The sequence below is a fragment of the Diadema antillarum genome, unplaced genomic scaffold (assembly GCF_040938485.1).
Source record: "Diadema antillarum isolate AM-2024a unplaced genomic scaffold, OU_Dant_1.0 scf00000070, whole genome shotgun sequence".
In the NCBI taxonomy this organism is placed as follows: Eukaryota; Metazoa; Echinodermata; class Echinoidea; order Diadematoida; family Diadematidae; genus Diadema; species Diadema antillarum.
Window position 1 is genome coordinate 3,329,115 of NW_027270959.1, and position 72,089 is coordinate 3,401,203.

At 37.7% G+C, this 72,089-nt stretch overlaps 2 protein-coding genes across 2 annotated transcripts; one reads left to right on the top strand and one right to left on the bottom strand.

The window, feature by feature from the left end:
- Positions 1–13,374: 13,374 nt before the first annotated feature.
- Positions 13,375–32,508, bottom strand: LOC139716795 (vesicle-associated membrane protein 7-like). The gene is made up of 8 exons (XM_071628323.1): positions 32,466–32,508; positions 25,505–25,758; positions 23,386–23,435; positions 22,672–22,759; positions 19,823–19,916; positions 17,944–18,011; positions 16,336–16,428; positions 13,375–14,648 (listed from the first exon to the last, which is right to left on the bottom strand). Exons 2-8 carry the CDS (start codon positions 25,706–25,708, stop codon positions 14,583–14,585), a joined length of 663 nt encoding a protein of 220 aa, XP_071484424.1. The 5' UTR covers positions 25,709–25,758; positions 32,466–32,508; the 3' UTR covers positions 13,375–14,582.
- An 8,305-nt stretch (positions 32,509–40,813) lies between these two features.
- LOC139716796 (transmembrane protein 179B-like) lies at positions 40,814–55,898 on the top strand. The gene is made up of 6 exons (XM_071628324.1): positions 40,814–41,456; positions 48,075–48,188; positions 49,501–49,580; positions 50,304–50,435; positions 51,110–51,185; positions 53,047–55,898. The coding sequence occupies exons 1-6, from the start codon at positions 41,355–41,357 to the stop codon at positions 53,152–53,154; spliced, it is 612 nt and encodes a 203-aa protein (XP_071484425.1). The 5' UTR covers positions 40,814–41,354; the 3' UTR covers positions 53,155–55,898.
- Positions 55,899–72,089: the final 16,191 nt, after the last annotated feature.

Genomic DNA, 72,089 nt, shown 5'->3' on the forward strand with positions numbered 1-72,089 from the left:
GAAATTCTATTTTGCATTTGATGATATTGATATTTGTGTATGCATGCACAACCAAATACTGTAGATACTGTGATATCGTGCATGATTTAATTCTCATTAGTTGCATGTTTGACAAGAGATGAAGGCAAATTAGTGGTATGTGTTATGAATCAATGCATTTTATATGAGACACAAGAAAAAAAAATGATTCCAGCTTGGCTATCATTGCATGCCATCAGATTTTTTTTAAAAGGTGAATGCACCCGATCAAATTAAGTGCTTCTTTGCATGCCTGTACCTTTGTAGTTATTGGAATATCTTTACGATTACATCAGAACGTGTTTAAAAAAACCAAAAAATCAAGTCTTGCCAATTTGAAAGCATGTAGAACAGTGATTTGTAGCTTATGGTCGTACATAATTTTCTTTCATAAATTATATCTGATCAAAGTAGTAATTAATATTAAGTAATCCAAGGTACTTCAGATTTATTATGTCTTCTACACTGTAGATCAAGAGTGCATTTACAAGTACAGTAGGTATGTGATGTTTGTTCCACCATATCGGGACATGGGTCGTAAATTTTGAAATCAACCAACTAGTTCAGCTCATTAGCTGCTCTTTGTTTTTGTTTATTTTTAGGGCAAAATTTGGAAATGCAAGATGTTCAAGTTGTATAAAATGTTGCCATCTCATTTTTATCAACTAGCTCACAATCCGGTGTATGAGTGATATGTGCACGGTACAAAAAGCAGCATGAAGACAAACTACAGCGAAGCAAAATTGCTTCAATCATAGAAAAATGTAATCCCTGCTTGAAGGAGATAAACAATGTTAAAATAGTGATGTATGCATTTTTTTTTGGGGGGGGGGGGGGAGGGAGTTCAATTAAGATATTTTTCTAACTGATTGGGAGTGATTAATGTAATAATCATAAAACAGGTTATCTTTCAAAGTAAACTGTACATGTAATACTAGGCAGTTAATTCTACATTGGTAAAGGTTGTACCAAAAGAGTTATATCCCTTGTCATGATACTATCACTAAGCATGCATTCAGAGAATGGTATATGCCTTGTAATACCCAATCCCAACACTATGATTTGTACACATTCAGCAACTTTTATTTATTTGTATGCATTTGTATGTATGTCATTTTCATTGATCCTGTATGTAACATGATTGCTCGCTAGTGAAGTTAGCTACATGTCTTTGCCTATTTCTTTGATTTATAAGTTGTATTTTGTGTGTGTGAGTGTCGTGTGTAGACAGGATGAGCAGAATACTTTAATAGTAAATGTGTACATCAATCTTGCCCTTTATAGAGGGATGGTATAGTTTTCGTTGAGATGAAACCTACGTTTCCAACTTTTTTGTGAGATAATGAGAAACCTCTCATGAAATATGAAAGATCATACAATTCTAAGAGGAATTCAAAGTGTATTTGATGGAGATTAGTTTTGAAATGGCTGACATATCCAAAAACTTAATGGTCCTGATTAAAAGGTGGGAATGAATTTTTATTATTAAAGACCCCTTTGTTTTACTTTCTTCTTAGATATCTCAGCCATTTTAAAACCAATTTTCATCAAATTTTGAATTCCTCTTAGAATTATATGCTCTTTTAGTGTTTCAAAGTGGTTTCTAATTGTCTCACAAAAAGTTAAAATCTGAATCCCCTATCTCAACCAAATTTGTATGGTTTTTTTTTTTGTTTTTTTTTTTGTACCATCCCTTTAAAGTTGAATCCAAAGGGACGGACCAGAAAAAATCCTTCGACTTGAGTGAAGTTCAACTTACACAATAGAATTGGCACATGTTGATATCCATCTGAGGTAGAATTTTTCTTCGACTTGGCCAATTTTCATGCAAGGTTGACCAAGGCAAGTTTGACTGTATAAACTGTAATATATTACAAGTTGTAATATCTCACCATCAAGTCTGTGGAGGAATGATTCTTTTCATTAAATTGGCACCACTAGATTTTACTTTTGAATGTCTTTTGATGAAGGGTTACACGTACATTAATGTGATTGAATTCATTTAGTCTTCTCAAATCAGGAGGAAACTTGGATGCCAAAATCCATCAATATGTGTGAGGTACACAAAAGATTATTCTTTAAAAAGCAATCGCAGGGTTTTTGAGCTGAAGTTGCAAGGTTTTTGAACTTTCTTCAGCAGAAACAATTCATGCAAACAACAAATTGATCATACTGTATGAATTATGAGTTGTACTCTGCTGTATGAAACATTTTGATGAAGAGCAAGAATTATCTGAAAAAAAAAAGAAAAAAATGAACAGATAATGCACCATACCACAGAAGTGAAATCTCTGGGACTATTAACCCATTGAGGACAAGCTTATTTTACTATAACACATGCTTCCCATAGACACATACCGGAGTATACTTGGGACTAGTCTCGCTATGGGTTGAAATGATCAAGTTCTCTATAAAGGCTGAGTGGACTTCTGCAAAGGTCAATGAAGCAATATCCAGTACGATGTAGAGCAAAATTGTTCGAACCATCACAAAGCAGTTCCCATCCTGAAATGCAGATTACTTTTTAAGAGTTTGATTTTAAAATGAGTTAACTCCGTTCTTGCTAATATAAGATATTTGTGATTAACATGTTAAAAAAAAAAAAAGATAAGAAAATATGGGACATTTTTAGTCATACATTCAAAAGTATCCCTTGTTATGTGACATGTGAGGTATCATTGGAAAATGTTATTATATTCCTCTATCTGATGTGTGATGGGCTAACCTTAGAAATGTTTGAAAATGGCACTTAAACTCTTTTTGTGATCATATTCTTCACTTGAACGGTTTACAGTGAAAGAATGTATTGACAGAAGCCATTTTGGTTTATCTTGCATGAATCCACTGTCAGTGCACTGGCCAATCATGTGATGAAAGCATGTGACAGGTCATGTGACAATTGTGGCAACCATCATGATCCTACTGCAGTCATTCATTTGTATTGCTAACTGAAAGAAAAAGCACGATCCATGGACTCACTTGTTGTTTTGAGTTAATTGAAAAATAAAACAATGATAAAGGAGATTAAAAGATTCTAACATACAGTGTAATTGCTTTGACACAAGAGTCAGTGTTTTTGCAGCCTGATAGAGCTGTAAATTTCTACATGTACGTACATATTTGCCTAGTAAGATAAGTAGGGCCTACATTAAAGGAAACCAAAACCCAAAGAGAAATGTGGATTGAGTGAAAGCAGCAACATTAGTAGAGCACATCAGTGACAGTTTGAGGAAAATCGGACAATCGATGCAAAAGTTAAGAATTTTTAAAGTTTTGGTGTTGGAACAGCTGGATGAGGAGACTACTAGAGTTCATGACATCATGTTTGGACAACAATATGAAGAAAATATAAAGAAAATTCCACAAAAATTCACTTTTCTAGCATAATGAAAGTACACATGACTAACCGCTTTCAGAAAGCAGGGGGAATAATCATTAACATATGTCAGTATCAAGTTGATGGAATGTGTAATTTTCATGAAAAATGCATTTTTGTGGAATTTCCTTTATATTTTGTTTATATTTTTGTCCACACATTCGTCATAATCTCCAGTAGTCTCCTCATCCAGCGGTTCCAACACCAAAACTTTAAAACTTCTTAACTTTTGCATCGATTGTCCGATTTTCCTAAAACTTTCACTGATGCATTCTACTAACGTTGCTGCTTTCGCTCGATCCACACTTCTCTTCGGGTTTTGGTTTCCTTTAAATGAGAGCTAGGATTTGATGGCATGGTATTGTATTTGCTGTTTGTATATTACATAGAATGATTTCAGTTGCCAGAAGAAAATGTTACGGCAAAATTTACGCAAGATTGTTTTTTCACTGCACAGTGATGAGAGGAACTTTTTTTAATAATTTGATATGAGGTAAATCCGTTTTCTTTGGGACAAAGTCTAATGCAAGGACAAGTATTTATCAAACCAACTATGCATGCTTTTCAAGACAAGTTAATAATGTCATATGCTTTCACAAGATTACTTTGTTTTTCATTTGTTTATCAAGATATGACAATGATTTATGACCAGCAATCATGTCAATTCACTGTTGTAGCTATACGATATCAACATTCACAAAACTGGCATGTATTTTATGAGTTACTCGTACATGTATTCTTTTTCTCGATGAACTCTAAATGCAATGGAATTTCGGAATCATAGATTTAAAGGTTTGTGCGAAAGAATGTAGTTAAAAACGATAATTTCTTACGGGTACTTTACCATTTTAAATCATACGCTTTCAGGAGACACATCCCCTTCTTGAATGTGTATTGAACTTTGCAGAAGGAACAGAAGAATTAAGACTGAATGACAACGGGGCAAAATGATTTGATGTCATGCCTGTATGCTGCCGTTACAACAATTTGAGTGTTTGCGAGGGATGTGCATACATGTAGGTCAGTGCACATTGTGTTCTCCAGTGAACATCCACCTTATGGCAGAGCCGGCGGAGCGTTTTCAAAAGTCCGGGTTTCATGAGCTAACAAGCAAAAAAAAAAGGGTATTCAGCAGAAAAACATAACCGTACCGCACTCACACTTCAAGCTAGCTAGGTCTCTATCTATTTCTTTTTAGTGCCACTAACGTACTTCTGGTTCCAAAAAGCCGGGGGGGTTGCCCAAAGTGATGACACCTTATGTGTTCCTTTGTATGGTGCACAAAAAGTGGGGGGGGGGGGGGGGGGGGGGCAAGCCCCCATGGCCCCCCAACCCCCCATCGGTTCCGCCAGCCATGTATGGGTAATGATAGTATTTATGTTAGTACTGGGAAACCCTCTCAATAAAGAGAGAAAAAAAGAAATATAACGCCTCGACCTTTTGTATAAGATTTACACAATGAACATGTAGATAGCATACTGTATATTTTATATGCCTGCTCTTTCCTTGTCAGACTTGCATGTACCTTGGCCCTGAATATACAAATAAAAGTTTTCTTCCCCAAGTTCTTCATTTTTATATGAATGGAGTGGTTGAAATTTGTCTTTTTATGTCTGTAGTCTATATGCCGGTATCTGCTTGCTGCATTTAACTGGCTTTGAAAAAAAAAAAAAAATAGAAGACCACAATTACAATGTAATCAAATTTACAGTATAATTTATAACAGTATAACTTCCTACAAAGATATCTAGTTACTCCATATAGCAGTCAACTTGAATGGGCTGGTGTTCACTGTGTAGAGGCATGATGCACCATGTACACAATTGTATATTATTGTACATCATGTATAGAATGATATTCAATGATCACACAGCTTGATTTTGCAACCTCAAGAGTTAAACAAACATGTCTACATTTGCCTCATGGACACTCATAATACAGATCAAGTAACCACTTATTTTCTGACCGCATGGAGTTGTAAATGACACCCTCTCCCAAGCCCCCCCCCCCCCCTCAAAAAAAAAAAAAATTAAAAAATCAGATAATATACAAGCTGGGGTTTGTTTCATGAAAGTCTCACAAGAGTTTTCACTCATACACGTGTAAGACACACTCAAGACTTTATAATGACATTGATTTTGAAAGTCTCTCATATAAAGTAGCTACATATGAGAAAGTTTGGCCATTCTGAGATTTACGTACTGTATCTAAGGACATTCGATGACTTCATGAAAAAGACCCCATAGCAGCTCTAGCTGACCACTGATGCTGGTGGCATCTCCGCCAATGCATGAATCTACTCAATGCCTCATGCTCGGATGCTCTTTCCATTGTCTATCATCGACCTCAATAAAACTTGTGACCATCAATCATGTCACTGTAACATATGGTCAATATACTGATATACATGTATATAGGCCTAGGTCACAACATGTCCACTGAGCTAGATACAGGAGGCCACACATCCAAACACAGAGGACTCTGTAAACAATCTCAGCACATACAGTACACTGTAACAGACAATGCTGAAGCCTCAATGTGCAATCATAATAATTTTGAAGCATACACATGTACAAACTTGTACATTTCCAGAGGTGCGTATTTGTTACATGCATGTGACTCATCACTACCAAAGTTATAATTGATGGATTGTCTGATGTTGGTATATATTTGTTAAAACTTTCCAGAATCTAACCATTCCATGATTTATAATTTTTGTTCTCATTGTTTTGGTTTTTTATTCCTTACCCTGAAATTCACAAATTGAAAGTTGAATAGTCACAAGATAAACATAAGTTTTCAAAGAATCATTTGACTGTTGTATGCCTGCCAACTCTATCCCTTTTGGTGGTAGACTACCACTTTTGAGAGACTTCAAACTAGCGCTGTTTGCACACAGGCAGCCTGGATTCTGCCACTTTCTCAAATGAAAATGTTGGCAAGCATATGCACGCTGTTGGACACAGTCAAGTGTACATGTATATAGGCCTATAGTTGAAGCATTCTGGGCTTGTAAGCACTGTAAGTCAACTCAACAAGCAATTGTCACTTGATTCAAAGCAACCATGCGATTTGTAAAATGATTATCTATTAGACTTCGGAATTCAATCAGATACAGGGGCGGATCCAGGGAGGACCGCAACCGGCGCACTCCCCCCCCCCCCCTTTATTTTTTGTTGAAACAAAAGAAATAAAAAGAAAAAATGGGGAGGGGTGCGTGCCCCCCCCCCCTTTAATTTTGTAAACGTGCCTCCTCTTTACGGAATTCCTGGATCCGCCCCTGAGATATACACCTAAACTGCTCCAATTTGTCATGAATCTTTAGTTGGCAGTCAGATTGCATTTACAATCAGAGTGCACTCATCTAAAATGCATCTCTTATTAGATTGGGTTTAGAAGTTTGGTGGGGTTTTTTTGGTTTTGTTTTGTTTTTTTTGTTTTTTCAGGGAGAGCGGATGCTAAGTATTCAATGATGCAGCTAACCTCCATAAGCAGTTGTCATATGTCACACTCCCAAGTTTTAAGAGACAGAACAGTTCGACTACTGATAGAGCCACTACATAGAAACTTTCTTCTATAACCATCACAATTTCAACACATAATATTTGTCAAAGTTCTGTAAAAGCCCTCTTTTATAATTCATGTGTACAAACCACATGGTGTGCCATCCCTATAAACCCTTTATGTCCCAATATGCACAAATTTCACACACGTTTTATGGACTGAAATCTACTCCGGCGGTAGAGGGTTAAACGTACAGGATGACCATGACAGCCACAAGAGCCTGTCTGAGGTCTTTCCTTGGCCTGTGTGACAGAGTTACCACAACCAATCAACTCATACAACCCCCATTTTACCTACGAGATGGAATGACATCTACCGTACTAGTAGTCCCCTTGGCTATAATTTTAATACTGGTGTATTTGCATGGCAGGGGGGGGGGGGGATGTGTGTCCAAGACATTTGATACTTAATGAATAGATGTTATTTGGAGAATGCAGGGGCTCAGTGTTATTAAGCCAGAATATCAATTCTCCAGCTGCCCGCATTTTTGTCCTGTTTTCATAATATGTTATTTCGACAGTGATGATATACAATTGTATGGGGTTTTATATGCAATTAAAGGCACATGGAGGCATGAATGTATTACCAAAACTGATCTGCCATTACATGTATACACCCCGAGACCTACCAGCATCTGCGTCTGGAATAGCAGGCTGTCAAACAAAAAGTCAACTGGTCTACAGAGGAGAGGAATGAAAAAAAAAAAAATCTCATTGCTGCTCCATCCACCACCCCACACCGGCCCCAAAATGCATCGCTAGTTGATCACAATCCAATGCACACATGCATTCCAGAATGTATTCAGGGAGCTGATTTTGTTCTTGTTGTTCAACCTGTGGTCAAGTCACATGCATAAAGTCCTTGGGAGAAAAACAACAAAGAACATAATATATCATATTCAACTTTCGTCTGTACATACACTGTATATACAGGGTACATCGATTGTACTTTCATCATACACGCAGTTACGTACCTAGCCCACAGTGTTCTGGAATTCTGCTGCAAATAATTGTCATTTTGTTATTATTTAATTAACAACTCTGAATTTCACTGCATATCTAACATAACTATAAACAAATAGATAGAACTTTTTCTTTGTTTGTTTTTTTGTTTTAATCTGTACAAACTCAGAAATAATGGACAAAAACACACTATACACATATGTGACAGCCAAGCTCAAAACCAATAAAGTCTCAGGTTAAGATTCTCTGTTTGGATCAAATTAGTCATTTGGGTTGACTGACTAAATTTTTTTGAAAGTTTGCCCTATCATCAAAATTTGGAGGCTTAAAACAAAACAGAGATTGAGATATTAGCAGCTTTTCTGGACCACAGTATTTTGGACAGGTGCTGCTATCACTGGGAAATAGAATGTGGTTCATGATACTTCTGCACAGCATGCCTGAGTGACCCTAATCATTTAAAACCTCTTTTGTCCCTTTTCTCTAGAACTGTATCTCTTACATCTCTCTTATTTCAATCACTTTTTAAATGGGCTCAGATGATCCAATATTAACAAGTTATATAGCAATTTTAAAAACTTAGATCTAAGTCTTTTAAGATTAGTAGGGAAGTGGAATTCATTTTGGCCTATTTTTTGCTGTTTTTATTTTTGTATTTCGTTATTTTGTTATCTTATTCATTTATTTATCTATCTATCTATCTATCTATCTATCTATTTATTTACTCATTTATTTATTCATTTTGCTGGGCGGTCACATACATTGTACTCTCCTGGGTGCCACACAGAGAAAATGTTCAACACAAACATCAAACCATACCAGATTCTAAATTTGAATTGCAGAGATGCATTGTTTCATGTTATTTATTCAACATACTTTTTTTGAAAATACACAAGTTGACATTGTTTGATTTTTTTTCTTTGTTTTACAAAGAAAGTCACTTTGAGCCCATTCTGATACAGATCAGCAGCATAACGGTGCATATAATGCAGCTGAGTTTTAACAACCTTAAACAAGACTGTATGTACATGTACATATGATATACACGAGCATACACTAATATTCAACATTTTCCATAATGGTAAATTATACAAGGGGCTGGTTTAAAAAAAAAAAAAAAAATCCTGGCAAGGTGTAAATTTCCCACTGATACCATCTAATATACTCCATAAATGATATAATTATTAAGAAATACTGCGCTGCCTTTCAACATCATTTAAACATTTCTTTCAGCAAACAAAGGATAAATGTCTGAAAATATTACATTTGATACAGATATATATTTATGTTTTAAACATGATTTACAAACAATTCTCACATTCAACCAGTCCAGTTAACTTTAACAGCTCTCATCGATTGGTCTTAATAGTGAATATCAGCAGTCAATATCTACATGAAAAATGGTATCATCTGATATGCAGCCAATTGTGCAAGACCTTCATCTTTTGTGGAAGTGGATTTGTAAGTAAAATCATAATTGTATGAAATAAATCCCCAAATACAAACTTTTACACTGAAATGTGGTTATTCACAACTAAATTGCTCCCTTATACAAGTATGTTATGATTAGTATTCTCCCCACCATAATATGGCTGAGTGAAAATACATTGTATTCAGAAATTATCAGTCTTCTGATTCAGACAAAATATACAGGAATAGACCATTAGGGAAAGCAAAGGAAAGGAAAGTTGTGGAATGCATTTCACAGCTTAAGCGATATAAAGATCAATTGCACATGGGTTATATTCCTGTTTGAAAATTAATGAATTTACACTTCTAGCTTTTTCTCAAAAACTCAAGATCACTTACCCAACAGATGTTACAGAGTACAACAGATTTTAGGTATCACAGGCCTTACTTGCAGTTGTTGGGTACATGCCATGGAGCAGATTTTTTTTTGTTTTTCTTTAATACTGGAATAAGATTGATCAGCAGTAAAGGGATGAGAAGATCAGTTGACAATTTTTATGCATTGAATGTGAACAATAATCAAATAATTCAACTCTACAACATGGCATCTCCATGTACTGTATTGTACAACATTTTCCCTTCCCTCCCATTCCCTCGCTCTACCCTAGCCTCTTCTTTCCTTTGTCTCTAGCTTTCTTTCTCTCTCTCTTTCCCCAAATCAATCATCGATGCAAGCATACTGTAAAACCAGAAATGTTTGCGTGCATGAAATTTTTGTGACTTCGTAAGAAGCCAAGATTCATGATATTAAAATGCACATGAAAGTTCTTGTGTCCACTATGCATTGAATGCCAGAGGCAATGCACGAAAATTTCATGCCGCGAAAGTAAGCCATCGGCTCCAACTCGTGAAAATTTAAAGTGACAAATATTTCTGGTTTTACAGTCATTTGGACCAGCCCACTCGAAGCATTCATTTACCTGATCCTTTTGTGATGTATATCATACCACTTTCGATACTTCTGTGGTTTACTATTGTCAGCCATTTCAACTAATGCATGCAAGTATTTCATCATGATGTTTTCAATATGGAAGAGCGATTTTTTTTTTCAAGTTTCGCAAGGAAGCAAAATTATTTTAAAAAATACTCAAACAGCTAAAATATACACACAACTATTTATTCCACAGAAAAAAAAAAACTTGACAACATTCAATTAATCTCTATAATGCGTGTCTTCAAAAATACAAGTTCCTTCTCTCCCGCACTCTACTGAGTAGGCCTACACAAGAAAACAATGGGAGATGGTTGAAAGCTGAGAGAGATGAAAAATTGGAGATTTGCCTGACAAGAATAAAAACATCAAATACCATTGATGGTATTTGCCAGGAAATGATTCTCCTACCCTCAAAATATAAAAATCTATGAAACTACAGTAAAATTTTTGACTTTTCAGGTTACTACAAGTTATGTTTGTTTGTGTTTTTCAACTAACCTATTCTGCCTAATTTTCTGCATGCCTGCTTGCGTCTAAAACTTAAAAACCCAATTTTTTTTACACTACTGCTGTTTTCTTTTATTTGTTGGAAATAAAGATGGATTAAATCATACATCCACGGAAAGCTTTAATAGTCTGGATTAGTGACAAATTCATAAATGTACCAAAATCAGGAAAGTGATGTTTAATGACTCTATAAGACCTTTGAGGTGATGGGTCACATACTTGTAGGTAATTATGCATAAACACAACACTCCACCTGTGGGCAAACATCACAAAGAATCAAGCATTATGCTGGAGACTACAGTATATGGTATGCAGTCATAACTAATGAAACACCTACAGGCTTCAGAAAGAGAAAGAGAAAGAGACAAATAGTAGTACTAGAAGTAGTAAAAACTTAATACAAATAAAATAATCATTCACCCAGATCGCCAGAGTTCATGAAATTGGTGATACATCACTGCACTTCACTGTAGGATGCTGCAATTCACAAGTAATGTACAGACAATACACCAGGTACACAAATTCCAATGAAATTTCAGCTGTTCTCAAGATTCATACATGTATATTAGGCACCGATAGTCAGTTCTCTGTCATCTAAAACAAACAAATTTACACAGCCACATACTGTACATTTAGTACTGAATTCATATATCTCCTATAGTTCAGCACATCAACCAAAGTCTGCAATACTCATTTTCTACTATCATGAATGAAAGGCATATGATATTCGTCATCAGAGTGGCCATAGTGGATAAATTAATGAAAACTTTAAAAGCTTTCACAGAAAATAATCAAGACTGCGCTAATTCATCACCTCCTACAGTAACTGGTAAATAAAACATTTGCTCTCTTTAGCTTTTTTCCATTTCTTTTCTTCTTCTTTTTTTGCTTCTTTTTTTTTGCTTTTGTTTGTGATGCTATATACATACAAGTAACTGGCCCCAATGGTAGGTTACTTCTATGCCTACAAAACAATTCAAATCAGAGCATATACAAGCCCGTAATGATCACACTTGTACCAGTCATAATTGCACCTGTTCTAAAGCTTTCAAGTCAAAATATTTGCATCTCTTAGGGACGTGGAGCTGATGGGATAAACACGCCACTGTTGAAATCACCACACACACACACATACACACACACACACACACACACACACACACACACACACACACAGGAGCCCACTACCCCATACTGAATGGGTGCATTCAAGCTAAACCCACATGGTATGATACTATGCTCCGCTCCATTAACTATATAGTTCACACGCTGTTCCTAAACTTTAAGTTTAGGTCGAAAACTTATTAGCTTGTAGTTTAGCACCATGTGGATGCACTTGAAAGTTAGCAATCTTAAAGTTTAGTCCATGATTAGAACCACAAGACATCTTAGGGCTTACTCTCTCTCCACGAGCCACAGGGGGTCCCCACTCATAGTTTCGCTCCGTGTGGACACAATAATCAACAACCTCGCGTCTCGTTCACTGCATTACTTTGTATGGGCATAAGGTCATCTAGCAAAGACTCTACACTTCCGTTGTAATCATCAAGTGGGGCTCACTCGTAAGTTGTAACATATAAGTTTATGGGCGCATGTTAACCTGCGTCGTGAATTCACAAGTGGAGCTAATCATCGACAGTTAAGTTTTCGACCTAAACTTCAAGTTTGGCAACTGCGTGTGAACGTACAATTGTAGCTAATGTCACCACCAGTACCAACTACGCTATAAAAAGGTTGACAGTATCCTCATGTCAAGGTCATAGAGTGATTAATAAGATAGCTTGCTAAGCAGCCTCATGGAACACTTGTTCAGATGACCTCCATCAGAAGCTACCTGTGTGGTCTGTCTCATTGTTCTGTTGGGTTGGGTTTTTTCACATTCATCCACAGCGCAACATATTTTGTGCTTTCCTTAAAAATGGTATGGAAAATGTTCCAAGGCTGTTAATAGTGACCAGCCGATTAAATTTTTCATCAATTACAAGGCAGAGATAGCACATGTATGACTATCATAGCCCGCACATCTGCTTTGGAGATTTTTCTTTGATATCCTTTTCCTTTCTTTGATATCCCAAGTTGGGTTGAAGTGGTGCCGAGACGTAACCACGATCATATTCGCCATCATGGCATCATGAAGGGGGAAAACACAACCTAAGTCATCGGTGTACTATGCTGGTACTAGGGACTTTTAGATTTCGTATCCAGGACATGGACTGCGACATGACGACGTCATTTCGTGATACTGCGCATGCTCCAGGTTTTCTGGCACTTCCATCCCCAGAATCGAGAACGTGTCCTTGAAGGATTTCACGTCCTCCCAGATTCAGGACGGGCAGCGTGCGCAGCTTGTATTTAGCACGACGATTATGACGTCACCACATCTGTCGACTCGTACTCACCATCGACTGAAATCTAAATGGTTTTACTCTGGCGTCGACGTGAGTGTCGCTGGGAATGGCCATATGGTTGGCTTGCACTTTTGGGCGGCCTGACCGCTTTCGTGTCCACACAGTCTAAAAGTCCCTAATGTTGTACAATGTAGGTCAATGTCGGTATTATACACCTGTTTGAGCTCTCCAATGCAGCCACTGGTTCATTCATGATCAAATCCACCAAGGCATACTTGCAGTAAATATGCTTAAAATGTGACATTGCATCAAAGTATTTAATAATGTTGTACAGTCCCACATATAATGAATTGTGTTAGTTCAACATGACACTCTTGAAAACCTAGCTTGAATGCACCCTATTAGTACCATACAGAAGCCCATCAATCAGAAGGAATGTCAGTCCACATGCTACCACAATTAACGATTATATGATATAATATCTTTCACTTGTACTTGACCATCTTCAACACCACTGAATATCATACTTTTTTCTGCCATGCATGTAATATCACTTGCTATTTTGCCAAGGACCTGGAATTCTACCAGTATTTTATCGCTTTGGACTAGAGACACTGACTTAGAAAAGGTTGCTTTGGTCTAATCTACATTATGTATACTCATCTCCTTTCAATATAGTGTTGCACAAACAAGAACCGGTAGATTCATTTTGACAAGACACAAAACTTCTCCAATCTTCTAAAACTGCTCAGCTTTTGTCATTGTGTGCATTAATGTTCACCTGATACATACAGGTTGTAGTAGCCTATAATCTTCAGGAAATAAGTCTTGGTCTGGCGAAGAATACTGTAAAATGAGGAATGTTTGCGTGCATTTTGATTTCGCAAATTTTGCTAAAGATCTGGTCTATACTATATGCATTGAATGTTAGAGGCAACCCGCTAAAATTTCATGCTGCGATTAAAGCCGTCGGCTCCCATTCGCGAAATGCCACGAAAATATCATGTTTTACAGTATCTTTCACATTAACATATTTCACATTGGTGGCTGACACACACTGATATTTGTAAGTGCCATTACCAAGTTTACGCAAACAAACCAAAAAAAACAAATCCTACTTTTGACATCAGGTCATCCCTTGACATCTATAGCGATGATCAATATTTTGCTGACTTGAGTTGTGCTTTCATGCCAATAGCATGAAACAAGTGAACATTGTAGACTATGCCAGTGAAGGATACAACTACAATGTAGTACATGGCTTCACAGCTGGTCTAAAGTGTAGTGCATTGCATTATGAATATCCTTTGGCAATCAGTTCTTGCTTCTTCTTGTATATTTAATGCACTTTGGAAATGTCTCTTGGCTACGTCTCTAGCCTCCGTTCAAAGCGCTTCTCCAAATCACTTCACACAATTCTTCCAAGCAAGACCTCCACAGGCCGCCGACACTATGAAATATATGACCAGCTGCAAGAGATGGACACAGGGGAAGAGTAAGCTGTAAGGTCAGTATAAAATGTTGACCACACATCAATTTTGTATCAAGCTGGGGCTACTGCTACTGCTATGGTTACAGTGAAATCCCTAACATCAGCAAAGACTTACATGCCATGCCAGCAACTTCAAACTATGTGATTTCTAACTCATGCATTTCCTGGGTTTGACGAGCAAAGTAGTTTTTTTTTACAATGGAGATTTTCAAGATTTTGTAGACCACTTTTTAAACTAGAGATGTCACTATGGCGACTGGTATACCTACGTCATAATGTAACAATATAGCAAATTCCTGCCATAGAAAATGGAACTGAAAGAAGCAGATGTTAAGAATGGCTCATTCGGTACCAGAAATTTTGTCCTTTAGGCAGGGATTAACCTGCAGACGTAAGTGAAATGGGCTATACAACAAATAAGCTGCTTATCAACATACAGTGCACTCCCTTCGAACAAACAAGGTTATAACAAAAATTTTGTTACAACAAAGTAAAAGGTAAGGTCCCAAAATTAATCATCTATGATATGTATTTAAAGTGTGTACCCGGTATACTTCATTTATTCAGATAGAGCAAAATTTTGATATGATGAAAGAAAACTGCTGGTCCTGAGGACATTGTTAGAACAGGACTTTTGTCCCAATAATCCGACATTGGGTTAGACAATCACTTCAATGCTTGAAATCCACTTTGCATTTAGGAGTTATCCGTACTTAGGACAAGCCAGAGCAGGCAACTTGGTCGTATGCCAGGAACAAGCTTTGTTAAAAGTGGTAGGATGTATAGGCATTCAAGCTTGGTTCTATGTCAAAACAATCTATCAGATTAAAATTGTCCCGGGGGCCAAGACCTATCACATGCAACAATTATGATGACATGTAGGGTGCATTTATGCTAGATTTGCGAATAAGGAAGAATCAGCATTTTGAAACGCTTTTCAAAGACGCTGATCAAAAAATGCCATTCAAGGGGGCACTAGTACTGTTTATGCTCAATTTTTTTTTAGCTCGAGAAAGTCGATGTCACAAACATAAAGTGCACATTACTGAAATCTATAAGCCCTTATTGTAGCAAGCGATTCTGCTATATGTGTCCTCTTCTACTACATGAACTGGAAAGGCATTGAGATGGAGTCAGAATAAATGTCTTTCTTTGCATTTATGCTTCCCTGTTAACTCTTTGAGTGCCATGTTTATTTCCTGCTCCTATGTTGTATGTGAAATTTGTGCACATTTAACTCACTGGCACAGAAAGGGTTAAATGTGTGTAGAGAGAATGGCCAATCATTGAATGCGATTAGCATTTTTTAAACTTTTCTTTTAAATGTGTTTAGAACAGAATTGCCGCTCGATCGCTCATAAACTCACCTTTTAGTGTGTCTTGAATTGGTAAGTTGAAATGCTGTTTATATCAAAATGAGTTGGGATGCAACTGTGTTTTGAACTGCACGTACATGCATTTCAAAAGCCTGAATATGGCCAAAAAAATTCAAGCATAAACACACCCTTACTTGCATACAATGCCTTGGTATAACTGTCTTGATAATCACTGCACCCTACTGCTTACCCTACACCAAGACTCAATGACTCCCAGTAAAATATGCAGAAATTTTGTAGTTAATTGTTTTACGAATTCAGCAGGGAAGTAAATGTTGTGGAACTCACAATTATGACAATTGTCAGGATGATGATCATCTTCAGGTTCTTCATGAACATCGACCTGGCAAGACTCTTACTGCTCTTCTTGAATGTCAGAGACTACAGAGAGAAAAGAAGGAAGACAGAAACAACAGAAAGAAAAAAAAATGATGGGGTTATATTCAGCCATTTTGCTTTTTTTTTTTCCTTTGCTGCAAGTTGTTCAGTATGTATCTTGACAATCTGGCTGTAAATATGAAAAAAAAAAAAGTATACATATTTTACAAAAATTGCAAAGTGCCCGCCCAGCTCAAAACCCACATAAAGTACACCAAACTGAATTTCCACTTTTCTATAGTGTTTAAAGTTATAGGTTGTTTAACATTTTAAGTTTCTGTATTGTTTAAAGTATATTGTAAAAGTATAAGCTCTAATCTTTAAAATGATGAATAACTTGTCAAAATTGGACCATCCCGAACCCATTCAAAAAGTGACTGACAAAAGAAATGTTAGAAGGCCCAGGCGCAGTTTCATAGAAAAGGGAGAAAAGAGGATTTAAAAATCAGGGTCACTCAAGCATGCTGTGCAGAAGTATCAATGAATTTCTCAGTGAAAGGAGCACCCACCCCCTCCCCCCCCCCCCCAAAAAAAAAAAAAAAAAAAAAAATGTGGTCCAGAAATAACTGCTAACATCTCAATCTCTCAATCTCAGTTTTGTATTAAGCGGCCAAATTTTGACAGAAGGTAGAGAAAAGATTACTCTCCCAGGTAAGATACCCTTAAGTAAAAAAATTGAGTCAGTTAACCAAAATGGCATATATTAGTCCATTACAGAGAATCTTAATCTGCAACTTTTTGCAGGTTTTTACCATGTAGCTGGGTGGTCACAAAAGATTGAAAGACACAGTAATCTTATCAACAAAAAAAAAAAAAATGATAACCTTTAATAACCTTTAATGTGCTTCGTTCATTGACTGGCATGAGAACAGGGGTGATTTCTTCACTGATAGGGACAGGTGTCTGGAAACTCTCAATTAATAGAGATTACCTTGATTTCCCTAATCCAAATTCTGTCACCATGGCCTTCCTGTTGGTATGAGGCACATTGCTACACCAGAGTGGACATGCTAATCTATAACTACATGTACACAATGTAGGTCAAGTTTGGTTAGATCAGTGAATGCTGAAGAAGTTTGGCAAATTATGCTAAAGCACCTCCGTACATAAAGGGTTCCATATCACTCATAAACACCGTATCACTTTATAACCAAGATGCAATAGAAAGTTTATATCTTTGGCATGTTCACACAGGCGCAGGATTTCTACACCAATAATTTATGCTCTCTCTCAGTAGAAGATTAAAAATTACATTATCATACTAAAAGTGGTGATATGCAAGCTACGACGTAAAACATATAAAACCAGGAGAAAGCATTTCTAAGCATATCAATTTCAGGTGGAAGGTTGGCCTTGGTCGTATTCACTGAATCATGCATTGAAGTCACACGGAAAGAGAAAACGATGATTGCATAACAACCCACATCTTATGATTACTGAACTCATACAGTCATTCATTTTGTTAATGTGCTTTAATGCAAGAATATCACTGTTTAGGGAAACAAAGCAAGGACTTACCGTTGTTTCTAAGTCCTCTGTTTTGTCTATCAAAAGCTCAAGTCTTTCTCCTCGATTTGTCATGGACTCTGCAAAAGCAATGAGGATGACATCACAAACTATGCATATCAAAAGCTAATCATTAGCCAGTGAGCACAACACACAGGGCTGGAGGCTATATTGGAGAGCTTGGATATTACACAATGATGGGTTCGCATGCTTCTCATATATCTTGGGGCAAAGTTAATTGCTATACATCATCTACAATAAAAATATCTGAAGACATCAGAGTTTTGATGATAGAGTTTAAAATTTGGCTGTTTTTATTTCATGCGATTGTTTCTGTCTTAACCCGTTGAGGACAGGCTGACTTTGCTACAACACGCATTTCCCATAGACCCTTGAACGAGTATACTCGGGGACTCATCCTCAACCTAAATCACACTATGAATTACCATGTGATCACACTCTGTGATCATCACAGAGAACACCATTCTTTAGAGCACAATAGCCATGCAAAAAAAAATATATATATATAAAATGAAATAAATAAATACATCAATACATAGAGGGGTTACAGGTTTAGCAAGGCTCACTAAGCTTGAAGCCCATATGATTAAAAGATTAATTTCATGCCTGAAGTGACTTGCTCAAGGGAAAGGAGGAAGAAAGAACTTTAGAGGAAAATGTACTGCTTTTGATCTCATGGGAAAAAGTTGAAAATAGACCTTTGCTGTTTACATTCATGAGTACATTTTTTTTCCTCAACTGTATGCCAAAATTGTCTCCCATTTCTTTGACCTTGAAGAGACCAAAGAGTTTGTGCTATACAAAAAGTGTTAACTTTCATTTTACAATTCAATCTGTCAACAATCTTGGGCACTGTCACTGAGCAAAAGAGTATGTACACCAAGGAGCATTTGTTGTGTTTTAAAGAAAAGAAGAGAGAGAAAAATGGCACCCTATAAAACAAATAATTTGCTCCAAGAAGCATACCATACAAACTGTAATTCATGATGATTGTCACAATACAATCTGAAGGGTTACTTCATCAGAAAATTCTAGACAAAAGTCACAGTCTATCACTACTCTGAACACTTGCTCCTTTTGAGACCTAGAATGCCATATATCTTGCGAGTCTAAATTTCGCAAATCGGGAATTCCTGACGATTTCGCAAGTAGTTGAATTCACGATCGTGGAGTCCTGTACTGAACGGAGAAGTGTACACGCATATATGTCACATTCACATCAGGATCAAAGTCAATATTTTCGTGCGTCTTTAATTTCACGAATAGCACCTGACTTGCGAAATTCGCCAAAATAAAAACCTCCCAAAATATTTGCCGCATAAAATAACCTTTGCAAGCAAATAGGGTTCCTTCTGTCATTTTTTAGTACATTTAACATTTATTTTTCTGTGTGACTGCAATTAGTGGTTAGCAAACATGCCATGCAAGGCATCAATGAAGTATGAAGGGGAGGGAAGGGAATGCAATGAATTATGATTAGTGAGGAATTTCTTTGTTGTTTTCTTGACACAAAATTGAGCTGAAAAGCATGCTGGAGAACAATCAAAAACATTCTTGTCAATATTCTTGACATTGGGTAGAAAAAGATGGAGAGTGGGGCATTACAAAAGGAGTCTAAACATATTGTTTCACCCTCCTGTATCATTCTTTAAAGAAAAAAGATCTTTCCTTCTTAGCACAGAGACAATGTACACACTCTCATTGAAGTCAACACACCTTACTTGCTGGTTGTTATACCACACTTTCATGTACAGGCTCTCAGTAAGACTACAGTGCTCAAGGAAGTGCATTATTCAATGACTGAATAATTGAATATGACTGAAATTAATCAATGCATCATAAAATGAAGCAAGAAAAAGTTCATGCTCACCAATGTTTTTGACCATAATCTGGTTGAGTTCATCCAGATCACTCTGAACTTCAGATAACCTTGTATGACTGGACATTGGTTGGGCAAAGTACCTCTGTGGACAAAATACATTCATTGGTTGGGGAGAGGGTTGGAGAGAGAAAATAAGGTATGCCATTAAACTTGTGTGTAAATCTTGTAATGACATTTGTTTACTTGTTCATTTTAATGCTGCAGAAACCGTCAGATGGCATAAATATTGTTGTACATGATTGTGTGTGAGCCATTAGGTATTACCAAAGAGAAAAAGGCACTCAAAATCAACCAATATCAAAGTAACTTGCTACAGCTTTAAGCACACTAGCCTCTACTATAGAGACAAGACAAATAATTAATGTGGATTGTATTGGAATAGCATTTTCAGGATGTTACTTTTTGCCTCACAGCTTCATTCATGCCATATACATATGAGACTGTCATATTTTATGATTCTTTATACATACCGTTCATATTTTTGTCGTCTATATACATTTTGTTTCTACTTCTTGTATTCTCTAAAGATTAAATCCTAAATAGTGTCAGTCTTCTTAAAATTGCAAAATATTTTTTTTAAGTTTGTTACTTCATATTCAACAAAATGAAAAAAAAAACATAGGGTGTGACCACGCATCATTAAAACCTACAAAAATATCACATGGACTTTCAGTGGTAAAATTTGGAAAGAAGAAGAAGGAGCAGAAGAAGAAGACAATGATGAAGAAAGATCAGAAACACCATGTATATCACTATGTGGCAATGTCACTTTTCAGATCTGTAGGGTATGTCCCAACAAAAATTACAATCAGATTTTCACACTGAAAACTCTGAATGTGATTAAACTATTTGAATGCTATTTCAGAGTCTTAAAATATAACATCGTACATATTTTGCAGAAAACCCCATTCAGTTTGGTTACAGTACGTCGTCAGAGAGAAATGTGGATTATTGTAAAGCATGTCATGAGTCCGATTCTTCCAAATTTAGCACTTGTATGCACTCAGAACTGCATATTAACGTGTGAACACAATGGACAGAACTTGGAGGGAAGGGATTCCTGACATGCTATACACAAAATCTCATTTCTTTTTGACCACTGAAGCAAATCAGGTGGGGTTTTCTGTAAGATACATTATATGTATGGGTAATAAGCTATAGTTTCATATCCTTAAATTTTATTTGGATTGATTCACTATTTTACAAGTTATCATTGTGAAGGTCCCTGTTGTAATTTTTTGGGGGGACAGTACCAGGGAGGTGGAAAATATAGAGCTTTGAGGCTGAGGGTCTATCGATTCTAAGGCCACTGAATCAAATTTTACTGTACTTGGAACTTTATGCAAACCACCGTGATGGGATTATAAATATATACTGGTACATTTAACATTCTATCAAACATTATGTCGAAGATATATAGCTACTTCTGGCTGTTTCAAAAGTTTCTGTTCCATTTCCTGCACACTTTCACATTAGTCATGGGTGGAAATTGGAGAAAAACAATGTGAAACTGAAAACAAATGAAAAATTACAGGTCTGAACAAAAGAAGAAAAAAAACAGGAATTATACTTAATTCCATGGTTCAAAACTTTGAATTTGAGTGGAAGAAGGGTAATAAACTCTGTCAGAAAACATCCAAAACCACAACTCAGTTGAGTACTGTTGACCCAGGGTTTCTATTCAAAGACATAGGGGGGGGGGAAAACCACACCATGTGACTTTTTGTGGACTTTGTGATGCATGACCACGAAAACAAAACAAGGTAAACAATACAATTTTTAACAGCTGAGTGAAATATACAACAATGGAGGGGAATTAATACAACAATGGAAGGGAATTAGATAACCACAAATAAAATCATGAAAGGGTATTTCAAAGCAGTTCCCAATGATAAGCTGGACTACATTATGTCTTTGACATAATACTGGGTGTACACTATGTATCTGAGAATCTTAACCTCATTGTGCAGTGCTTTGGTATTTGCACTATACTATGTAGGGTCAAACTCTATCTGAATGCTAACAACCCAATTCATATGGGTGGCAAATCGAAAGGATCTACTTTGCTGTTGATCGTTTGCCAAAAGTGACTCCATTTGTTTTGAAACCCATAGTGTCCTACGATATTACGAACATAAAGCAATGTGATTATGAAAACACTTGGAAGTTGAAAAATTCAGACACAGAAGGTGTTTTTTTTTTTTTTGGTTTTTTTTTTTTGGGGGGGGGGTTTACATGTACAGACTGTATGAATGAATAAAAAAATAAAAACATAATTTTCTCATACTCCATCACACGGTCCCTATGGGTAAACACAAACATCTGATACGTTAGTGCTAAAGGTGAATGAGCAGATAACACAATCACACTGACGACGAAGCCAATGTGTACATGTATCATCAACACACACTCAGAGCCAGAACAGCCATTATACTTCTACACTACTTTCTGTGTATTTGGATTTCATTTTGTTTACAAATGTGCTCTCTTCAGGGGTACACCATAGACTATACAGCCTATAGTGCGACAAGACCAATTACAGTATATTAGCAATATTAATGCAGTTTAAATTTCACCCTAATACCTGTAACTCATTTATTTGTTGCTAACAAATATACACGTTTTCAAAAATATATATAATTACGTTGAGCTGGACATTGGAGAAATAAAAACTTTCAACATAAGGAGCACTCATCAGCAGATATAATCAGAAGAAAACTCATAGAATTGTATACTTTGGTTGTCTAAAAACAGATGTTATATACCTTAATAACTTATAAATTAAATTGTCGCGGGGGAAAGGATAGATGAAAAGTGTACACACTGTATATACCTACCATTTGTCCTGCTAGGACTCTTGAAAATTCACTGTTCATTGCAAAAGGAAGCGCTGTGTGTACTCTGGAACCATAAGTTGCCGTAAATCTAAAAGTACAAACATTAATAGAAATTACTTACAAAACAGAATAAAAACAGGTTCTTGTGGACGGGTGATTCTATGAATTGAAAGTTTGTCACATGAAAATCTACTCAGTTTTTATTTCTTTCCTTTTCTCTTCTTGTCACCATTCTAAAGGGCACACTACAGCATCGCAGCAGCTTAGAATATGAAAGAATAAATGTACTAGTTAACTTATAAATTAGCCATTGAGGGAAATATGTCAAAATTCATGAACCGGATATTTTTGGCATGTGTTAACATCAATTATCAAGAAAGCAATCCTATGGATCTATTGCTGGTCAATATCTTAATATACACTTGTATATTTGTGCACATGACAAAACAGCATGGTTATCTCCACTTGATCTTGTGAAAATATAACCTTTGTACCAGATAGGGAACAGCATATCTGTAGCAAAAAGAACTTCCAAACAGTAGAACTAACCCATTGACGAAGGTTTTGATTTTGCTACAACACACGTGTATTTCCCATCATAGACACCTGCCCGAGTATACTGGGGACTCGTCCTCAATGGGTTAAATTTACAATGAATGGACAAGACGTAAAAAGTGTACTAATCATTTCCAATTTCAGGTCTGGCAAACTTACTTCCTTTTAATTTCCTGTAGGAAAGCAAAGGCCCTCGATCTTTCATAATCCTGTGTAATGTGAAGAAAGTAATATACACTTTATATCAAAAGATTCAAATGACAATACACGGGTTAGTGATGATATTAATGTACTCACAATGATGATAATATAATAACAAGAATAATAATGATAGAAACAATGGTAATGACAATGACAATGATGGTGAAGGTGATGATAATAACAATAATAATAACAATAAAATATAATAAGAATGATAATAATAATAATAATGATAATCATAATCACAATAATAATAATAACAATAATAATGATGATAATAATAATGATCTTGACATGATATTGATCTCCAAGAAATATCTTGTGAAGATAGAGGTAATAATAATAATAATAATAATAATGTTAAAGTGAAAACAAAGGTTTCATTTGCTTGCAGAACTGTCAATTTGTCAATTTCAACTCTGCTCTTAATTGCACAAAAATGCATAACACTAACAATGTGAAACAATGCTGTAATAATGCAATTTTAGTTGGCTAACAGTGAAAATGCCAAATAAAACATGTAGTTAAAAAATTTCGTTGGAAGTACTTCAATCTCAGAGCTTACCCAACTTTGGGCTACATGATGGATTTGATTGGAACATTGATTACAATCTCATATCACATATGGTTGGACCTACTACTCATCGACCGCCTTTATTTGTAACCACCATTTCACCGTAAATATTCAACAGATTTACCTCAATTTCATCTCACTTTGGAGAAAATACTGCAGATCCTTACCCCATGCTCAGATTGTCGTTTTGTATCCTATGCACATAAATCTCGGCTATAAACACACAGGAGGTTTTTTTCGTGCGTCCATTGCAGCTCATTTTCTAAACAGACCGCCCGTTTTCCCATTGAAAAGCATGTAAATCCAGCGAATGAATTATGTGCATTACCAATGAGGATTTTCTTCAATTCTTTTTCCTCCTGTTTCCTTAGGTTACTTACTTGTTTCCCCCAAATTTTTCTTGATTTGTATTCATGTTCGAATGTTCCAGTGTATTGCGCCGTTTCCCACTCGTATTTTTGATTTTACATGTGAGAAAGCCATTGCGTGAGGGCGGTCGATCTAAAAATAGGTGGTCGATGAGTAGTAGACTTATTATACAATGTACGGCCATGGTGGAGCAGTTTAGCCATCACCTGTGAGCATTTAATAGCTGCATGCAATTCAATACTACTGCTAGGACAGGATTTGATCATCATGTACTAGTAGCATTCTACATACCCACTACTGATCGGGAAAGATGCCTCAGAAATAAAAGTTGGGTGCAGTCACTTTTATAATTTCACTCTTTCGATCCCTAAAAAACAACTCACTACTCTGGCAAATCACATCAGCTAGATAACTTTCTTGGAAGAGCTTTCTGATAATATTGCAAGCAAATTCTAAATGGTGGAAGATGAATTCTGAGCCCTTCTAAGAACTATGTATGTGTACAATGTATCTGGTATCTCTATTCCTATAGCTTGATAAGAAACTTTATGATCCTTTTCCAATGTCCATTAGATTAGTTGATCAGCCAAAGCCTATAAAATTGCCACCTATGATAGACCAAATATTTGTGACATTTATAGCTCACTGCTGGTGGTAAAAAAAGAAAAAGAAAAGAAAAGGTAATATTTTGTGGCTGGCTCATAAATTTGAACTATGATGTCCATGATTGGATATAATATTACAACTTTGTAAATATTATGCCTATCTATTTTGAAGAAACTGCAATTCTGCACCATAATATATTCGGCTTATAATGATGCTACAATTTGTTCCAAACTTGAATGATTGTAGCTTCTCAAGTTGAATTTTAGTAAATATTATTTAGTCACGTAGTAATGGCAGGATGGTTGTTGTTGTTGTTGTTGTTGTTGTTGTTAATGTTTAAACATTGCTTGAGACATATTATTTTTCTCTCTATCAAAGCCTCTGCAATAAATTTCTGATTTGGATTGAAGGATCTAGAGAAATCCAGTTTGCATCATGCTATGATATTCCAGTTTGATGGGATACATTCATTATTAATCAACACCCAGAAAGTACAGGAAACAAGACTGGCAAAGGAATCCTACTTACATCATCAGTGATGCAGAGATAGATGATCCGTTCCTCAGAGATGTAATGGAAGAGGTAAGTTCCATGGGAATAGGTCAGCTTGGCATTCTGCGGGGGAATCTTCATCAGGACCTGCTCCGTCACCTCGGTGAAGTTCCCCTGGCACGAGGCGTAGTTCGCCAGAACCGTGGTGCCGCGGGCGACCACGGAGTAGAGGATCGGCATGTTGCCCGCTCTCCTAGCCTCGAGGTGTGGCACTCCTTCAGTGGGGCGGTCTGCGGAGATAGAGAAGACATGCTTCTGAGACTGAGTGGGAGTTGGTGGCATTTCTTCTTCTTCCTTGATTTTCCTCACACCACCAACAACAAAAAGTTCCCAAATAGTGAAGAAACTTTTCCTCTTCACACAAAAGGAAGACACCAGAGGCAAACTTCCTCTGTTTATGCCTTGCCCAAAAGAGCGAACTACGCCCTAGGTTGTAATGCTTGCAGCTACTCTGTAAGTCTGTTTCTGAATAGACAGACAGCGTAACCACTTTTGCAATCGGCTGCAGCGCAAACAACACAGTTTGTAGCTATGCAAGTTGACGTGGTACAAGAAAATTGCAAATCATCTAGGTGATAAAGATTAACGAGGAGCAGTTCTTGTTCTCTCCTTGATATTCCCATGTAGACCCTCACTTCCTTACAAATGTGCTGGTGGGTAAGAACTTACACACTGAAATAACTATACTCCCATAATACCATGTTTGTTTATTTTCTTGCCCTATTGCTAAGGTTGCTTACATGTTAGCTATCAGCATGCCCATCATATGACAATTGTATTGTCCTCAACAGCATCTAAAAAACGTTCAACAATAAATAATATGTATTTTTTTTTAAAGAGAGTGCAAAATTCCCCCCAAAAATGTCAATATTTAAGAGTGTTCGGGAAATATTCTCTGCACAAAGGAGGTACATACTCATTTGTGTGATGTGTTCGACACAAAGATGTGGTGATCCCAGTCGCGAGAATTGAAATTTTGGTTAATATCACAGGTGTAACTCCATACTAGTGGTAATTTTGAAAACATTACCTGTCACCTGACCTGTCTTCTGCAGTAATTCAGTGGTGTGAGGTACTTGGTGAAGAAATGTCTGACAAATCCATGGATACGAATGAATGAATTTAAATAATGTAAGCACTGGCAGTCTCTCACATGAAGCGAATTCCATCACAAGTCATATTTTGTCATATCAATCATCATATTATAAAGGAGAACCCCTTTTCTACTATCAATGGATTTCAAGACTTGCAAATCTTATAGTGCTTGCTAGGAAATATTTAAAACAATCTACATTGCGAGATTTTCCTTTCCTTAAACTCTCTCTCTGTCTCTCTCTCTACATTGTACCTTTCTCTACAATTGTACATTGTACATGTATGTATCTCTCTAATTCCTTACAAGTGTATTTCTATGCAATATGTAAGCCCATAGTCATAATTATTTTCATTGTCATTTTTATTATCATTATTATTCTCCTCTAAAATCTCTTTGATTCTGCAGGAGCCTCACAGAAAAAAAAAGAAAAAAAAAGAAAAAAAATATATATATTTTCCAAACAGCTGTATGTATAATGTCATCTCCAATTTGAGATTATGTTTAAATACCTATACATGAAGTAAGCAGCATACACTAAGAGAATTGTAGACACAAGTACAGCTGTATCTCCTTGGCCCCTTTTGAACTTCCATGGATGCTGTTGAGGGCAGCCCCGAGATTGTGAGTTTGATTGTTACTAAAGATGGCATGGACGTATACTACAAAGTTGATGATGATGATGATCCACAGCATTTGTATGGCGCCATATATCTGTCACAGAAACATTCAAAGGCGCAGACTCCTCCAAGACAGTTAGCAATTAAATGTCTGGTGAAAAATGTGAGTCTTGAGTGAGGCTTTGAAGTGATCCAGTTTGTCAATTTCACGGAGGAAAGATGGGAGGGAGTTCCATAGGCGAGGAGCAATAGAGGAAAACGCCCGGTCTCCGTATCCCTTGAGATGTGTGATGGGCACCTGGAGAGTGAGGCCAGATGAACGAAGGCCAGGGCGAGGCTGCCGTCGCTCATTTAGGGAAGACAGGTATCCTGGGGCCAGACCATGAATGGCCTTAAAAGTGAGAAGTAAGATCTTGAAATCAATTCTGTTCTTGATGGGAAGCCAATGCAGCTCAGCCAGGACAGGGGTAATGTGATCATACTTCCTCAGCCCGGTGAGCAAGCGTGCTGCTGCATTCTGTACTGCTTGAAGTCTGTTCAAGGTTGCAGATGGAAGGCCAGCTAGGAGACTGTTACAAAAATCCAGTCTTGATGTTATGAGTGAATGAATGATGCTTTCTGCTGCTATCCTTGTAAGCAGAGGTCTAATAGCTGCGATGCTACGAAGCTGGAAGTAAGCAGTCTGGCATACCTGCGAAACATGCCTATCCATCCTCATAGACTGGTCAAAGTAGACCCCAAGGTTACGGACGTTATCTGCAGGAGAGACAGACACATCACCGACGTGAAAATCCATGGAGACGATCTTGTTTCTCATTTGTGGAGAAGAAATGATGAGGCATTCAGTCTTGTCGTCATTGAGTTTCATGAAGTTCTTCACCATCCATTGTCGGATGTATCTGACAGGCATTCAGTCATCCTCGTAGCTGCTGCTGTTTCTTCAGCTGCCACTCTTGGATCGAATGTCACATAAAGTTGAGTGTCATCTGCATAGAAGTGGGGTTCTAAACCATGCTGACGTGCTATGTTCCCAAGGGGGGAAGTGTATAGTGTAAAGAGTAATGGTCCGAGGACTGAACCTTGTGGGATGCCACAGGTCAGGAAGGCCTGCTCTGACAGAGTTCCATTGATGTTCACAGACTGTCTTCGGCAATGGAGATAAGATCTGAACCATTGAAGGGCAGTGGCGCCAACTTTGAAATCCTGCTGCAGCCTGTGAATGAGGACTTTGTGATCAATTGTGTCAAATGCAGCTGACAAATCAAAGAGAAGTACCATGGCTGCTTTCTTGTTGTCAACTGCTCGCAAGATGTCATCAGCTATTTTCAGAAGGGCTGTCTCTACGCTGTGGTGTCTCTTATAAGCAGACTGCATCGGCTCATAGAGTTTGCAGACCTGGAGATGTGACATTAGTCGTTTGGCAACTACTTTCTCGAGGACTTTGGCAAGGAATGGCAAGTTAGATATAGGTCGGTAGCTGCTCATCTTATCCGGATCTAAGGGTGTCTTCTTAAGTACAGGAGTGACATGGGCGAGCTTCAGCTCATCTGGAAACATTCCTTCCTGTAACGAAGCATTGATTATCCTGGAGATAGGAACGGCCATTAGTTCATAACTCTCTTTCACAATTGAGGTTGGGATTGGATCCAGGGAGCATGACTTGGCAGGAGAGCTGCGGATAACACTCTGTATTTCTGCCGGAGTTGTAGGCGCGAGTGTAGTAAGATGTTCATCACTTGAGGTTGTATCACTGTCTGACTCTGGCTCTACAGTAAGAGACATGTTCGACTGTAGATTGCATCTTATAGACTCAATCTTACCAATAAAGTACCTTGAGAATTTAGAGGCTACACGACCAGGAGAGGAATGATGCCCTAGTGCCACAGCTGATTCTGTCTTTCTGTACAGAAGCTTGTTGATGATGGCATAGAGTGCTTTTTGGTCAGATCCACATTTTTATTGTAGTAGGCAGCTTTGGCACACATGAACAACTGCTTGACTCGATTTCTCTGCTCTTTGAAGAGTTGTCTATCAGATGGGGCACGAGTTTGCCTCCATCGGCGTTCAAGCTGTCGCCGCGTGCGTTTTGCAGTAGCGATAACCTCACTGTACCAGGGGACAGCCGGCTGTTCCACAACTACACATGTCTTTTCAGGAGCATGTTTGTCCAACAATTCCCTGAGAACCACATTATACTGATGGACTGAGTCATTCACGGCACCACAGGTGTTAGAGAACAGACCGGAATGTTTCAGGTCAAACCTAAGCTGAGTCGAATCAATAGTCTTCAACTTGCGGTAGGTGATCTTCTTCTTCACAGGCTTGGGTTTCTCGAGTTGGAGGAGACAGTGGACAGAGCTGTGATCTGATATCGAGTCCTGGATACATACTGAATTTATGCCTTCCACATCAATATGGGTGATGATCAGATCTAAAATGTGACCTGACTCGTGAGTAGGCTCATCCACAATCTGCTGCAGATTATGATCTAGGAGAAGTCTCTGGAAAGCTTTAGTGTCATTGGATTGTTGGTTTTCCCAGTGGATGTTAAAGTCACCAAGAATGAACAATTTCCCAGTGAACAAGGAATGTCTATCTAACAAAACTGAGAACTCATGGATGAACTCAGTAAACGTACAACAGTTCTTACGTGATGGTGGTGGACGGTAAACAACAATTACCTTAATCCTTGCAGTACCATGTGACAAATCAGTTTCCATAAACTCAAATGATTTAGGTTGAATGTTGGTTCTTACTGCTTTTGAGCACAGACTTGATTTGTACAAAAGACCTACACCTCCACCCCTGCGATACTTCCGAGGGACATGAAGCAGTCTGTATCCAGAAGGAGTTACTCTCGCTGCGCTCTGGGGCTCGCCTGGCTTGAACCAAGTTTCAGTCAATGCTAGAACATCAATATCATGGTCTATCAGATGATCCTTAATTAAATCAGATTTATTGCATGCTGATTGACAGTTAATCAGACCAAGAGTAAAGAGAGCATGCACAACTACAGGAAGAGTTGAACTCTTCATAGCTTTGAATTCACTCTCAATAATCTGCTTCTTCTTACCACCACGGCAGCCCCTGTGACCATTGCGGCTCTTGTGTATTCCCAAGGTCTTCAATTTTCCATAAGTAGAAGCAGCTAACATGCGTTGGTTAAAGCTCATACCATTCCATATTGACTTCAGTTCACTTGTGCTGTACTGAATAAGTGGCATTCCTGGGGAGAGTCCACTCTGGCAGAGCTATTGACATTGGTGGTACTAAGAAGAAGCTACACAATGGACACTGCATGTCATCCTATTGCGTGTGATTCCGGTTGGTTGCACAGAAGAAGCACCCAGCTAAAGCCCATGAACTTCAGAACAAGACATGAAGAAGCACATATGGGACAGGCAGGCAAGTAAAAGTGAAATAGGACCACAAGCTGAGAGATTGACTCTACAATTTCTGAGGAGATGAAATTCCATATCAATCAGATAGATGTCCAGTGGTATCCAGGTATCAAACTGGTCAACTAGAAGCACTCACAAACTCACAAATCACAGCAGACAATGCAAAAAGCCAACAAATTGGAGGAGTCAAAAGAGGGGTCGCCAGCATGGGCGCACACACACACAAGTTATGGCATACCAACTCTCCTTGCGTCCTTGGTTGAAAGATATGATCAGCCATTTTCGATAAAGTTTAAAAACACTGTCCAATATACGAACGCACTAACCTGTCACACATTTGGTTTAAACCAGAATGCTTTGGGGAGTTGCATGGGATGCAGGAGAAATGAATCTCAAAGCTACTGTAGGCTAGAAAATTCTGTACTAATGCAAAATGCCTTTGGAAGTCCGGCAACAAGATGATACTTTTAGATAGAGCAACAAAGTAATCACATATCGACCTCTCTTTCTTTTTAAGCAGAAAATCTGGATTACAGTAAGTTTGACCTTGAAGTTGTATCATAAACCAACAAAGAAGTCCCCAACTACAATCAAGTTGGTCGTGGCAGATGTTTAAAAACAGAATCCTACATGTAGCTTAGTCACAATGGGATATTCTTACTTCGGTGGAAAAAAAAAATGAAAGTGCTACAACTCCATTGGCATTGCACCCTTTAGGAATGTTGCTTTGGAGAAGAAAAAAAAAAGCCTTACAAACTTTAAGACATGAGTCTTGATACTGAAACACACCCAGACCCACTCTAACAATGTACCTTGGTATAGAACCCTACAACTGTCACTAGTACAATGTATTTTGTGCCCACAAACACACACATGACATACATGTACACCCAAAGGAATTTGGAACTTCATCATTTCTTCTTCTTCCTCCTGTTCAGTACAGTCCACCTTTGGTGTATTGTCGTACTGTTGGCAGGCATGGTGTGGAGGTGTTTATGTACAGTCAGTGCAGGTTAAAATGACTACATTTTCTAGGGTGCAGCTAAAAACATCCCATTCCCTTCTAGCGGAGTTGAATATCCTGCACCGCTTGCTTAAACTGAGCTAAAGTGGTGCAGTTGAAGGTATCCTGGGGCAGAGCATTCCATAGTCTGGTTGTGTCTGGGAAGAAAGTCCTTTGGTAGCTAACAGTTCGTGCATAAGGAATAAAGAGCTTGTGAGAGTTTACTACATATGCAACTCCTATGAGACTCTAAAGGGAATGTTGCATTATTTGGAAATATACATTGTAGTATACTCACAAAGTCACATAAAATGTCGGTACAGTGTGGTCTGGTATTTATAATTTTTCTGATAGGTCTAGTACAGCTATTCAATATTGAGTTAATTCAAATCAAAGCAAAGCTTTGTATTTTCTTTCCAATTTCGCTGATCACATGTCCAGGGCAACAACAATATTTAAAAGTTACATAGATTTGAAAAACATAATGTTTTCCCAAAGCATGATTACGTTGAGCACTGTTTAGACGTTTAGCACAGAGGGGGGTTCTACACCATCCATGATCCAAGGCAAGGGCGCTAGGACAAAAGTCAGCGGCGTTGTGTACGAACCCTACGCCGACGGGTTCGGCGTGTCGCCGACGTGGATTACGTTACAATGACTACACGCAGATTAGAAGTCCCACTTGCGAATACGGTTCTACGCTGTGTTTCAGTCATGAGAATCACAGAACCAAGAACAGATACAGGCTTTTAAACAAAATTTGGTAAATATGGAACAAATACCAGTACAGAAATAGGCATGCATATGTCGCAGAACTCACCTATGGGATTTCCAGCGTATGTGTTCCTTGTGTACAGTTTGGCGGTGCGTTGTGTGTATTTTTAATACGCGGTATTACACATAATGCGCCAACATGCATGCATGCTCTTCATCCTCTCGTAGTTTCCGTTTCTTTTCGGAATATCATGTGACGATGGGGGGGGGGGGGGGGGGGGGGGGGGGGAGTCGCACAAGCGTAATCGATCAACATTATCGATGTAATGATTACAATGTTGATTTGCAAGAGTTGAGTTGGGAAGAGATTCTTTTTGGTATATGCCAGACAAAGGAAAAGCTCAATTAGTTAATCATTCTATAATTTTGATGAATAAATTGTTTGTTTGTTTGTTTGGTTTTTTTTTTTGTTTGTTTGTTTTTTTTTTTTTTGGGGGGGGGGGAAGAAAAATAGCACAACCCGAACGGAATATATAATTATAAGTTTCGTAGAACAAGATAAGTTAGAAGAAGAAAAGTTCGCAATTGTACGCAATACGTTTTCAATATTCAACATTTGCAAAATTGGGAAAACTGGAAAAATATTTTAGAATATGTTTTGCTTTTGTTTTATAGAGTAGGGCCCATTGCACATCCACAAGGAAATGGCTTTCGACGCACTCGAACTAAAATATTATGTGTTATAATGTATGTCAGGGCAAGCATGTTTTAGTTGCCCTGAGGTTTTGCTGTGATGGGTGATTTTGAAGGGGGATGGGGTATAGAGGAGTATGGGGGAGAATGAACGGGGATAAGAGTCTGGGTGCTTTTTTATTGTAGGAATAAACTTAAATCAATGAATATCATTTGAAGGTGATTGGAATGAATGTTGAGAAGAAAAGTTTTTCTGTTACTGATATAGATACACGTAATACAATTCGTAACGTAATGAAAGAATATATTTAAAAAGAGAATGTGTGTTTAGTGGAAAAAGTAGAAAAAAAGAGGCATTGCTGTATATGGATTGTGTTTTATGTTTGGTGAAAATTCATCAGAGTGTAGATTACGAAATCGATGTTAAGACTTTGTATAAATGGGTTTATATAATTTGATGAAAGTGATTACGAAATTGATGTAAAGATTTTTGTGTAAATCTGTTTGTATATTTATTTTTCCATTGATGAAAAATGAAATATTATTTAAAACAAACAAAAATATAACGCGTTCCTTGAGAGAGGTTGCCTCATTATTGCACGCCGTGTATTTAATGCTTTTGTTTTGTTCTTTTGTTTTTAATGGAAATATTAAAAACTACGAATGTCGCTATATGGCTACTGGTATATGCCTCCGCCAGAATGCATGATTCTCCTAAAGGGGGCCATATACGTCTTGACAATGTGTGATGACAGCTAATAATTGTCTGACAGCTAATAATTGGCAAAATATTAAAATGACATATATATGTCACAATATGTTGAATGTTCACTTTCCTTGAACTATAATATTTTTCTAAGAGGATTTTTACTTGACTTTTGACCCTTTTGTAAGTTTTATATGAACTGAGTAATTTTCAAGGTATGGAGAAAAAGTATAATTTCAGTATTAGTAAATTGTCTAGGGAATCTTTATTTGGTAGTGCACGTATAAACTATAAAAGTTGCAGGAAAATATATTCAGGCATAGATATGGGGGAAACAGTGAAATTTTGAGAAAATAGGAAAGTTTTACAAATAATAGCGAACACAAAATAATGAAATTAAAAGGTCCTGTATGCTTCTCATGTTTTTGTTTGTTGTTTGTTTGTTTGGTTGGTTGGTTGGTCAGTAATTGTCAGTTGATCGTTGTGTTTGCTTTTTTGTTATTTTTTGCTTTGTTTGTTTGTTTGTTTGTTTTTGATGTTTTGGTTTTTTTCTTTTCTTTTTCTTCTTCTTCTTTTCAACCAAAGAGCCTTTCGCAGAGGGTACACTCTAAAAAAATCCGGGTCAGAATTGACCTGGAACCGGTCCATTGGGGTCATACCTCGTTCCGGGTCAAAAATGACTTGAATTTGGTTATGAAGACCCGGAATGCACTGGGGTCACCTGACCCAATCCATGACTCTGAATGGGGTCATATCTGACCCCATTCCATGTAATTTCTGACCCCTAGCGGGATGTGACCCCAACGAACCCTTTCCGTGTCAGTTCTGACCCGGATGTTTTAAGAGTGTAAAATCTTGGCTTCAATCAGACGTACACTATAGGAGGTGGAAAAGATTCTTGCCTCTCTTCCACTAATTCCTTGAATCACATAGGCCTACTGCTCAATATTATGAAACTCTCTCCAATGCCACAATTAAAAAGATGACCACCGGCTGCGGTGGTGTTTTCGATGTGATTAACAAAAGACATTGCAGGGGAATGGTAGGCCTATATGCTCGGTCTCGGGGGAAGGTGCATTCCAATCACAATTCACAGGGAATATAATATGTGAGAGACAAAACAGATTTAGATTATAGGCCCAACATGGTAAATATACAATGTATAGGCATACCGGGATTAGACATAATACAATCAAATTCTTATCTCGCTTTAGCGCCACTACATACTTTTTTCGGGCCACTAGAATGTCAAGTGTAAAGATTTTCGTTGCCCCAATTGCCAACAAGAGGGGGGGGGGGGTGGAAACCCTCCAGAGCCTTGTAGCATAATAGTTTATAGGTCTACTTATGATGACGCTAAATAAAGAGCTTGACCTCTTGCTCGGAGCAAGTAGAAATTCATGTCGGGTAAGTAAAATTACAAAGATTGTAATATCTAGGCTTACATTCCCGTTATAATAGAGACAAAGAAATTTGAAAAAAAAAATCTTCCACAAAACGAACAGATTTTGATCGTGTGTGTACATTATGCTAGAATAAAAAAGTTTTTATCCAAAAAGGCTCGCGTAATTTACAACGGCAAGAAAAATGCCATAGATTGGAACCTTTTGTACACATAATTATAATTATGATATTGACTGGCCTCGAGGGAGATACCAGAAAGTATTGCCCAAACTGAAAGAATATTTTCCTAGTCGAAGACGAGGGCAATATTCTTTCAGTGCGTGCAATATTTATCTGGTATCTCCCTCAAGGCCAGTCAATATCATAATCATTACCTAACCCCTAGGTAAATTAAGAAAATATGTGAATATGGCTATACACTATGATATAGACCAAGCCACATTGTTTTTACCTGTAGATTATCAACATGTCGAATAATTGAAAAATTGTTCATCAATGTATATCATTCAACTCCAACTTCAAAGACACATATCTAGTTGTAACAGGCGAACTTCAAACATCTGAACGCTTTTACACTTTATTTTTACTTCTGTTTAAATTTGGAGAGTTGCAAAACTGGATGGTCACTGTGCAATTATTGAGCACAAATGGACTAGTCATTGTTTGACGCGTAGTGCTGCAATAAGTGGTCGACTAATTGAGTTGATTTATCAGCGTTCTTCTGCGGTGCATGTAACCGACACCCAGTAACTTCCTGGAATGTTTTCTTTTCGTGGTCGATCGAAATCTTTACATTTAAAGCAGGGAGGTGGGGAGAGAGATTCATGACCTTTAACCCTGCAAAATAACAACTGCAATTGCCTCGCAAAACTACCTCGTATAGGTAATAATCATGAATAATGGGTGACATAGACCAGTGAGTGCTGCCGCAAAGAAGCTATCTGGAGGTCACCTGCGTAAAGATTAGCGCTTCTATAACTCTTGGTCATCACCACAGAAATAGAACACTGTAAAATAGGGCTCGCACCAGTAGATAAAATGGAATGTCCCTGACCCCTTCACAAAATCGTTCCAAAGATACTAAAATAAATGAAGAAAATAATAAATCAGAAATGCAGTTTGGCAAAAAAACAACAACAAACAAAGAAACTGAATAGCTGCAGATATTGGGTATGACTTCCTCTACAAACTGCGCTTTGGTTGGAAGATGAAAGCTTTTCTCATGGAATTTAAAGGGACTATTACTAGTATGTCATTGGGTGCACGTACAGAAAATATATACACTGTAGGTGATTTTTTGAGTGAAAAGAACTCGTAGTCTGGCCTTGCAAACCCTTGGACAGAGTTTGAGCAGAAGAACAACCCCCCCTTTCGAAATTTGGTGGATGAAAGGGTATATCTCACTTATCCAGGTCAGTGAAGATCAAACACCCCATTTCTCCCAGCTATTTTACAGAATTTTTTGAATTTTGAATTTTAACACACGTCTCTTGATGGGAAAATTATTTACCCGTTTATAGTGGCACGAGAGCCATAGGCTATACCCCGCCAATGAGGGCGCGCATTCTTTTCCGCCATTGGGGACCATTAACTCCTTATAAATGATCGACTTCATGTGCTTTATTGTAATGACACCAGCGAGATGCAGAAAGCGAGGAAACCAAGGAGGTTCAAGTGAATGAGTTATGACAGCCTTATTCCCTTTGAACCAACTTTGATGCCGCCACTCAAAAAAAGATATATATATCTGAAATACATGCCAAGGGAGCATGATGTCTTAATGATAGGCGTATTTTTCGCCGTCTCTATAAACCTTATCCAAGATGAGTGGTACATAATGTTTACAACACGGGGATGCGTGAATACAAATTTCGCAATGTTTGTTTTTTTTTTTTATTAATACACCGGTTAAACTACTTGCACTCGTCTGTTAGGCTGTTTTTTTTTTCAGCAAGTCCGTCATGAAAAAACATGCAGTGTTACAATCAAGGTATAAGATAATACATACACAATAATCATTACAATGAAACAAAAAGATAATAGAAAAATACACAACACTCTTTGGAAAAAAATCAAATACAAAACCAATAGATCGCAGAGCAAAAAAAAATAAAATATCGGAAAAAAAGATAAATCAAACCAACAATTATTACCCTTACAAAAATAAAAGAATATCATAAATCAAGTATGAAAACAGAACCGATATCCTTCAGAAATTTTGCTAATCTTGTACTTGTACATGTTCTCGTGGTTTCCGACTTTTGGTTGAAAAATATTATTGATCTGCTATATAAAAAGTGTTACTTTTACAGAAATTGGTTATAGGATTTGCTAACAATACTTTAAATGCCGAGTTCATGAGATTGTAAGTATATACTTTTATATTAACTTCATAAGTCAGAATATCAGGTAGGAGGTTAATCAAGACTTTGTAAATAATGATAATAATAATACTCGAAAGGACATCATTGAGAACTATGCTTGGAAACTTTACCCCATCAGTTTTATTTGCGAAAATTAAACAATAAAGAAAAATCTGATTTCCAGGAGGATACATCAGTTGCAAACATTTTCACAACATACAACTCTGCATTACACATTTTCACATGTTTTCTGGATGCAACTGAGTTTTGTTCAATATGTTATCTCATTTTATAGGTGAAATTTAATTTCACTATATCAAAGTAACGAATAAACAAGCGAAATAAACGGGCCCGAAACCGCCCGTTAGATTACTCCCTAGAAACCACTCAAAACCGCCCGTCAGCTCTTTTATATATATGTGTGTGTGCATTATATATATATATATATATATATATATATATATATATATATATATATATATTCGCGATTAAAGGTCAAGAAAAAAAGAGAATAATAGAAAACTTTTGCTTCTTTTGACCATAACTTCCAAAATGTGCCTTTGTAGTGACCAATATATCATTTGAAAAGTATTATTTTGTACTTTATGACAGAGACCGTACTTCAAAATCTTTAAAAAATAGACTTATCCGTTTTTGCAAACAAACTCTTCATAATAGTTTTGTGCTTTACTATTTTTATTGTTTTCGTAAAATATATAATTCCGTAATATGAAAGAGGTCAAAGGTCAACGAAAGTATGTAAGAATTGTTTCCGTGACACACAAATCTCTTGGTAAAGTCTCAATAGATTTTCAAATAAACATAACTAATATTAGACAAAAATAAACATGCAGTGATCTATTTTGCATAATTCAGAGAGTTGTCGAAATGAGAGTAATTATTGAGCACTGTACCTTCCAGGGAGCGACAGGCCATTGCGTGACACGGAATCTTCAGTTGCTGTAAAGAGTTAACTAATTTTTTAGACCTATTTTGAAGCAATAAGCCTGTTGTGTGTTATTTTTTTCATCTGAAAATTTTTAAATGATACCCAATGCGCATGCATAAATCGGAGTAACGGGGGCCTTGTCAGCGTAGTGCATCCTACTGTCCGAAGACAATTAACACCTTCCTCATTACGACACAATTTCGTAATGCTGTCCTTTAATTGTTTCTTTAAGTTACGGGTACAAATTTCGCCAAAATCTCACCATTTCTTCACCATTCAATGGCATATTTGACTTTTTCGGAACTCCAATGCACGCACAATCTTTTTTCTTTTTTGTTCCTTTTCTTTTTTTTTAAACTGTGGCATGGTATGTTTCAGGGACTTTAAGGAAATTATTTTTTTAAAGTCTTGCGTATAAAATGCACACAGAAAATACACACTAAAAACAAACAAACAAACAAACAATCAAACAAACAAAACCCTCGCGCCAAACATGGAATTACTCTGTTATTTTAGCACGTTATGCTAGCTTGGCTGCCTAAACTCGCAACCTTTGTCGTAGCTGATTGAGGGTGTTATCGTGTTATATTTTGCAGTGCAGCACCGCCTTTTGTTTGTTGCGCAGCTTGCAGACACACTCGGCACAGAGTATAAAACTGAATGTAATGTGTTCTTATTTCGAGACGTTTCCCCGAGCGGAAACTCATAAATGATGGTATGGAATGTTAGCAATGTCGAGTTCAAGGCAGAACTATGGAACGCAATGCATTGCAAAATTTGATAAAGCCCCCTGATCTGGGGGATTGGTCTGCGCAAGCAAAACAAAGTGTTTCCAATTATTATTGTATACAGGGACCGTCGAACGTTTTTGTTATTCTCCTCCTCCTCCTCCTCCTCCGACCATTTCTTCTTCTTCTTCTTCTTCTTCTTCTTCTTCTTCTCCTCCTCCTCCTCCTCCTCCTCCTCCTTCTTCCCCTTCTTTCTGTCTTTCTTTCTTCCTTTCTTTCGTTCTTTCTTTCTTTTTAGTGTGTGTGTGTGTGTGTGTGTGTGTGTGTGTGTGTGTGTGTGCGAGGGAGCACTGCAGGGGAGCAAGTGCTCTGATAGTTTTGTAAACTTTGTATACAACAACTGTATTGTTACGTAGTTGATATAACGTAAGTACATGAGGGGACTGCACTATACAAGTTTGCTTTATAGCAGCCCCTCAATATTCATTTCCATTAAGTACTTAATGAAACAAGATGTATTTTACTGATCATGTGGCATTATATTTTGCAAGAATATACCATGATTTTGAAGGAAAAAAAGTAAGGTATACTGCTTGACGAGTTAGGTATTTATCATACTTAAACGATATATTTTTACTAAACATATTTTCAAAACACTGAAGGAAGTGAATCATTAATTTGAGCTTTACAGAAGAGGGCTTCTATACCCTTTTCGTGCAAACTTAAACAACTTCTGGTCAGAATTGGAATAACAATTAGAATTCCAGATCAGTGGTTTCTCTGCTTGCTTGCGCAGCTTGAGCAAAAACCCTGTACTTTGCAGGGATGTTCAAAGTTTTGCAACGCATGGCGTTCCGTATGTAAAACCAGTGTGGATCGAGATATCCTGCGGCCATGGATCGATGATTGAACACAAACTCGATATTTCAGACAGCTGGTACCTGTACACCCAACAGGAACCAAAGAGATCCTAAGGCATAGAATCTCTCTGGTTGTTAACTCCTAACAACACACGGGTCAGTCAGGACGACTGTTATTGGAGTAGAGCGTTCTCGGTTAGAGGGGAGCTTCCATTGAGTGGTCATGAAAAAAAAACAGCCGAACATTGGAAGTCAAAGTTTACTACCCTTTACCCCGACGTCAAGCTGTTCAAAAGAGAGATCTCGTCATACCACACTCTCATGAATTCTATCATTTTGTCTCGGAGAATATCATGTATGAAATGGTTCTTAGAGAACGTCATGTATATTTTACTGGTTCTTAGAGAGACTCGTCTGCCCATGTAACCATGTGAAGAAAAATAACATGACTGAAAATAAAACGAAGACATGCTAGTCCCATTCAAATTAGTATCTTTTCGAGAGTTGGATAGTCTTTACAATTTTAATTCCCAAACAAACTGTAAGCTACAAAAACAACATTCCTCCTAATTTTGAAAGGTAATGCTAATGGTCACCGTCATTTTCTCTGTTCATAATTTGAGCAACGCTGGAAATGATTTGTGATATCTCTTCAAATTAATTCCCAATTTATGAGTATAGTCATGTCGAGAGAACAGAGTACTTGCAGTTGAGGTGCAAAAGGGCTCGCAGTTGATACACTTGCCAAAGATTCTAAGTGGGACTTATACGTGGGTATGTAATGTTTTTATTACCATCATGGGCCCTGGTAATACAGCAAACTTTGCTCTGACTGTGTATTTACGTCTGCGTGTAATATGAACTGTTCCAGTTGTGTGGAGTCGTAATAAAACGCCAAGCAGATTGTATTGAACTTGATCTTGCTTGCCCACCGTCAACCGCAGTCAAAGTCTGTATGTTTTAAATGGGGTTGCATACAGCTTCCGCTTAGATATCGCCAGGGGTATCGCGTGGTTTAAGAGGCAGAGCTCGAGACGTTTCATTCTTACTAGTTATATAGAGCTTGCATGTTCATGTTTCTCCCTAATTGCTTTGGCTCCTATTCCCCGTGTAAAGGTAACATTTCCCCTCCTTCGCTCCCAAAACAGAACGTGCACGAAAACCAAGAAGAAGAGCAAATGATAGCCTGAAATTTGACTGGAAGATCTGTTACGTATCGTCACTATTTGATACTGTAGACATTTGCGTATTTTCACCATTTTTTCGTATGACCTGACATTATTGTTGCGACGATGACTTTTGCGAGGAACATTGTACTTTTCGTGACGATTCTTATCCTGGCAGGACTCGTGTTCAGCTCTCTGGCAATCGCCATCGTAACTTCTCTGCTTAAGGTAGGATGCCGTCATTCCAAAGATAACTTTTGATTATAAACGTCTGCTTGATGCCGGTGTATGTGATAACCAATAAGGAGGTATGACACACAAAAGTATATTGTGCGTTGCCTACTGTGCCTGATAGCTGTATGCCAAACATTATGTTAGGCTAGTATACTAGCATTCTATATAGTTCCAGGACGGATTTTCTTCATTATTTTCATATTTTGTGTTTGATGCACTCTCTTATATCAAACATGTATACAAAGATATTCTTTTTCTAAGCTGAGAGGCCAACCGTGTATTATTAAACTGTGTACCAGCGTAGTATAACGCACATTAAAAACGTTTGAAATCATGTTTGCCATGACTACTGTGTATATGATCGTAGAATACCACGAACAAAAGGCCTATAAACGTGGTGTGTTTGTGGTAAAGGCTGTGGAGATTCCCGATAAGGTATGGTGTTTTGTAGAACCCTATAGCTATTTTGCAATCAGCTGCAATACTTACAGTACTGTATGATATTGAAACATTCTATACCAACCTTGATGTTTGCAATGACTTGATAATCGTAAAATGCCTGTACCATGCACGAACAGAAGGCTTATAGACGTTGTATGTTTGTGACAATGGAGATTCCAGATAGGATGTGACGTTTTGAAATCGTTGAAGGCTTCCGTGGTGGTAGAACGTTGGGTGGTAGAAGGCTTCAAGGAAACCAAAACCCAAACATGAATGTGGATTGAGTGAGAGCAACAATATTAGTTTAACTCATCAATGAAAGTTTGAAGAAAATTGGGCATTCCGTTCAAAAGTTATGAGCTGTTAAAGTTTCAGTGCTGTCATTACTGGACAAGGAAACTACTGCAGTCCATGACGTCATTATGGACAACAATAGGCTCCTATATAGAAAATAAAAAGAAAATTCAACATGTTTTCATTTTTCTAGCATTATGAAAGAGGACTTTGCTCACCTCTTTCAGAAAGCAGAGGGAATAATAGTCCCCTTAATATGTGTCAGTATCATGTCGATGGAATGCGTACTTTCCATGATTTTGCGGCATTCTCCATAATTATTTTCTTTATATTGTAGTCCATAATGACGTCATGAACTGAAGTAGTCTCTTTATCCATCAGTGACTGCACTGGAACTTTAAAGATTCATAACGGTTGAAACGACTGTCCGTTTTCCCTCAAACTTCAAATGATATATTCTACTAATAATGTTACTTTCACACAATCCAAATTTATACTTGGGTTTTGATTTCCTTTAACGGTGCACCAAGTATTCTTTCTTGGATATAGGTAGACCCCTATAGCTATTTGCAATCACAGCTGCAAAATAAAATATCAAGATACAATGGTGTTCACGATCATTGCGTTGTAATGATGGTAATGGGAGATCATGCACTATAATAGATATAGGAAAACAATCTAGGAATATACACAAAACTTTATTATCTGAAATTGTCTTTGTTATCATATACAAGACCTGTGCTGTAGGCGTAAGGTACATCAGAGTAAGTAGGTTCTATCGGCTGGTCACGGCTCGTCCTAGCAAATTAAAGGACCGTATAAGTTTTACCTAACTTCAGGTTTGTCACAGTAATTGCTGAAATAATGAGAAACCTCTAAGAAAGCGTAGAATGAACGACAGGAATAGGCTACCTATACAGTGGACAGAGAAAAGGGAGAGGGAAGAGGAAGATGATGGGTCAAAACCAGGGTACGTGAGGCATGAGATATATGCTCTTCAAAATAAAGGATGATTTCGTATTGAGATATCATATGCAAAGACCATTAATTTATTTCAGTTGACACTTTACTCGTCTTTGTAAGAGACGAAACGCGCAAATTTGCCCAACGTACTCTCATAATAAATTATGGAATCCATATACAAACAACGAATAAACTTGCTTCGACTGGGTGACCAGATAAGTACGGCAAGAGGAAAAATTCATAATAAAGTGACCCTCTCTTCATGTGAAAGAATGTGTTTGTGATATGATCGTTGAAAGGAGGCTGTAAGAAATTATACGTACTTTAATTATCAATTCGTGTGAAATGAGCTGGAAAGAAATCAAATCATTTTGCGGAAGGACGCACAACGGGCAGAAGGTCCATTATGTCCTCTGGAAATAATCAAAGAGCGCATTTCCTGGTCTTTGTCTTTATCTTTCTTTTTTTTTTTCTTTATCAATACTGTATGCACACCTAAGAACACTGTTTAACAACAATTTCTAGCGTTATGTCTTAAAAGCCTATGCAGCTAACCGAAATTTCAGGTAAAACAGACTTATACTCCTGGTATAATTCGACACCATTAGCCCTTAAAAAAAATAAGTGGGGGTGAAAAAAGTATTTAAAAAAATCGCCGTTTCAAATCGCCAGGTCTCTCTTCCTTCTAACCCTCCTTGTTTCTTCTTGTTTCATCTTTTGTCATGAATACCTTGATGTGTCAAATGAGCAATCACATCGTGGATGTTCCGTGTCGAATAATTAACAATACGTGACCTTGCGATTTGACACGGCGATGGGTTTTTTTAACTTTTTCCGTCCCCCCCCCCCCCAGTTGTCTGTTCCACAGAACTGCCACATTGCTCAATCATGAGCAAAATCAACGATTTACACGATCTGCAGAAATGGTACACCTACTGTCTCAATTCATATAAATGCATAGCTCTTATGCACATTACAGACGAAAGTCTCCGGCATTACATATACCAGGGGAACAGACCTAAACATTTTTCATTTTAAGTTTGATATTTTGCAGATATAAGATGGAAGATTGTGCGAGCACTGTCGCTTAGCTCGCTGCCCTCCCGAAGCGAAACCTCTCTTTATAATACTATATAGATACAGTGGAAACGATTTAATACAGAAACAATTACAGCATTTAAGAAATGCATATTTCTAAAAAGCAAAAACAATATGCAAGTCGCACAAGGTATTCATGATGAAAGATGAAACAAGAGAAAAGATGAAAGAAAGAAGGAAGGACAGAAGGATGAGAAAAAGAAATGAAGAATCCTAGATATACCAACATTATTTGCCTGTTAGCAGTTCAATGCCTTTTACAATGGATCGAGTTGGAGTCGAGATTAAACTCACCTAAAGTAAGCCCCATTGCTTTAAAAATACTAAGAGCCCTATTGCTTTGAAAATACTAAGTGCATCATGATATTAAAGGTCCTGTTTACAATTGGGAACAATGATTTAATGTTCAAGATATCACATTTGATGCATGTGTGTATAGGTCTGTTGTATGACAAAACACCCTGCCATATAAAAAAGACGGTTTAAACCATGTTGATTGGATGCATTTACACGCACATAGCTCAGTACTAATGTGGAGCGGGGGGGGGGGGGGGGGGGGGAATTATGGAAAAACCCTCCGAAACCTCTTAGGGCCTATAGGGCCTAAAAACAGCGGGTCAGTAGCTTTTTAGCTTTTGTTATTTTCTTTCCTGTTTCCTTTACTCTCAGGAAAAAACGTGTACAGGACTGTGTCTGTGTGTCTGTGTGTCTGTGTGTGTGTCTGTGTGTGTGTCTGTGTGTGTGTAGTGGATGCATGCAGCCTCTTCCTCCCCCACCCCCACCCCCCCCCCCCGCCATATCATAATATGCCCGCCGTGATCCATGTCATGTGCGCTTGCGTGGGGGGTAAACCTTTTTGATTGAAGTTTTAGATTGCAAGGGACCACACCACTGTGAGGAGAAAACATCAAATGCAGGTTGTAAAGGCAACATTGTTTCCTGTTCACTATGCTGCAGGCTGGCGGAATAATGCTAATATCAATGCGCTGCGGATCGAAGTCCACAGAAATAACCCTACTCAATCAAATTAAAAGTGGCACTGCAAATATTTAAAAAATGAGTCTATGTTTTCTTTCCTCTATATAGTACAAGGGAACACAAGTTAACTCAATATACCAGCGAACTAGACATTGCAAACAGTAAAGATGTCAATAGCTTGAGGCAAACGAGTTAAATTCCTCGTGTACACTCATCAGTTTTGCCTCAATCAGGAAATATCGAATTCTCAGGACCTGGATCAGGATTTGCGAGTTTTAAGCAAGATATATATATACATGTATATATATACAGTACTCTCCTCGTAATCGGGTATCGCTTAAACGGGTACTCCGTTTAATTGGTTAGTAATGTAAAAATCAGTTTCCATTACACATTAAAATTACCTGATAATCGGGTTGCCTCTCCGCATAAATGGGTAAATAATATCTTGTAGTCTAATTTCTACCCACATTTTATCGTAGATATAACACTTTAAGAATCATGAATGTCAAATTTTCCTCGGCTAATCGCATTCTCTGCTTAATTCGCAAAGAAGGCCGATCATTTGGGGAGTGATTTAACATGAAAACACATGTACCAGTACACGGTAAAAACATCGGTGTTAGATTTAACACCACGGGTGTTAAATCTAACACCGATCAAACTTCAATAAAGGACCACACCCACAGGTGTTAAAAATGCACTGTGATGGTGTTGAAAAGTGTTCACCTGACACTTCGTCGTGTTAATTTGACACTGTACCTGGTGTTATTTTGACACTGTACTGGTGTTAATTCAAAAATGACACCACATGGTGTTGATTTGATATTTGTTGGTGTTAATATCAATGGTTTAACACCCGTCCAGCTTCAATAAGAGACCACACCAGCTGGTGTTACTTTGGTGTAAATTTATTTTCACATTTTTTCAAAAATCTAGTATTTTAATGTAAAATTCTTGATCGTCTTGTTTAAATCAAAAATCAACAAGAAGTGCAGTTACTAAGAAACTCTTCAAAAAACAGTTTAAAATTTGGAAATGACACCCGGAGGTGTTAATTTAACACCATAAATGAGCACCGAAAATTTAACACCAGCTCGGTGTTCACTATTTAACACCGGACTTTTTGCAGTGTACCGACTTGCCACACGTTAACGAACATTACACATGGCAGTAGCTGGCACTCACAATTAAATAGACAGGCGGGAGTTGAACACACTTGCGCTCCTCCCATGCTCCGCAACAACATTCACAATACGAGAAGTTTGCAACAAAAATCAGGCCATGCACCACCTCCATAATTTTGCTTTTCCCCAGTCACTTCTCGAAAAGTAACCTGACGTTCTACGTGACTAGTGCACGCAAATAAACGTGTTCATTTCCGAAAACGTCTGTGTGTTAGCGAGGAGTCTAGAGTCAAACGAAAAAAGTTTTCTGAAGACATGTTTATCCATAAAGAGAGTGTAAATTATTGCTCGTGACTGAGCAATGGCTTAGTGTAAGGTATATGTATAATGTGCCGTGCAATGACGCGTGTTAAGCATACAGTGAAGGTGTTTGGTGCAGTGTACAATGCATGTACATACACATTTTGTGTGTTGGATATGAATGAGACATGTTCTTCTGTTAATCGGGTGAGAAACGCTCTGCCCGAGTCTACCCGATTATGCGGAGAGTATATATATATATATATATATATATATATATATATATATATAGTGGGATGATGCTGATACTCGTTCCGTACGCCTCTGTCATCTTTGGAAGAATATAATCGAGACAATAATGAGGACAGAATATGCATAATGTATACATGTATATTTCTTCAGAGAAGTTACCTTAGCCCTGATACACATTTCTATCTGTTCTAACTTGATGGTATTATACACTAACGTTCTTGCAACTTTTTTTATGCGGTAAAAACCTAAAATGGTGACGCCTCAAGCACCCTCCAGGGGTAGCGCATGTTTTTGTTTTTGTTTTCGTTGTGGTTGTTGTTGTTTTTTTTTTTTTTGGGGGGGGGGGGGTGTTTTTGTTTAGAAACAAAAGACCAAACTGGTTGGTATAACTGTAATCGCATTCGTCATCAGCGACCAGGATGCGATATTGATGTTAAACTTGAAAATCCGTTCCTGAAGCAGACATACACATTTAAGGCTGTACACAAGGTTATATTGCCTCCCCACAGGAAATATTCGGTAATGCCGCCATTTACTTTAGAGTGATCATAATGATTATTTGAGATACTCTGTGTATAGTATAATTTGTCAAAAATTATCCACGGGCTTTTATTCCATGTTGAAGTTGACTTCAAAAAAGATAGAAACAAAGAAAGAATGACAAAAGCACAGTACACTTTTCATCAAAGCCAAACATGTAATAGTGACGAACTTTATTGGACTCACATTAATTTCACAAAAGACTTGTGTTCTTCCTGTTGAATCATTGTTGTATTATGTAACAATGGTCACTTTTTTTTAGTTATGTGTATATGCGAAAGTAATTATAAATTATAATATAATTAATATAATAGCAAACATTATATTATAATGTTTGCTAATGAGTTGTGAGCTAGCTGGCACAAACACCTCATCTCATTGATATGATTGTGTTGTTGTGACTGATATGTACTCTTTGAATATTTTTTTTTTGAAATTTTACAACTTATTATTGTGAACTTTATTCCTTCATACTCAATTTTGATAAGACACCTAAGCTGCTCTTTGTCTTTGACATTGATTTGTTTTATTCAAGCGAATTTGAGTATAGACCTACAGAAGAAATATTGCACATATTAAAGTCAATTTTACCATTTATATTCTCGTTGTCACATTGCAGGGAAACTTTGACGGACACTGTCCCCTCTATGCAACGGCTACAAAAAAGGAAGATCACAAAATATATCTAGCTTTCAACACTGTGTCCAACTGTAACTACGTGATTGCATTAAATGTGAGTAAACGTCTTGGTCTGTCGGGTGCCAATTCACACAACAAAAGGGTATAATATTTTCAGGAAAGGGGTGTGTGCGGTAAGCGGGCAATGACGTCTGGAACTTAAACGAAGTGGTTGAACTCGCCCATTATTTGGACTGATATTAGGCACAAGATAAATACAGACAAACACACTTTTTTGTATACAAATTCTTCCAAAACACAGCAGAATTAATAGGCAAACAGAATATACAATGATTACAGGAACTATGCAATGGAAATGCACGTTGACTTGAATTGATTCACGATACTGAAAGTTTAAATGGAGAGTATAAAACTCTCTTCCTGGTCGTGGACGTGTCGTGGACGTGCTCATGCAGACAAAAATCACACGGACAAAAAGACAGCCGTATCCCCATACAGACACACATACACATGCGAGGAATATTGTAAAACAAACGCTTGGATCACTTATACATTATGACATGTTACTCACTATTATGTTATTTAATACTTTTATGTATCTGTTATTATTTTTAATGATGGTTTATCATCTACGTGCGCGTTAGTGCTTATTCAATCCATAGAAATGCGATTGGTTCGAAATGTTGAAAGGACATCATGAACTATATTCTTTGTGCAAGGAAGCGACGTTCGCATACAGAGGATTTTAAATCACTCCAAATTGATCATATTACATTCTGGAATGATACAGTAATGAACGATTGTAACGATTTTGAATAAAGATCTCATCAGCAACGAACTACCAACTCACAATATTACAATACTAAATAGGAAGAAATCACCAAATTCATGTCCGGTTAAAATAATCAAATGAATTTACGGAGCCCTAAACACTAAAATGAATTCAAAATCAGAAAATATCATTCTGTCATCAATAAACTGATAACTCACCTAGATCTCTGAAAAAAAAAATCAAAAATGGTTACTATCATCGAGCTGCATAAGATAAGAAAGAAGTACTGTGGAAAATGTTTCCAAAAAGATGGATCAAAAGAAAATTTGCTCTTCCGAAACATATTACTACTTTTGATAGACCCACTATATCAGTTTAACATTACGAGAGAGGCCGCTAAACCAGACAAATTACGTTTGAACTCGTTACAAAGGGCTCAATAATAAAAGAAGTTTACGCTCTACATTTTTAAACAATAACGTTCAGGGGTATAAACCAAAGGAAAAAAAGATTCAACATCAAGGGCTGATACCTCTTTGATTGAAATAGGGAAATTTTAAAATCACTGAAACATATTCTTCGATATTCCTATAGATATCTTGTGATTATTTTCTACCATTAATTTTATATACAGTTTGTGGCTGTTGCACTCGCCGTCATAATTGGAGTATTTCGAGGCAGGGAACTGCTGAAGAAAAACAGAGCATCAGAAAAGTGAGATGGATATACTTTTCCTTGTCTAATTGTGTGACATACACATTCACAGCTTATTATGTGGATGCTGTGTTAATGACGACCTAAAACTGCCTTCCGAATTGTTGTTATTGTTTTTAAAATATAACCTTTGCTCGTTAGTGAAATGCGGTAAGTTTTCATTGTGATACGGCAACAACTTACCAAGAATTTTAAACTTCCAATTATGATATAGTATACAACAGCAGTGGAGATGTAAAACTTTTGACCCTTCATACGGACTGTGTGTTCGATACTCGATGAGTATATAGGTTAAAAGAGCAAATCTACTTTGATGGAATTTGTGTGAACTTGGATGATATAGCTAAACCTTAGTGTGTTCAAATCGCACCGTGTTGTGCTTGTAGACATCAGGCGCGATTTGTTTGTTGGGTTTTTTTCAACTTCACTCCAATTTCACTATTATACTCACTATTTTCTGTCATTCACTCGTTCAAGAGTGAACATTCTGACTCAGTTTTTTTTTTTTGAGAGAGAGAGCGTATACATATATGTATATATAATAATGATAATAATGATACATAAATAATATATATAATAACAATAATAATAATAATAATAAAAGTAATAATAATAATAATATATATATATATATATATATATATATATATATATTTATTTATTTATCTATATTATAATATAACGAGTTAGGTATTTCATTTTTCTCCTTTGCATTATTTTCAGTGTGGTGGTTTCCTTTTTCCTGGGTGTTGTCTGCTTCGTGCTCGTTTTTCTTATGCTGGTCGCGGCGTGCATTGTGTCCGTAGGCTTCAAAGCCCTGTGCGGTGAACTTATCTCTCAAGAGCCTGAGCTGAAGTAAGTATAAATTAATCTCTGTTACACTGATGTTTTGAGTAAATTTGTTTTCAGTCTCAATATTTTCATTTTATCCATGTTAAAGGCGATGGCTAGTAACTGAACAGTGGGAATCAGTGGGAACGCTGAGGGATGATTGTTCCAATCTTTGTGGGATTCATTTAAGAGTACATTATGTATCTATTGTTGTGTGAAAATAAACATTGTTTGCTTAAGAATGGTCTCATATTCAAGTAATGTGCAGTTTAATGTTTCCAGGTTAGCATGCCTGTACAGTGACGGGGCGATTAAACTGCACATTACTTGAATACGAGACCATTCTGAAGCAACTGATTTTCACACAACAATAGATATATAATGTACTCTTAAATGAATGGTTTACCACCTCATTTGCATAACCTCAAAAATATATAAATCAACGAGACCTATAAAACTGTGAAGAACAATGTTAGTATCATTTTTTATGATCATTTTGATCACATAACTTTGTTAATTTTCCACTTAAGGAAATGGTTGTCCTTAACGATCATAATGAAATATGTAGTAAAATTTTCACAGAGTATATAATAACATGGGTTCGTAATGATGGTACAGCTTTGTTAAAGACAATATACACATCATTGTGGGGTTTCTCTCTCTCTCTCTCTCTCTCTCTCTCTCTCTCTCTTGAACAGATGTGTCCAATTTGAAAAGTTCACATCGGAGGAGTTTGATCCATCGAATTTCTACACTTTCCTTAATACTGCACAGGTAATTGAATATGACATAGTGATCTACTCATTCGTTTGCGTATAGTGTTATTGAAATCACGGTTTCATTAAAAGAGCAATTTTTTAAAATTATTTTTCTTGCAAAAGAATGGGTCACGTCAATTCGTACAACCATTACTTATTATATGGGCAATTCCGTGGGAAGGTGAGCATGACATCAAAAAATTAAGTTTATCATATTGCAAGTATATTACATTTATATTGAAAATATTGAGGTTACTGAATTATGTATAATTTATGTCTGTTAACTATTTACCGAGATACAGCTTCAAACATTGAAGAGAATCGCTGAGTCTTCCAGTTATGCAAATCTATGTGCTAAAATTGACTTGTAACTTTAGACAACCTTCCAAACGTTTTCATCACTAAATTGAAGTGTTTGATCCATGTAACGCGAGTTACCAAAACAATACATATTCTTCATTCTGCAGAAAGCAGTAGAGAATTATAATTTCTGAATAAAATATAGTAATATTTGTTTACCATGCCAAATTAACAGTATAAATGAGTCAAACAGATAGCTTCAGAACACAATAATACATCATGCACAGGTTCTGTGCTGTAACAGCTGCTTTAAACAAAATTCAGGCCTGATTTATAAAGGAAAGAAAGTCGAATGTTTAAAAATTATGATTTGTCACAAATGGACATTATAGTGAAACAGGTGAACGCAAAGTATAGTGTACAATGTAACATTTACGAACAAAAACGGATACAGTTCAGTTTTTAATACATGTATAGGTTTTCCCGGCCATATGTGCACTTTTGTCAGTCCATTTGATAGCAGGTTCAGTCAATTTAGCAAAGACCCTTGTTATCGCACAGTCTGTCTTTCAAAATTGCAACTCGTGCATTCAATTTAGCATTTCGATCAATGAAATTTGCTCATACTATAGGTATGTGGATTTCGAATGTGTTCGAATCACTCGCCGAAAAGGGTTGGGCTGTCAAATCTTTTCAATATATTCATTCACATTATACGTCATATTCTAAAAGATTAGAACATTTAAATGTGTATTTCTATGTAACTTTTTGTTTCATCCACATAGGCTACTGTTAAGCAGTGAAAGTATCATATTTTGACCCTATCTCGAGTGTGTTGTTCTGTAATGCCCCTTTCTTTCATAAACATGGCATTATAAGCCTAAATGTACCAGTACTATAAGTCATAACCCACTAGAAATTCAAGGTAGGAAAAGTCTTATCAAAATTTTCTAGTATGAGAAGAAGTCTTTCCGAAAACATGTTTTTATAGAACATAAATGACCACGTGTCCCACTTTGTAACGCGAGTTACCGAAATTAACTGATTTAACATGCCAATGTGTTTGTCCATTATTTCATTTCTTTGATTTATTCACAAGCTAGGCCTTTGTCATCTCTACTCATTTAGCAAAATGTAATTTGTAGATCCCATACGTTTACAAAGGTTAAATACATTACCCCATAGATGTACTATGATTTACGTGGAGTTACTAATACAACAATTCTGGTTTTTAATTATCAACAGCAAGTTAACTATACATACAGTTTAATGATGTTTCGGGGGGATGCACCAAGCAATATTATATACTACCACTTCTGTTCATATTCTCAAAATTATGCTTTTTTGCACCTCCCTTGTAAATGGTATCCTTACAAATTTCCTTCATTGTACATGGAATGCTATTACAGTATATGCACCTTTTTTTTCTTTAGAAATAGTCCTATTTACAAATTTTTGTTGGAGATAGAAGACGAATGAATGACTGAATGAATGAATCAATGAATTAATAGAGTTTTCTGTTAGATTTCTTTTCCATCCCGGGCTTTTAAATTAAATTTTGTCCCATTTCCCCACAGATTGCATCATGGCTGAATGTCCCACTGTGGCTCTTTGTTGGAATTTCCTCCATCTTACTCTTTATTTGCTGGAAGCCGAGAGCTCCCGATACGGAAGTCTTGACCTAAGGCCGTCGGCAAGAACCTCTTTGTCCTATCATAGCTTTGAAGGATAGAATACGGTATCCCGTCAGCCTTACCTCAAGTCGACCTCAAATCGACCTCGCACAAGTCCAAACAAAGACGAAGAAAATGTTTAACCCTGAGGGAAATAGATACTGTGTTAATTCTGTCGTGCAAGTCAAGATTAAAGGGGAAATCCAGTCCCAATTAAGTTAGTCTGCTAAGAAAGAGCAGGGAGGTGGAAGAGAGAGTTAGTACGAGTTCAACGCTAATTTTTTTTAAATCAAAATCGGGTGAAAAATACGTAAGTTTTGATATTCTAAAGTTTTGCTAATTTTTCAGGAAACAAGTCTTGAACGGTCAATATGAATATGCAAATAGTAAAGTGAACATGTCATTCCCTCACAACTTGCCATATTGGTTGTGCATGAATTTTCAAATTTCTAATTTTTCATTAAAACGCAATAATGTCCTAGGCTGAAATCCTGGTATATCTAACTGATCACTATTAGCAAGTTATTAAACCAGGAATAACATCATGTTTCATCAGACTTTAGTGACAGAAACGTTGAATTCTTATCATTACTTGTACACGATCAAGAGAAAATTGTGAGGTTATGACATGCTCAGCTCACTCATTTGCATATTCATATCCACTGTATAAGAACTGTTTTGCAGAAATTAGCAAAACTTCAACATTTCATAGCTTCCTTATTTTTCATCCGATTTCAGTTATCTTTTTTGTTGAACTCCTAAGATTTTACTTTTTTTTATCAGACTAACTTATTTTTCGACTGGTCGAAGGATTTCCCAAGGTCTCTTTGGATTCGACTTGGGCGAGGTTGACTGTTGGCTGGTGTTGGTCTTCTATGTGAACAAAATTCACCATCGCATGAGAAGGAATAATATCTTAGCTAATTTCTTAAAACATGGAGGATTGGAGGCATTTAAGAGGGAAACTCCGAGTACTAGTAACAGCGACTGAAGACGAGAAATCAACCTTACAATCCAAATTATATACGTATACATATATATATATATATATATATATATGCATAATATTCAGAATAAATGAATTTGCACAAAAAGAAATGTTTTTCCACTCTATCTCTCATAAAATGCCATTTGCAAGTTTGTGATAAAGTGCCCAAGTGAACCAAATCATTCACTGTCAGTGACTTTTCTGAGGTAATGAATATCGTGTACTATTACAGATGGAATCATTTTGTCACAGATTTATTCAATTTTAAGGAGTAGGTCGAACTGGAAATCCTAACCTCTGGCATGTATTATTTTGTATTGTCGTGACTCATGGTGTAAATATTTATTCGAAAACACAGTATGAATAAGCTTGAGTATTTCCTATGTCACGAAAATGTCACAATATTAGAGAAAGCTCCACAAACTGACAAAGCATATTCTATGCTGACGACCTATACAGTGTGGCATATTTTAGCTATCACGATAGAAACTTACCTTTTGTAGCATAGTATGTATTCCTTTAAAAAGTCACAGAGGGGGTTTGCAGGTTTAACGGCGATTTTAAGCTCACCAATTGTGATATTCTAACCTTTACAAGACTGACGCATATTCTAGACTTCGGTAATCAACTACGTTTTGATGGGGTCACATTCGCTGTGATATTTCTACGGTGAAAATGGATTAGTTGAGAGCGTGTGCATGGAAATAGGAATGATTTACATTCGATACTCTGAATCGGATATCAAAACTGGGGGAAATGAGAAGTGTAAAATATTTTACGACGTATAGATACTATACGCGGGGCCTTTACGTCACATAAATACAACCAACCATGAGAATATGTTTAACGTTCTATAAAGATTTGCATAGCCTGGGCTGCTGGGAGAAAGAACGATACCGAGACTTTTTTGTTTCAAATATGAGACAATATTGGTCTATATTAAAGCTCTTTAACAATTCTGAATAGTGTGTAGTACGCTGTGGTTTATTTTCATTTTCTACCATAGCAAGGGACAATACATCAATCCACCCCTCCATAGGACTTATCTTCCTCTGAATAGCCATCCAACCATAATAGAAAAATGTACTATACAAAGACGTGAATCATCTACTAACTCACTGATTTTCTGGAAGAAAGTCAGAGATTGTGTGCGTATGTGTTAGTGTGGTATATATTTGTCATTTTTTATTTGTGTGTGTCCTAATATCGAAGATTCTGTGTCAGATACGTGTTCTACTCAATTCAAGATCAGCTGACACCCGTTACATCATGAAGATGTTTGGTTTAGAAAAATATTATAGGCCATGCACATTTTGTAATTATATATCGCTTCCTTGTAGTTCATATTAATTATACAGTGTAGGTTGTAATGTAGCTAACTGCACCTGCTGTAGTCATCGTAACGTCTTTCAATCTTTTCCTGCGTTTTACTAATGCCTTTATACACTGAGCTCGTAAAAATGTATTTGTGAAGAGCTTTTGGATGAAATTCGATATGAAACTTTAGTAGTGATTTGCTATGTTCTATAGATATGACGCTATAATCGGCGGCATCTGTCGACTTATACTGTCAATCATTTTTGTAGACATTTTTTATCTTCAAAATGAGTGTTGGTCTTGTGGGTTTCAATACAAAATTATATCAGATAGAGCAGTTGAATTTTCTTTAGATAATCATCGACATCACTGCAATAGTGATATATAGTCCCGATTTTCAAAAATCACTCCGGACTGCTAACAAATGTAGAGGGGGAATAATAGTGGTCTTGATTACTGTGCAAAAGTTGCTGCAGAAGTGAACCTGAAAACAAACAATCACCAGAGTAATGTCATGACAGCTGACACATGCAATGATATAATACAAATAGGCGTAACCTGCATGGCAGGGGTAGAATATTAGATAACAAAACACATTTGCACTCTGCGGTCCATTGTCACATGACCACGAGAGTAAAAGAAATCTAAATATTTAACAACGACTTGTATTTTGATTGGATATTTCATCTTACTTTCACGTTCATGAATTTCTTCTTTACGACCTCAGCATGCTGAAACACTGACACGCACCATGCTGAGAGTGTATATATACACAACACAATTTGTAATTGCATGGGTGTCTTGTGACATTCATTCTTTTACGAACCTGTAATGTTTATAAATAAACCATTTTCGATGAAACGAACTAAAGTATTTGTGTAATATTCATGATGTATACAAAGAGAAATTATATATTCCATGTGTCCTTGCATTGTGTTATATGTTCAAAAATGTGACCACACAGTCATGTTTGTAATAAATTCCTAATGGAATCTGTTGATAACCTAATTGGAAAAATGGCTAGATGAGAAAAATGTATAAGAGGTAATACATGTATCTAATTTTCATCTTGTATTGAAGAATTAAAGTAAGCCTAATGAATAAGAGATGCTGAGACTTAAAAGTTGTTTATCCATTTATTCAAACACGCATTTATTTCCTTAATAAATACAGTTGAAGAACAGCTGTTAAAAACGACTATACAATGTTCAAGCTGTGAATCATGGTTTCATGAAAACTGTTCTGGAATATCTGATGATACTATGCAATTGCACGTCAACCACCCAAGCCTTATTTGGATATGCCCAGTATGCGATGATATGAACTTGTCAAATGCCAGTGCTTGCTTGTCTACGAGTAATTCTTTTGAACTTTTGTCTTCCATAAATGGACTTGTTGAAGAGCATAATGAAGGCAGCCTACATGTATTCAAGGATGTACCTCACTCCAGTAGATCTAAAGGTTCTAACTTCACAAAGGTTAACTTTTGTGGAAAGAGTCCGACTCTCAAGCCTAAGATCACTCCAATTAAACTTAAGAAAACTGGGTGTAAATGGCATAAAGTGAATCTTCAAAATGTTTCTCCGATTAAGATATCAAACTGTTTGGGATCATGGACAGTCGTAAAAGGAAAGAACAAGTTCACACATAAATCAAGATGCAGAGGTGTGACTATTACTAGCACTCCGTTAACAGGCTCATCAAACCAATCTACTTGTACTGTTGGAACCCCGCAGGAAGTTAAAAAAGATTTATTTGAGACAAAGAATTCCAGAAAACAAAATGATTTGAAGAAGACAAACTCAGATGGGAAAATGAGACCAAGAAATAGGAACAGAGACGTCAAGGTCATAATTGTTAACTTCAGAAGTATTAAAGGAAAAGTTGCTGTTGTTGAATCGTTACTGGACCAAGAAAAGCCAGATGTAGTAATAGGCACTGAAACCTGGCTGGACCCAAGCATAAATTCAGCAGAAATATTTCCTAGTTCCTTCAATGTTTTTAGGAAAGACAGAAATTCCATGGGAGGTGGAGTCCTCATAGCTGTTAAAAAAGACATACCTTGTTTTGAAAGGAAAGATCTTGGGCAGGATGGCATTGAAGCAGTCTGGTGTCAGGCCTCACTTTCAAAGCAAGCAGATCATACTATTCTGTTTGGATCTTTTTATCGACCACCAAATGAAAAGGCCACAACTATTGAGACGTTAGGAGATGTACTCACTGACATTTACAAGAGTAAAAAGTCTATCCATGTAATCTTAGGAGGAGACTTTAATATTCCCGGCCTTGATTGGTCTGAAGACCCAGTGGAAGCCCAAAACACTCTCCATGAAAAAATTATAAATTTTGCGCAAGAGAATCATCTCACCCAGATGGTAAATTTCCCCACCCGTCAGGATGTTAGTGGAGTTAAAAACACGCTCGATCTGCTTTTAACTACCCAGCCTTCGCTAATGTCTAATGTGGAATCCTGTCCTGGAATTAGCGACCACTGTATCATCAGAGCCTCAGTTTCAACAAAGATCAAAGTCGCCCCTATACCACCACGTAAAATCTACTTATGGAAAGATGTCTCAGAGGAAGAGTTTAAGGAGAGCGCCTCTAAGCTCCGATCAAATTACTTCAGCCGCGACCCTGAAAGTAAAAGTGTTGAGGAAAATAGGTCTTGGTTTCGAAACAGCCTTTGCAACATTGTTGAAGAGTTAGTACCCACCAAGTCAGTCAAAGGTTATATGCGCCCACCCTGGTTCACGAGTAAACTCAAACGCTTGTGTAAGAAAAAGGAGAAACATTACATCCGTGCAAAACGATCAGGAAATCGGAAGGACTGGGAATTTTTTCATACTCGGAAGGAGACAGACAGGTTGATAAGACGTGCCCACAGAAATTATGTTGCTTCCATCATGAATTCGGATAATGTAAAATCCTTCTGGCGTTATGTAAAATCTAGGAGAAAGGAAAACACGGGGATACAACCGCTCAAAGTAAATGGAAAACTTTTAACAGATGATCTAGATAAAGCAAAAGCTCTTGCAGCCCAATTTGACAGTGTCTTCACAAGGGAAGACGACGAGACAACACCTATGCCATCAATGGAAGGTGACCCTGTCCCTGAGATGCCACCTATTGTAATCACAGAGGAAGGAGTTAAGAAACTACTTCATAACATCGATGTCAACAAGGCTATCGGTCCAGATAATATTCCAAACCAGGCCCTCAAGATGGCAGCGCAGCTGATGAAATAGCGAGCGTTCTACAACATATCTTCCAGCTCTCACTAGACACCGGGGATCTACCATTAGATTGGAGGAGAGCAAACATCACACCAATCTACAAAAAAAGGACATGCTACTGACCCAGCTAACTATAGACCAGTGTCCCTAACTTGTACCTCCTGTAAGCTGCTGGAACATGTCATCGATAGTAACATAATGAGGCATCTGTCAGAGCATGATATCCTCTCAGACCACCAACATGCATTTCGCAAAGCGAGATCTTGCGAAACACAACTGATTGTTACTAACCATGACCTGGCCAAAAATTTCGACAATAAATTGACAACGGATTTAGCCATTCTTGATTTTGCCAAGGCCTTTGATGTGATGCCCCATCAGCGGCTGCTAACCAAGCTAGATCATTATGGCATACGTTCAAATACAAAAGCCTGGATTTCATCCTTCCTCACAAAAAGATTCCAACGAGTAATTGTGAATGGAAAATCATCTGACTGGTCCCCTGTACTTAGTGGAGCACCCCAGGGCACTGTGCTTGGCCCCCACCTATTCCTGCTTCACATTAACAACATACATGATGGAATTTCCAGTACTGTCAGAATGTTTGCGGACGACTGTCTGGTATACAACACCATAAAGTCCCAAAAAGATGAAGATACTCTCCAAAAAGACCTGAATAAGCTGACATCCTGGGCAGATGCCTGGGGAATGAGATTCAACCCGTCCAAGTGCACCACTATGCGAATCTCCAGGGGGAGAAACAAGTCCCACCCGAAATATAACATAATGGGAGTAGCAATGGAAGAAACGAAGGAAAGTAAATACCTAGGGGTCTATATACAGAATGATCTGAGATGGAATACCCAAGTGAATTACGCCAAATCCAAGGCATCCAAAGTACTCAACCTCCTAAGGAGGAACTTCCACCATACCTCACAATCAAGTAAAGAAAAGCTCTACAAGACACTAGTCCGGCCTCATCTGGATTATGCAACGTCAGCATGGGACCCTTTCACCTCTAAAAACATCAAAGAGCTTGAACGAGTCCAAAATGCTGCAGCCAGGTTCACCACATCAACTTATGGCAAGGATACAAGTGTCTCATCGCTTAAAGACTCACTTGGTTGGTCGCCACTACAAGAGAGACGACGGGCAAATAGACTAACCTGCTTCTACAAAATGCTGAATGGGACCCTGGATATTGACCATCGTAAATACATAAACCCAAAGAACCACACAATAACAAGAGGACACGACAGGCAATTTCAGTTGAATCATACAAGAACTGATGTTTTCGCAAATTCATTTTTTCCAAGAACTGTAAAAGAATGGAACGATCTCCCCTCTACTGTAGTCTCTGCAAACACAATTGATGCTTTTAAGCGCAAACTATTCAACCAACTAACCACAAACCCAGTTAACCGAAAGTAATGACCACTCAAAGCCACACCTCCAGTTAAAATTCCCTAGTGGAATGTTCCGGAGGCTACCAATCCAAGATCCAAGATCCAAACATGTTGCAATAAGTTAGACGCCAAGTTGCGAAGGAGGAAGAGAAAAAAGACACCAACGAGCATGACATCTAGGGATTGAAAAACAAGGTGGTTTCTAAAAGACAGGTCCCCCTAAAATTTTAACATTGCCAAGCCAACATGAAGTCATCTCGACACTCTATGCAGTTACCAACGGAGAAGCGCCATTTTATCCTGTACGTCTCCGATGTAATAATGCCAGACGCTAAACTGATGATACTGAAAACACATTAAATTCTAACCTATAGTGGTAACTCGTTAAGTACTTTGACATATTCGTAGCAAAGTCAATAAAAAGTTGCATCGTTGAAAGCCAAATTCATAATCGTACCCGTGACAAGGCTTCCATAGAAGAGAAATAACTTGTTAACATGCTAAAAAAAGGACCTTTAGTCATAGATTTGATCTTTAAAGGGGATGGCTAGTAACCGATCAGTGGGAATCAGTGGGAATGCTGAGGGATGATTGTTCCAATCCTTGTGGGATTCATCTAAGAGTACATTATATGTCTACTGTTGTGTGAAAATTATTTGCTTTAGAATGGTCTCATATTCAAGTAATGTGCAGATTAATGCCCCGTCACTGACCAGGCACGCTAACCTGGAAACATTAAACTGCACATTACTTGAATATGAGACCATTCTGAAGCAAACAATTTTCACACAACAATAGATATATAATGCACTCTTAAATGAATCCCACAAGAATTGGAACAATCATCCTCCAGCATTCCCACTGATTCCCACTGATCAGTTACTAGCCATCTCCTTTAAAGCTAAAAAGAACGAGAAATCAACATACATTAAAGATACTATTCATTATAGATATCATTATGTGCTGTATAAATGTTAGGTGTGACAATGCCTCTCTCTCTTTGGACCTATTAAGGCACCCAAAAAGAATTATTAAATCAAGATGGAAGCCTTGACCTTTTTGGTGCTAATCATAAAATAATAAATGTGCATCTTGACGTAATACAATTAGGAGGCAAGACACGCCTCATGCATACCTGTAGTCTCTTATACAGCGTGAAGTAGTTTTGCATCATAAAAAAACTTAGCTGTAATATGTCGTGTGAACATATTGAATTACGTATTAAAAAGGGTACCTACATGTCTCTTATATGACAAGGGAAAATGAATATATGGAAAGAACAGGAGGGAATGATCAAAGTATTGATTGTGGTGGTTTTTGTTTTTTTTTTTGCCTCATTCCATTCTTCAGCCTGAATTTTTCTATTGGCATTAAATTGGTCACGTTGTAGATATTTGCATTATTATCTGTAGCTGACATAATTTCAACAAGTGATACAAGATTCTGAAAGAGTTGGTTGGGTCAGGTGTTGGGTTATATGAGGATATCACGGTTTTGTTGCCACGGCAAAGACTGAAATTTAGGACCTAACCCTGAAGAAATTTCAGACCATATTAGTAAGTTTAAAAACTACAATCCATGTACTTTCTACATAAAAGTCACTGTCACGTAATAATCTTTACGTGGGGTAAATACTTGTTCACTGCTGTTCTTTTTTTCTCTTCTTTGTTTTCACCAAATACAATAACAGATCAAGGCAGGATGTAACGAAGGAGGTACGGTAAAAAAAAATACGAACATTGTAAATCTCGTAATAACACTGCTCTCAATAACATTTAAGAAAATAGCGGCATTGTATAATGCTGTATACAAACGTGCGTGAACGAAAAAAAAAAAAAAAAACTACAGGAGACCGCCATACGATACGCAGTGCTTGACTTGGATGGAGACCCTCTTGGACATTTACATCACTACACCATTGCTCATATATACGTATTCATTACCATATTGTATACATATTTCACAGAGTAATGCGACAAATAATATTTAACTGTGCATTGTAATAGTGATATATACTTAAATACTACATCTACTATGAACATCCTGTAATAATATTGCCACCTTAGATACCATGGATCGACGTATCCTCTCCTATGCAAGCGCTATTCATCCAGAAGGACCATACAATGGACTCCCGTTATAACGAAGTCCTCGGAACCGGCAATTTTCTTTCGTTACATTGAAATTTCGTCATAGCTGAACAAATAAATGATAAAAGAAGCATAAAGTGGAAAATGATGCGGCCTGAAATTTTTACTTCGTTGTATTGAATAGTAAACCGGAATTTTGTTATAACCGTGTTCGTCATAACGGGAGTGCACTGTACCACAAACAAGTGCAATGCCACACCTTGTTAAAGTGGACTTCAATAAATACAGCAACCGTTGGCAACAGATGAACGAAGGGATTACACAATGTTCACTAAAATCAGAGATACAGAAACGTATATTTACAAACATATTTTTTCACCAAATAAACGCAAATTGGAAGAAGCAATGATGCGGCCATCTTACAAGCTCTCCCATTACATGGATTTCTTCTCAAAGTCTTTATAAATTCATGATTTTATGCAATTATGCATATAACAACTGCAAACCTCCAAGTTTCCCAGTCTTCCATCTCATTTAGCCTATTTTCAATGAAGACAACTTGGTCACGCTGTGATTAAAACAAGGTGGAGACAAAAGATACGCAATGGAGACATTTCAGTATTGTAATGACTTCTCAAGTGGAGATTATACATCAGTTCCCATGGGGAGACAACGATGGGGTACATTGTGGAGACATTGCGCTGTATTTTATCTAAAAGCTGACGCTAGGGGGAAACAACACGACATACTGTACAGCCTTAATAAAGAGTGTCGTTTGATCACTTTTATGTGCATTGATTGGTCTACAGGAGCAAATTTTTCACCGAAAGTTTCTCATATTTAAAGTGCAAGTGTGACAACAACAGCAACAACAGCGAAAGTTTGAAAGCTTGATATGGCACTTTATATCCGGAAGTGTAGGTCATCATTTTGCCTGTTTGTTCGTGTTTTCTTTGTTAGTAGGGTGAAAGACACTAAGTACAGTGGTATCTTCCCCAAGGATAGAACACCAGACAGGAATAAGAACATTTTCTATAATATGTATTCGTTGAAAGCCCATAAGGTTTTGTCCACTTTGGCAATCGATACAGTTGCCAAAAAAAGAAGAAAAAAAAACATACCTGTACATGTAGGTCCCTATATATCGTAAAAGGCATGTTCTTCATAGTATCAAATCGGCATGGGCAAGACTGTTCTGCATCATTACACGTTATTGTGTATGACTTACTGTATACAATGCAGCATACAAGCACCGTGATTACACACTATAACTAATTCCACATTATCTTTAATCTCTCCACAGTTCACTGACACAGCACACACATAAGCTGAGTTAGAGAAAACCTACTGATGTCAACGATTATGGCATTTGTTTTGTTTTGTTTTTGCTTTTTTATCAAAGAAGGCCCAGGCTACGGTGCCTCCTGTATCTGATTTTTATAGACGGCCTCTCCGCTGATAATACGCGTAGTGTATGATACACTAAACCTGTTCCCTAAAGGCCACAACGAAGACGTGTAAAAGGGTTGGGAGGGGGAGGGGGATTGGGAATCGGGATAGGAAGGGGAGGAGGGGGGGTGAGGGGGAGAGTGGAGCTATATCAGAGGGACGGGGAACAGAAAGAGACAATGACAGGAACTCTACACAATCTAAAGCTCTTAAGTGAGGTGATTCTATCACAAGCACATAATTTTATATACTCCTATTCTTTGAGAGTGAATATTATACATTAGCCCTTTTGGAGGGCCAGTCCTGTAGGAGAAACGGAAGTCTTGATTCTCTTCTTCAGTTCTTCATATCTAAACGTGCCTCGTGAGAAGACCTCTACGCTGTGTCCCATGGTGGCTGTACTTTCATTGTAAAACACGACTAAGTCATACTTTGCGCGTTTCTACTTCACATCAGACACAACTCACGTCTGAAACCAACTCACGACTGAAATACACTGTACTAGTAAATCAGTCAAAGGTATCATTATCATAATTATGTAATGTCTTGTGTGTGTATGTGTGTGTGTGTGTGTGTGTGTGTGCATTTATTCCTCATAGATAAATGTATGTTAATGTGAGGGTGAGTATTTGCTTGTGTGTGCGTGTGTGTGTGTGTGTGTGTGTGTGTGTGTGTGTGCCTGTGTGTGACCAGTGTCTGTATGTGTTTGTGTTTCCGTATAGCAGCTCAGGTTCAGGTCCTCACGGGAAGGTCGCCCTTTCTCCTCACTCGGAAGCAACAGTAGAGGAGGTAGGTAGCCACGCCCACTAGTAACCATAGCAACACGTTCACCCAGGAAGCAATCTGTAATTGAGGTAGAGATGAATTTAATGGCATGTAAGTCTCAAAAACCTCTTCAAGCTAGAAACTGGAATCATCGTTCGTATGGCAAGTTTATTCGTTGCAGTGAACGTAATCATATGAGTACAAGATTACGATAACTGAGGTTTAGGAATTACGTGGCAAATCGAATTTAGTTCCAGATGCATCCAACACGGGACTATTTCTGGTCGAGATATCCTGGAAACCTAAATTCAAATTTATTTTCGTATTTCAACAAAACAAGAGTCATACACTTCACTCTCTTATTTTTTCTGTAAGGAACAATAATGTTAACGTGAGGCCTTCATTTTGAAATAATAATAATCATCATCATCATCATCATAATAATAAGGCATTTATATAGCGCATTTTTCAATATACATGGTCAAAAGAACAAAACACAATAAGCGAAACATCCATAATAATGAAACATAGCAATAAGTCAGCAAAGTGAACAATAATATGTAATGTACGAAAAGTTGGGGGAACCCACTGTGTAAACAGACAATGCTTGTAATATGTGATGGACCATTATCTTTTAGCAATTATTATCAGACGCTCATACCTGGGCGTCGCTGAGGTAGTCATGGAAATGACTTATGTCATATCCTATCCCTTGAGTTTTCTGAAAGTGAACACACCTGTTTGTAAAATGAGCAAAGAAAGACTGTCACAGTAGAGAAAACAGAGCATTCGGAAAAAGGCCAATGCAATGCAAATGCTTATTGCCTTGTGTTGATTTCTAAATAATACTCATCATCAGTTCTGTGATAAATGAATATATAATCATTATAATTATATAATAATGCTTTTTATTTTGGTTATATCTTTAGATTATGCTTGGATTCATCAACAGGAACAAAGAAAAAAATTCAGCAATTAAAAAAAAAGACTTAAGAAATTAACACTCTGTCCATTCTGTCTATAATTAACATCTGTCAATCACTGCTAACGTATTAATCTGATTAACAACATACATTGGGATTTACTTACATCAACAAATATTTTCAGCCTATAGTTTCATCGGGACGATGCATAATAATCAGTGCAGGCCTATTACTGCAGTACATATTTGGTTGAACTAATTATTGGGGGAAATTTTTGTTTGGTGTTGATCCTGCATTCGTTCTCGGAGTGAAAAAAAAAATGAATTTCACATGTAGAATTTGTTGATTATTATTGTCAAATGTCCACTTTTAAAACCCAGAGTTAGGCATTGTCAAATTAGATTTTTCCGATGATAAATTATATTCTTTTTATAAGATTTCGGGTCCTTTTTAAATATGGAATTTAGTAAGTGTACTATACTCACTTGACAAGGGACTTAAATTCCTCGGGTGATACAGACACGAGTTGGTTACACAGGGATTTGAATCCCACTGTAACTATGCAGGCAGAGGTGAGGGCAAGAAGTGCGGTCACACCGCATAGTATCCCGGTGATAAGGGACAACAGCGAGCTGGAAAGCGAAAGAAAAAGCTTCGTAACTCATTCATACTCAGCAAGGCATTCTCTTGATAAATCATGCTTCCAGGACGACTGCGTGCCGGACCGAACGTAGAGGGCCTGCATGTACAAAAGTTCTTCATACATTTTCCCCCCATTGATTTACGCAGTGCATTATAAAGAGTATGGAAACAAATACCCTTTCGTCAATAATCAAACAACTTAAACTACATCCTCTTCTTTCAAAGTCATCATTGTGAAATCTATAGGCCTACAACTGTTGAACAATTTCACGTGAAGGATACAACTTCTTTAATTCCTGTCAAAAATCAGGGCGATACCTGACACTTGACCTAATTCAATCAATCGATGGTTGCTAGTGAGAGAGAGAGAGAGAGATGTTTCAGCATCCTAGGGAATCACATAAGCATAATGAATTCCTTATATGCCATGATTTCTGTTTCAAAGGTAAAACTGTCATTCAAAATCTGTATCATCATTGGACAAAAAATGGGCTTACAGAACAGGCTTGGTTTGGCCGTCTAACCCACTAAGTAATCGTAATCGCTTAAAGTAGGCCTACATGGATTGTATATGGCGCGATGCTTCTCACCGCGGCCACTCATGTCAACATGTCAATATAAAACCTCGCAAATGTAACCATGTAAATCATGCGACTTGTCATACAAAAGTATCATCTTACTTATCTGACAGGCCTGGCTGTTTGATCACTTCCACAGCTCTACCTATTCCAATTAGGATTGCCAGCAAAAGAGCAACAGCCTGCAAGAAAAAGAAGAATAGCAGGAGAAGGAGGAGGAAGAGGAAGAAGGAGAAGAAGAAAAAATAATAACAGGTTTCAAAAAAATCGGTGTAAAACGTCACAGGAGATTAGATGAAATTACAAAAGTAAATTGTTCGACACTGTGAAAATTACGTGATTCATTGGCTTTCCCTCAATTACAGGACAGGTTCACAAAAATGTATACCCAAAATGGGGTATACCTTGAGGATTAAGTGAATGCAGTAGTGAATGCATATAGGACAAATCAGTGAAAGTTGAAGGAAAATCGTCCAATCCGTACAAAAGTTTAAGTTTCTGTGCAGCCATCAGTGGATGAGAAGACTCAACAGCTTGTGATGTCACTTTTTTTTTTCATTTCATTACATTAATCAAATTTCCACACAAATGCATCATTGTAACATACATCTACAGATGTATCAAATAATAGCAAATATATATATATATATATATATATATATAATCAATATATTATAATATAATATATTATATATATATATATATATATATATATATATATGTATATATATATATATATATATATATATATATATATATATATATAATTATATATATTTATATAACGCCTGGAGAGATCCTTGTCATTTGATTGGTTGTTTGACATTGATCATTCGGCCCATTTCACTATGACATCATCATCCGTGCAGTTGTGGCTCCATTTACCGTGCAATTTTGGATCCATACGATTTGGTCCATTGCACGCTCGCTGACAGCCCGGCACACACGCGTGTAAAACGCTTGCGTTTACAGCGCGCTAGAAGCTTGTGTTTGCAGTATGTGTATGCGACAGCGCGCTAGCGTAAAGCGCTCAGCGAGCACTCTCGCGATGTTAGATTCTCTCTTTGTTTCTAAATTAATAAAACATCAAATAACAAGGATCTATTTTATGCGTTATATAAAACAAATAATAAATGTTTTTCATTCGTGCGATGGACAGAATATTTCACTCGGTGAAAGATGAAATGTTTGATCCATTCAACTCGGCTGCGCCTCCTTGAATGGATCATTTTCATCTTTCACCTCATGAAATATACTGTCCATTGCACTCATAATAAACATTCATTATTTGTATAATATATAATAAATATGACATTCAGTGTACATACAGACCTAAAATGGTATTTCATTTTACAGAATGGGTTTAGATCAGTGTAGAATACGTGTGTAAAGCAATAATACATGTACCAATGGCGTAAATCCGTACTGAGGAGTGGGGGGGGGGGGGATGGTCACCATCACCACGATTACAAGCCCATAACCGGACCGGCGCAGCCTTGGGGGGGGGGGGGGGGGGGGGGGAGAAGCTTGGTGCCCCCCCCCCCCCCCCCACACACACACACACGCACACTTTACTTTTTTTTTTTTTTTTTTTTTTTTTGCTTGTCAGATGACTTGCGGCGGAAAATCAGACCTTAAAAGTATGAAGACATTTTTTGTTTTTGAAATATCTGTGAGAGAGAGCGGAGCGACCGGGTTAACGAGGGGAGGGTGTGTATGGGGAGGGGGTGTGTCCCTCTCCCACACGAGGAAGATTTTGCATTTTCAGACCTGAAATTCAGCGATCTGGTGCACACTTTTGGTGAAATTTTTGTTTGTTTTTTCTTTAAAAAACCAATAGAAAATGAAATATTCACAATATATTATTGAATGACTAAATCGTGGTATTTCAGCTCTTGCTCCGCCTGTGCGACATCACTGCGAAGGCCTACTAAATAGTGGGGCCTATCACCGGCGTAGACAGGATTTGATCTTGGGGGAGCGATTATGAGATCGTGAGGGAGCGAAGCAAGCGAGGGGGGAGGGGAAGGGTATGGTAGGGGGGTTTCTCCCTCCCACGGTGAAATCTTTTTACATTGAAAATTTTGACATTTTACAGTCCCAAAACTGCCGTTTGTAGCTATATTCTTCGCTTTGGAAATTAAGAGGGGGCACACCGTGCGCAACTGCTGTCAATCACTGGCAGCAACATCAGGAGAATGGCATAGCGATTAAATGCGAGCGAGCGGAGCGAGCGAGCTTGAAAATTTTGACATAATACTTTTACATGCTAAAAACTGCCGTTTGTAGCTATACTTCTTCGCTTTGGAAATCAAGGGGGGCCGCACCGGGCGCAACTGTTGTCAATCACTGGCAGCAACATCAGGAGAATGGTATAGCGACTAAATGCGAGCGAGCGAAGCGAGCGAGCTTGAAAATTTTGACATTTACAGTCAAAAAACTGCCGTTTGTGGCTGTATTTTTTTGCTTTGGAAATTAAGGGGGGCGCACCGGGTGCAACTGCTGGCAATTACTGGCAGCAACATCAGGAGAATGGCATAACAATCAAATGCGAGCGAGTGAAGCGAGCGAGCTTGAAAATTTTGACATTTTGCAGTCCCAAAACTGCCGCTTTTGGCTGTATTTTTTCGCTTTGGAAATTAAGGGGGGGGGGGGCGCACCGGGCGCAACTACTGGCAGTTACTGGCAGCAACATCAGGGGAATGGCATAACGATTGAATACGAGCGAGCGAAGCGAGTGAGCTTGAAAATTTTGACTTTTTACAGTCCCAAAACTGTCGTTTGTAGCTATATTTTTCGCTTTGAAAATTAAGGGGGGGGGGGGCGCACCGGGTACAACTGCTGGCAATTACTGGCAGCATGCAACATCAGGGCCCTGTTGCATAAAACCCTTACCGCTGGACTTACCGCTCCTTTCTATAAAGCGGTAAGTCTTCAAATTAGCGGTAAATTTTATAATCCTTGATGCTGATTGGCTGTGACACCTAATTTTGAAGGTAGTTACCATTAAAATTCAACGGTCAGTTTTATGCAACGGGCCCCAGGAGAATGGCATAACGATTAAATGAAAGCGAGCGAGTTTGAAAATTTTGACATTTTACAGTCCCCAAACTGTCGTTTGTGGCTGTATTTTTTCGTTTTGGAAATCCGGGGGGGGGGGGGGACACACCGGGCGTAACTGCCGGCAATTACTGGCAGTAACATCAGGAGAATGGCTTAACGATTAAATGCGAGCGAGCGAAGCGAGTGAGCTTGAAAATTTTGATATATTACAGTCCCAAAAACTGTCCTTTGTGGCTGTATTTTTTCGCTTTGGAAATTAAGGGGGCGCACCGGGCGAAAATTGCTGGCAGTTACTGGCAGCAACATCAGGAGAATGGCATAATGATTAAATGCGAGCGAGCGAAGCGAGCGAGCTTTAAAATTTTGACATTAATTTCTACAGTCCCCAAACTGCCGTTTGTAACCATATTTTTCGCTTTGGAAATTAAGGGGGGCGCATCGGGCGAAAACTGCTGGCAATTACTAGCTGCAACATCAGGAGAATGGCATAATGATTAAATGCGAGCGAGCTTCAAAATTTGTGACATAATTAGAGTCCCAAAACTGCCGTTTGTAGCTATATTTTTCGCTTTGGAAATTAAGGGAGGCGCATCGGGCGAAAACTGCTGGCAATTACTAGCTGCAACATCAGGAGAATGGCATAATGATTAAATGCGAGCGAGCGAAGCGAGCGAGCTTCAAAATTTTGACATTTTACAGTCCAAAAACTGCCGTTTGTAGCTTTATTTTTCGCTTTGGAAATTAAGGGGCCGGGGCGCACGGGCGCAACTGCTGCCATTCACTGGCAGCAGCATCAGGAGAATGGCATAGCGATTAAAATACGCGAGCGAGCGGAGCGAGCGAGCTTTAAAATTTTGACATTTTACACTCAAAACACTGCCGTTTGTAGCTATATTTTTCGCTTTTGTTTGTCCCACTTTTATAGGGGAACCATCCCCCCCCCCCCCCCCCCCCATCGACGCCTCTGCATATGAGGGTGCTTTTGTTGAGTGAAAGATCTGCTGCACACTCTTTGATGAATTAGGGAAATATACGTCAATCTCAAAAGTGTACAAAGTCTATCGAAAGGGATCCTGCATAGCGGAGCTTTTGCATGTTTATGATTGCAATACAACGATCTGGTGCATAGTTCTGGCGATATTTGGACAATTTTCCACTAAGAAAGTTCGAGATTTGTCCTCATCTCGGGAATTGCTTGGGGGATAAATGATTTGTCTGCCTAAACACTTCCGTAGGGGTGGGGCAAATGCCCCTTTGCCCCCCCCCCCCCCCCCCCGAGATAGATTCGACGCCCCTGATCTTCCCTGGGTATGCTCATAGACGTATCCTGACTGAGTCACCAGTCACTGTCGTTTCTCAGGAATGATTCAGGAAATGGAGGGGGTTCAATTATGGCGATATAGTTTTTGTTATTGTTTGTTTGTTTGTTTGTTTTCGTACATATCTTGCAGATGGTCCCCAGTTACTCGCGTCTTAGCATGCTTACATATAGGCCTATACTATTTGACGTTGTCAACGTCTGAGCCATACTTTACAGTGTATGTCGATGTTACTTTCTTCGCGAGCGAGCGAAGCGAGCGAGCGCTTGAGAAAATTATGTATACGTTTTCCTACAAGATAGAATACTGTTCAGCTCTGTTACCTGTGTGAAGGCTGGCGTACAAACGTCATGCAATATGCCAAAATTGATACAATCACATTTCTGCTTCCTCCATTTTTTTTTCTTCAAAATTCAGGGGGGGGGGGATGATTGTACAGGCCATCCCCCCTCCTCCATTTCAGGGGGGGGGGGATATATCCCCCCATCCCCCCCCCCCCCGGGATTTACGCCCATGACATGTACAAAGGTAATGTAGAGAAAATCCAAAAATGCTCGACAGGATTCATCGCTCTGAATATAGCGTCGAGGAGACTAGTGAGTGTCCCGTGCAGTGCAGGCAGACTGAGCTAATAATACAAGGTGCGAGTAAAAAAGACCGCATCATTTAGTGGTTGAATGATGCGAGCGCACCATTAAATGCTTCTATTGATGTGGAAGCCAGGATCCAAGCCAGTACAGTCATATAGGAACATACACGTACAAACAAACAAACTGTACATAGTTAAAGGGGAAATCTAATCCAAACATAATTTAGTCTGATAAAAACACAGTAAAATCTTACGAGTTCAACAGTAAAAATCTGACTGAAATCGGATGAAAAATAAGAAAGTTATGACATTTTGCAGTTTTGATAATTTCTGCAAAACAGTTCCTGTACAGTGGATATGAATATGCATATGAGTGAGCTAACCATCTCATAACCTCACAATTTTCCATTGATCGTATTTACAACAACAACAAAAATTGACGAAAATTCAATGTTTTTGTCATTGAAGTCTGAAACATGTTATTCCTGGTTCCTTTAACTTCAGAGTAGTGATCAGTTAGATATACGAGGATTTGAGCCTCGGGCATAATTGCGTTTGAGTGAAAACCTATTTAAAAAATTTCAA

Excerpts from the sequence above, each read along its gene's own strand:
- LOC139716795 (XM_071628323.1), bottom strand. The coding sequence starts at position 25,708 with ATGCCGATCCTCTACTCCGTGGTCGCCCGCGGCACCACGGTTCTGGCG. Across the intron at positions 19,917-22,671 it reads GAGTCCTAGCAGGACAAATG|AGGTACTTTGCCCAACCAAT; the intron begins GTAGGTATATAC and ends TTTTGTCCACAG. Across the intron at positions 18,012-19,822 it reads GATTATGGTCAAAAACATTG|AGTCCATGACAAATCGAGGA; the intron begins GTGAGCATGAAC and ends TTGCTTTTGCAG.
- LOC139716796 (XM_071628324.1), top strand. The coding sequence starts at position 41,355 with ATGACTTTTGCGAGGAACATTGTACTTTTCGTGACGATTCTTATCCTG. Across the intron at positions 41,457-48,074 it reads TCGTAACTTCTCTGCTTAAG|GGAAACTTTGACGGACACTG; the intron begins GTAGGATGCCGT and ends GTCACATTGCAG. Across the intron at positions 50,436-51,109 it reads TCTCAAGAGCCTGAGCTGAA|ATGTGTCCAATTTGAAAAGT; the intron begins GTAAGTATAAAT and ends TCTCTTGAACAG.